The sequence below is a fragment of the Triticum dicoccoides genome, chromosome 7A (genome assembly GCF_002162155.2).
Source record: "Triticum dicoccoides isolate Atlit2015 ecotype Zavitan chromosome 7A, WEW_v2.0, whole genome shotgun sequence".
NCBI classification, from domain to species: domain Eukaryota; kingdom Viridiplantae; phylum Streptophyta; class Magnoliopsida; order Poales; family Poaceae; genus Triticum; species Triticum dicoccoides.
In genome coordinates, this window is record NC_041392.1 from 358,641,557 (window position 1) to 358,713,645 (window position 72,089).

General features: G+C 42.8%; 1 protein-coding gene and 1 long non-coding RNA gene across 3 annotated transcripts; one reads left to right on the forward strand and one right to left on the reverse strand.

Moving 5' to 3' along the window:
• Positions 1–6,379: 6,379 nt before the first annotated feature.
• LOC119328007 (putative fucosyltransferase-like protein) lies at positions 6,380–37,766 on the forward strand. Its single transcript, XM_037601057.1, has 7 exons — positions 6,380–6,799; positions 18,637–18,797; positions 19,282–19,523; positions 35,038–35,142; positions 35,605–35,761; positions 36,667–36,894; positions 37,227–37,766. Exons 1-7 carry the CDS (start codon positions 6,485–6,487, stop codon positions 37,480–37,482), a joined length of 1,464 nt encoding a protein of 487 aa, XP_037456954.1. The 5' UTR covers positions 6,380–6,484; the 3' UTR covers positions 37,483–37,766.
• On the reverse strand, positions 17,476–39,835 carry LOC119328008. 2 transcript variants are annotated; one of them, XR_005158804.1, is made up of 6 exons: positions 39,441–39,835; positions 39,150–39,327; positions 38,862–39,052; positions 38,726–38,780; positions 17,718–17,916; positions 17,476–17,627 (listed from the first exon to the last, which is right to left on the reverse strand). It is a non-coding gene; the product is annotated as an uncharacterized LOC119328008 (long non-coding RNA). The 2 variants fall into 2 exon arrangements; XR_005158805.1 differs by having other exon boundaries at positions 38,726–38,791.
• Positions 39,836–72,089: the final 32,254 nt, after the last annotated feature.

The window sequence follows — 72,089 nt, forward strand, 5'->3', positions numbered from 1 at the left end:
GTTGCCGTCCAGTTTGCCAGTGTTGGATGGTGCGATGCTAGGCAGATCGCCGACATCTTCATCCATGTCGGTTGCCTCATCGAAGGCATAGTCTAGTACATCGGTTAAATCCTCGACTATAGCGACTAGGTGGGTGATGGGCGGGACGTAAATTTCCATGTCATCAGCTTTACATCCAATCTAGTCATTGATTGAAGACTGGCCGTCCGAAATCCCAAGATTCTGGATTCAGTCCAACATCTCGTTTAAAAGCAAGAGGTCCATTGGGCCTATCTCTTTATAGTAGGCAGGGCTAACTTGTAGTATGCTCGACGAAGCGGGTGACACAGCTTCAGAGCACGGATTAGCCAGGGAAAGGGCCTCGTCTGATGTTGAAGAGAACAAATCCAAACTTGAGGTTGGTTCCGAGGTGGGACCTGATCCGAAGATTGGATCTGAGGTTGGTTTTGAGGTTAAGACCATGGTGCCTGTAGGGTTCTCCAACCGATCCGGCGTCCATCCAGAGAGGGTGAGATCGCCATGGGAGTCGGCAGTGTATTCCAAACTCCCAAATCCGATGATCTGATCTAGGGCGAAGCCTTCAACACGACCGAGGTGTCCGGCCGAATCAACTGAATGACAATGTTGTCGTACACGAAAAGCTAGATGGGGACGAAGATATCGCCATAGCCGATGCCACTGTTGATCTAAAGATGAGCCATTGATCCTTTTCGACCACACAGCGAGACCTGTATGGGCCACCAAATTGGTGCTAAAACCGGTGGATCTTGGGTAGGGGGTCTCGAGCTGTAGGTCTCGGAACAATGGTAACAAGGGACAAAGGGAGACGATGTTTACCTAGGTTCGAGCCCCCTCAAAGAGGTAAAACCCTACGTCCTACTCCGATTATATTGATGTGATGGAGTACAAAGTACAAGATGATCTACCTCGAGATCATATGATTGTGTTCTAAACGCAAGGTTGGTGATCGTGCCTCTAAAGACTAAACCCTCTGCTTATATATGCATCAGGGGTACCTAGGTTACACAAATGGTCGGTTGTCGATGCGCCGACTACACGGCAATCCTTGAAGTACATGCTAAGTCTTCAGAGGTTTCCATCTTGATCATTGATTGAAGACTGGCCGTCCGAAATCCCAAGATTCTGGATTCGGTCCAACATCTCGTTTAAAAGCAAGAGGTCTATCGGGCCCATCTCTTTACAGTAGGCAGGGCTAACTTGTAGTATGCTCGACGAAGCGGGTGACACAGCTTTGGGGCGCGGATTATCCAGGGAAAGGGCCTCGTCTGATGTTGAAGAGAACTAATCCAAACCTGAGGTTGGTTCAGAGGTGGGACCTGATCCGAAGATCGGATCTGAGGTTGGGTTTGAGGTTAAGACCACGGTGCCTGCAGGGTTCTCCAACCGACCCGACGTTCATCCAGAGAGGGTGAGATTGCCACGGGAGTCGGCAGTGTATTCCAAACTTCCAAATCCGATGATCTGATATGGGGTGAAGCCTTCAACGCGACTGAGGTGTCCGGCCGAATCAACTGAAGGACAATGTTGTCGTACGCGAAAAGCTGGACGTGGACGAAGATGTCGCCACAGCCGATGTCACTGTTGATCTAAAGATGATCCATTGATCCCTTTCGACCACACAGTGAGACCTGTATGGGCCACCAATATCGGTGCTAAAATCGATGGATCTTGGGTAGGGGGTCCTGAGCTGTAGGTCTTGGAACAATGGTAACAAGGGACGAAGGGAGACGATGTTTACCCAGGTTTGAGCCCCCTCGAAGAGGTAAAACCCTACGTCCTACTCCGATTATATTGATGTGATGGAGTACAAAGTACAAGATGATCTACCTCCAGATCATATGACTATGTTCTAAATCCAAGGCTGGTGATCGTGCCTCTAAAGACTAAATCCTCTGCTTATATATGCATCAGGGGTACCTAGGTTACACAAATGGTAGGTTGTCGATGCGCCGACTGCACGACAATCCTTGAAGTACATGCTAAGTCTTCAGAGGTTTCCATCTTGATCATGCCGAGGTTCACAACTTTAGTAGTCCTTCCTTTTAGTGATTGGTGGGCCATAAGCCCGACCCATGGACAGTAGGCCGTACAGGTTAGCACCCCTTAGTCAAGGACACCGTCAATGTCAACAATGAACAATGGCACAGTTTACTCGTGTTACAATTTGGCAACCATGGATTAGACCACCGCAAGGATTTATGAAAAAAAATGTAGATGACGCGCTTCGAAGACATGGGGTGAGAGGTGTTGCGATTGCAATTTGTCGGGATCACCTTGGTAATCATATTGGTTTATCGGGGGTCACTTCTATGGGTATTACTGACATGCCAATGTTGGAAGCCCTTGCTTGCCGTGAAGTTTTGACTTTGGCCAAGGATCTAGACATCTTCCGGGTCTTGATTTCTTCTGATTGTGCTACATTAATAAAAGATATTCAGGCAAAATAGGGTGTAAGACATGCAACTATTATCCAGAAGATTCGTGCTCAAAATATCATACCTTGGGCTAGCGTCGTTGGAGCACACGATTGCGAGGCAGCGGGCACGTATCGCCACACTCAAGGATGGAGACGCCAACACGACATTCTTCCATCGACAGTGCTCTTTCCGCCGGCAGAAGAACCACATCATAGCCTCACCGTGGATGGACACGTGATCGCGGATCAGGAGGGGATGGCGTAGGCGGCTTTCTCTCATTTTGATGAGCTGCTGGGCTCGGCCCTCAACTGCGGCCACTCGCTAGATCTATCACGGCTCATAGAGCCCTGCGACCTGACTTGCCTCGACGCACCATTCAGCCATGAGGAGATATGGGACGCCGTCAAAAGCCTCCCGGCACGCAAGGCGCCCGGGCCCGACGGATTTACAGCCGAGTTCTTGCGGGCATGTTGGAGCACGGTCAAACAGGACTTCCTGTACATCTTCCAGCAACTCTTTCTGCTACGCGGTCGCGTCTTCAGCAAACTTAACCAGGCCATGTTGACCCTGCTCCCGAAGTGCGCCGATGCCTGTCAGCTACGCGACTATCGGGCGATATGCCTGATACACCTCGTGGCCAAAATCTTCGCGAAAGTACTCTCGCTACGCCTCGTGCCAAGGTTGGGCGACCTGGTCAGTTGCAACCAGAATGCATTCATCCCATGTCGGAGCCTCCACGCCAATTTTGTCCTGGTCAGACAATCCATGAAGCTGTTGCACCAACTTGGGGTCCCAAGAGCCATGCTCAAACTTGACCTCACGCAAGCCTTCGACTCCCTATCTTGGCCCTTCCTCTTCGAGGTGCTAGACCAGTATGGGTTCGGGCCTCGGTTCCGGGAGTGGCTTGCGATACCGCTCTCGACCTTGAGCACTAGGATCACGCTGAACGGCGAGCCAGGGCCGCTGATTTGGCACCGATGCGGACTGCGACAGGGCGACCCCGTGTCGCCACAACTCTTTGTGCTCGCTGTGGACACCCTCGGACGCCTCATCCGCCGCGCACACGAGTCCGGCATCCTGCAACAGCTGCACCCCCGACGAGCCATTCTGGCCATCTCCTTATATGCCGACGATGTGATGCTCTTCTGCCACGCCACACCTGGAGACATGGAGGCCGTCAAGGGCATACTTACACTCTTCGGTGAAGCTAGCGGCCTCCGGGTGAACTACGCCAAGAGCTGGGCCACCATCCTCCATGGCGACCCCGACGCGACCGCGACGATCACCCATGTCGGATGCAGGACGGTCGACCTACCCATCACTTACCTCGGCATCCCGCTCATGTTGCGCCGCCCCACTACCGCCCAACTACAGCCCCTCGTAGATTCAGTGGCAGCCAGGCTTCCAGCTTGGAAAGCATGGCTCATGAACAAGGCTGGACGGCTCGCATTGGTCAAAGCGGTGCTCGAGGCCATCCCGGTTCACCAACTGCTCGCATTCGCCCCCCAAGAAGACCCTGAGGCAGCTGGAGAAGATACAACGGGGCTTCCTATGGGCCGGACGTGCAACTACCAACGGTGGGCACTGCCATGTCAATTGGCGCCATGTTTGCCGCCCACTGGAATATGGCGGCTTGGGGATACGGGACCTGGAGCGCGCTGGCCTGGCACTGAGGTTGCGATGGCTATGGTACACTCGCAAGGACGACAATCGCGCATGGCAAGGGCTTGACTTGCAGTTCACTCAAGAGGAGCGTGCGCTGTTCTTTGCCTCCACCACCATGATCCTCGGTGATGGATTGACGACCTTGTTCTGGGAAGACCACTGGCTCCAGGGGCAATCCATCCGCGAGATCGCTCCTGCGCTTTACCAGTGCATACCCAAACAGAGGCGCAAAGCGAGAGCGGTGGCGGAGGCCCTAACAGGCAATGCTTGGGCACGTGACATCCAGGGAGTGCTTGGGATACATGAAACCGGGCAATACCTGAGGCTTTGGCAGGCCGTGCAGCGCATCACTCTCACGCATGTGCCTGACCAAATGCGCTGGAGGTGGACGACCAACGGCACCTACACGGCGCAGTCCTGCTACGCTGTGACCTTCCATGGATCCACAAGATGCCCCTCATGGAAGCTGACATGGAAGAGCTGGGCACCACCCAGAGTCCGATTCTTCCATTGGCTAGCTAGCCAGGACCGGTGCTGGACAGCAGAGCGGCTGGCCCGTCCCGGCCTGCAGCACCACCTCAGATGCCTCCTATGCGATCAAGAGCCGGAGACCATCCAACACCTGCTCCTGACCCGCCCTTTCACGCAGCAAGCCTGGCACGCCATCCTGGACTGGATGCGCATTCCAGCACAGCCACCACACAATGAGCCCTCACTTACAGACTGGTGGCAGCGAACGAAGGGAGAGACACCACACGCGCTGCGCAAAGGATTGAAGTCCATAGCCATGCTAGTCCCTTGGATGATCTGGAAGCAGCGCAATGAATGTGTCTTCGAAAACACGCGAACATCGATAGAAGCATTAGTGGATAGGATTAAAGCGGAAGCCAAAGGCTGGGCACAAGCCGGGGCAAAGGGGCTCAGGGTAGTCCTACCCACATCCTGGGACGTCCACTGATCGAGAGCACAATCTTTGTAACCCCAGCCTTCTAGGAGGATTGTACTATCCCTTCTCTTCAATGCAATGAAACGCAAAGATCTTTGCGTTTTCTCCAAAAAAAAAAGATTTGTGCTAGCAAATCAAGGTCTCGAAACTTTGAGGCTGATAGCTTAGCCAAATTTGTTTTGTCTTCAGATGTTGGTAGTTATGTGTGGTTACTTCAATCACATGACATTGTAACGATTTCGTTGAACTTGCTTGAATAAAGAAGATGTATACCCAAAAAATGCTTTTTTTGAACGCAGTACAGACGCAAGCGCTCATATACACGCGCATACACTTAACCCAATAAACGCACACACACACACCTCATCCCTATGAGCACCTTCGAAAGACCGTATCGGCATATCATCTTGAAATTTACGACGTCATCCTAGGCACCTCGTCGTCGACGGGAACGTCTCCTCCCACTAAATACGCATCGCCGGAAATCCTAAAATAAATTCAGAAATAAATGCGAGCACCAGTATCAGAACCATGAACTACGAATACCATAGTCCCTCTAACCATCCAACCACAGATCGATTGAAAAAAATGCTGGATCATATTTGCGTAGTTGGGGTGCAGGTATACCTAGCCAAACGGGCCGGTTTTTTTGGGCCGGCATGTTAGTCCGCGTGCCTGGCCCGTCATGGGACGGCCCGGCACGAGACATAGTGGGCCGTGCCTGACACATGGCCCGGCTTGGGCCGTGCCTGGGCTGCCTTGCCCGGCACGCGTGCCAGCCCGGCCCGGCACGGCTAGCAATTGATCGATCAGTGAGTCCAGCGACAGCGAGCGAGCATTTAAATAAAAAATAGAAAAAGGAGCGAGGGGAGCGTCCAACGAGGCAGCGATGGAGCCGTTGAAATAATAAACGTAGCTAAACCTACTGCTACCGTGCTAGTGCTACTGCACAGTGCTACCTACAGCCCTGCATGGCTGCATCGATGTGCCTCCACTCCTGGGCGCAATGCGGCTGCGGCGCTGCGCGCCTGCGCACGGTCAAGGGGTCAAACCTGGCCAGCGGGCAGGGGCAATGCCTTTTTTTTTTTAGCAAATTAGCAAATCGGGTGGGCGTGCCTCGATGGTCCCAGTCGTGCCGGTGTGCCAACCGGGCTAGCGTGCCAGCCCATATAGCCGAGGGGCCGTGCCTGGGCCACGGTGGTCAGCACGCGTGCCGGCCCGGCACGGCCCATGTACTAAGCGTGCCTGGCCCGTTTACCCCAGGCCGTGCCGTGCCGTGCCGGGCCGGCCCATTTGGCCAGGTATAGGTGCAGGTGCTCTAACCTCGACTACGCCTTCGGCTCATCCCCGCGCCTCTATACCTCTCTTGCTCCCTGACCTGTCCACCGTAGCCGCCGCCAGCCAACGGAAAGAGCTGTGAGGCTCACTGACGCCCATGAAGGGTTCCCACTCGCAGTCCCAGGCGGCAAGCCGTCGGCGGCGCTGTGGGTGGCTGCTCCCGCTTCTCGTTGGTGCTGCTTTTGTCGGCGAGATCGCGTTCCTCGGTCGCCTCGACATGTCGAAGAACGCTGCGGCGGTGGAGAGCTGGACCACCTCCTTCTACCGCCTCTCTTCGACCTGGGGCGCGGACGCACCTCCGGGTAGCGGGGACGACGACGACGAGTGCGAGGAGCGGCTCGAGAGGGAGGACGCCGTGCCCTACGACCGCGATTTTGAAAGGGATCCCGTACTTGTCGGCGGTGCTGCTAAGGCATGTTCCTTCCTTGCAATTTGGTATCGACGTTGACGGACTTGCCGGATCTGGTGCTTAATTCGTTCAACGCTTCATTGGGGGTAACATTAGCAGGTGTATAAGTTCCAGTGATCTCTCCCGAAAAAAATCTAGATAATCTTGCTAGACAATCGTCATATGAACTTTTGGGAACGGGCTCGTCTACCGTGCTGAAGGCACGGCAGGGAGCTACAGTGGCCACGCAGTGGGAATCGCAGAAGGCACTGCAGGGCCCTATAGCACTATGTACTGTAGCGAATCTACTGTAGTAAATCTGTACTGTAGCGGGCACCCTGTAGCACCACACTGTTCATAAGTTCCTGTAGCGCGCAGTGGAAAATCACAGAGGCACTGCAGGCTACTGTAGCTCCCCTACCGTGCCTTCAGCACGGTAGACGAGCCGGTTCCGAACTTTTGGGAGGTTAGAGTTCCTAGATCGGCATTTTAACCAACCAAATAGGAGTTATATGCGACAACAAAGTATTGCAATTGAATTATTATTCGCAAGTACTAGTTTCTTATGGTATATTTTTTATGACATATAACTTGTATTCCATTGGCCAAGTTGCTGATCTAGAAATATGTGTGGATCTTAATAACCAGAAGGGAGGGACTAGATATTTTGACAGAAGCTTGTAGAGCTCGTGAGGGTGGAACATAGACCTAGTGCCATACTTGGTGAAACACAATGCCAGTTTGGACTTGCTATTAGAACTGTAAGTTCATAATTGTGAATTTAATGCAGTGTCTTGTAATAGTTGGAACTTCGAAAACTATCAGAAGAGAGCATGGTTAATAGTATAGCCAATAACCGGCTATTTGAAGTTGCCACGTCACCTAGAGTCAACCTAATAGCCCACTCATATAGTAGTTGGTCATACATTTTTTTACGGAACGTGCAACAGAATTGCGCGTCATTTCATTAAGGATGGAAGAAAGGTTTTGTAACAGCCGTCCTGCACGAGTGCAGGCAAGCACAGCAAGAGAAAAACAAAAGTCCGTCCTGCACGAGTTAGTCATACTTGTATATTATGTTATTACTATGCGGCCCACCTTTCTCTCTCGGACCAGTACGAAGCCACAGCGGAATGACAAGGCCTACAAATATTGGGAGGCAGCTACGCACAACTCGGCTTGGATGGATCGGGCGACTTTGGCCAAGGCATGGCACTGGCTTAGGATAGGCACTGTTGAATTAGTAGTTGGTTGCTAACATTTGCCATTAGAGCTGCTCGACCCCCCTTCCTCCCAATTTTCCACAAAATCCCCACCAAATTTCTTCTTCCACCACCACTATGACTTTGATGCGAGCCATGATTGAAGAGTGCCCGAGGATGAAGGCGCTACATGCCTTCCTCGTGGCAAACCCATGTGATTCCGACCAGAAGTGAGATGAGTATGTCGCCCTCGCCCCTGCCCTCGCCGGCTTCCTCGACCCCAAGCGGGACTCCGCAAAGGTGTCGTCGGCCTCATCAACAACGCTCTCACATAGAGCGTTTGACACAACATCGTCATCACCAACCCAACCCATACCTTTGCTTTGGACGTCTTGCTCGCTTCCTTCGCGTCGGCTTCGTCAACATCGAACTCGACTGCGGCTACACCTGCAAGGAGCGATGTCGAGGAGGCTCTCGTGGATCTTGTCCCTGCAACTAGTGGGTTTTGCACCATAGCGCACACCACTTGTTCGACCTCGGGTTTGATCCCCATCAACATCGCCATCCAAGTCGCCGAGCTGCATCGCCGATCCGCCTCTGCTCGTGGTGATCATGCCTCGAACGATCTGGTGCGTGTGGAATCGTCGCCTCCCATGAACCGGTCATTCCTCGCCCCTGGCCATGACATTGGCAAGGCTTTGCCCAAGTCTATATCGGGCTAGATTGTCCGTTGTTCGACCTCGGGTTTGATCCCCATCAACATCGCCATCCAAGTCACCTGAGCCGCCTCTGCTCGTGGCGATCGTGCCTCGAACGATCTGGTGCGTGTGGAATCGTTCTCCCGTGAACCGGTCATTCCTCGCCACTGGCCATGACATCAGCAAGGCTTTGCCCAAGTCTATATCAGGCTAGATCATCTGTTGCAGCGGGATGCGTGGGTCGCCCGGTTCAATGTTGAGTTCAATAGGAGCTCCACTGATTTGTTGGCAGCCATGACGGAGACGGACTCGCCGGCCTTGCTCGAGCTCGTGTCCACTTTGGAGCATCCTTGCAACACAGGCGCATGTGCCACTGTGGTGGAAATAGATGACCTCAACCTTGCAGCGTATGTCTTCGACGATTGGTCAAAACCTTGCCACTCTCTCATTGGTGCTCACATTCTCTCCTGCATTGGATATCATTGATATGGCCATGACCGAGCAACAGGACAACTCTGAGGAGAAGGGTAAATCTGTTCAGAATGGACATCTCCTCAGTGCAGCATGCCATCGCAGTTTGTGAGTTCCTTCCATTTCATGCTCGCCAGTTTTTAACCTGTGAATTGCCCTAAACTACTGCTGCATTCATTGATCCGCCCTTTACTGCAATGGGATGACAAACCTGTGTGACGAACCCATTTTTCTCTGAATGTGTCGTCACTGAAATTGCAATTCTGCCAGCAGAGTTTGCCTATTGCCGCTCCATTGGATAGGAAGCGCAGTGACCATACTGCCATGGGCTGCAACTTCCCGTACAATCTTTCTATTCTGCGCTGGTTCATCTGAAGATGTTCTCATAATTGTTTCTGAACAATTCCAACTGGCAATTGCCTGGGTAATCCAGTTAGAGTGTTTGGAGTCGTGGGACTTCCATTCTTCAACAACCCTGCAACTGACTGTTTTTCATGGCTATTGCAACAAATGTAGTGCCTATTCAAGCTTCGGAATGGTGGTAACAGACAACTGTACTTTGCTATATGACCGTGGGCTGCTCCAGTCGGAGATTGCTTGGTTTTTCAGGATGGGCACTTTCCAACTTGAACTCTTGTTATGCATTCTAGGGCAGGAAATTACTGCGAAGGGTTGCTTGCATATGACATGGAATTCTGGTGGTTTGGCATCTGCTATTCTTGGAATTCTGTTTACTTCCTAATGTCTCAATTGGCACACCAAGTAAGCAGAGATACTAGTACTGCCTCCACAAATGAGAGGAACTTGTCTCAAGAAACTGATGGAAGATCTAGACCCTTGAATGGTTATATTGCCTCATTCCGGGTCTCACAAGCAGCTGCAAACCATGGTGGATCTGCTACAGAGGGACCTGAAGTCACCCCTGTTATGATTTCTCCATCACAACCAGATGACCATGCTTGTGAGAAAAACCGGAACATCTTCCTTTAGAACAAGACAGGAACAAGACAGCCTGCTTGTGACCAACTTAAAGCTCGAACCACCAATGGACCATCTTTAGGGAACAAAAAAGTTTACATGTCACCTTCTTCTGATAATGTTAAGACACCTGATCTGCTGAACCGTCAAATAGCTAGCTATGCACAGAGTCAGATTCTGATAGCTCACAAATAATGGAGATAAGGCCTGCTACCCGCACCTTTAGTCACAAGAAAGCACCAGAACCTCCAAGCAGCAGAATAAGAGCCATAGCATTCAAATCATGGTCTGCTCAGTTCACATGGTCTTCTATGTCACTCAATGCTGCAGCAAACTCTGTGTTGGTACAGTATCTGCACTGTAAAGGTCCCCAGCGTGGCTAATTGCGTGGCCTCAAATATTGGGTGGTTTGTAGTCCAATTGTATGTCCAAATCTACCTTCCCCACGGTCTGGAATGATGGTAAATTTTCCTTCAGGACCTGATGATGGGCAGGAAAGTTATATGCTTCAGATTATGGAATTCTGTTCCGAAGGAATGATCCCGTGGAATTATGCGATACCCCAGAGCTACTGCCTCACTAGTGATCATAATCGATGGGATCCTGAATTAATGCAATGGAAGATTCCATGGTTACATCCACTACTGGAGGGTTGGTTACAGTTTTGTCCTGCTGGAAAAACTTCCTTCCATGGGTACGATTATTCAGATCGTCCGTGGGAGATTGCATGGTAAACTGCAACATTGGCAATACTTTATTTCTTACGGGGTATGCACCCGCACCTTACCTTGGAGTGCTTCATTGTGACCTGCCACTTAGTGATTGGGATCAAATGCTCGGATGTTGATAGAGGCGGGGTGTCCCGATCTTTCGATGAGATGATAACTATCGATTTGGTGGAGACGACTTTGACGATCCGACTACAAACGTGCAACGACGTTGTGCCTTAGCAATCGCTAAACCAACTCCGAGAGGTTATTGACCACGCCGGAGCACGATCAACCTGACCACGAAGGTCTATTCTTGCAAGCAATCGAAGAACAAGCAAGAATATGATAAAAGCAATCTGAATATCGCGAATATGTATGAAGTATTGATAATGGTGGGGATCCGAAAAGTGGTCTTGGTCTGGTCGTTGGACACAAACGAAGCACACGAAGTTGCAATGGCTAACTTTTAACTAAACAAATCCCAAGGAAAAGCTACTAGATGGATCTACTTATATAGGACCAAGGGGTGGCGGCCAAGGAGGTGGGAGGACGTCCCAAGGCAGCCTAAAACTAAATCTAGGTCGTACAAGGCCAATGGGCCCAAGTGGAGGTGATGTAACACCTTTGGACTTGTAGTTTGACTCGGATTCTGCTGCAGCATCAGATTGTTTCGTCCACAACTCAACGCTCCGGATGAATTTGAAGGTGATTCCAATTGGGTTGGAAAGTGCACGAAATCTAGTTTCCAACAAAAAAAGAATCACCCAATTCGGAGTCCGTATGAAAAACTTGTGTGCGTTTTGAGTCAGGTATGTCTGTGCAGTCCGAATCTGAATCCAGAACGTGAGAGACTTGGACTCTATCTTCTCTTGGGCCAAAAGTGACGTGAGAGAACTTTTTGGACAGCAAATAAACATCTCTTTCTTCCTTATCTTCATATGTGGATTGTACAAATGTCCCATACACCTGCAATTAGACAAAACACAAAAGTCTGTGAAGTATTTTTGTTCTGGATAACATAAATAGATTATTGAATAGTTTGCACTAGAAATCACCTGACAAATATGCATATATGCAATATTTTTGGTCATATCCAAGGTAGTCATGTCCTCATCATCCTCCCCTTCTTGAAAATAAAGCCGTCCTCGGCTGCTTAATCTGAAATGTGGCTAACAAAAGAGACAAGGTGTACATGTTGTATATGTATATGTCATCCATTTTTACTTCCCTTGATTTTTGCATATATGACACATGAATAGATGAGTAACTTGCATAGTTCATAAAATCTAAAGCCAAAAAATTAGCACAAGAAGTAGAAGGCATGAAAATATTGCAACTCAGTTTGCACATATAAGTGAAGCTCTTATTCATTTCAAAAGATTGACAATGTTCATCATTAAACCATCCCAACATTGGTGAATAAACCTTACTTGCATCAAATTTACATGCTACAACATGCTTAAATAAGCAAACATGCAATAAGTCATTCAACACAGAATCATCACCAAGATTAGAGGTCATATCAAAATGATTAAACATTGGTTCTTTTGCATCAATAGTTAATTCAATGGGTGCACTCAAAATTGTTGGTATTTCAGTTGTTTGATCACATGGCAAAGTCAAATTATCAACGTAGTCCTCTAAAATAGGTGGTGTGATCAAAGTAGTGGGTAGCTCATCAGATGGTGCATTCAAATTGACAAGGCATTCATCATTCTCATGTTGAGATGGAAGATCAGTACCTTTGTCTTTACCTCTTATGATCAACTCAGATGATGTAGCCACTCTCGGGGGCGATGTGTCACATGGTGGAGGTGATGTAGTCCTGACAACAACGGATGTGGTTGTCATAGTATGCCTAGTAGTTGAAGGAACAATCATATCAACTCTTGGAATGTGCACCGTGCGCTTGTTCTCCTCGTGGCCAACACGTCGTTTTATTTCCTGTTCAGCTTTGCAAGCAAGATGAAACAAATGGTCCATAGGATAACACTCTTCATGAATTAGTATCTCTTGAATATCACGGTTTAATCCTCCCCAAAATCTATCCATAAAATCATCTTCACTTTCTTCTAAAGAGGAATGCAACAAGGTAGTTTGTAAATCATCATAATATTTTGTTACAGTTTCACTACCTTGTTTTAAGTGTTGCAACTTCTTAATCATGTCACGAGTATAATAAGCAGGGACGAAAGTATGTCGCATGGCAAGTTTCAAATCGTCCCAAGTAGTAGGTATATAATCAGGGTGTAACCGACAATATTCACTCCACCAAACCAAAGCATAACCAGTGAAAGAACCAACCGCAACCTTAACCTTTTTATGTTCATTGAAATTATGGGAAGCAAATATATTTTTTATGTCGAACTCCCATTCAATATATAAAGCAGGTTTAAAACGGCCATTAAATGGTGGTATAGATACATTAACCTGATCACGTGCATTTGGATGTTTGTGCACCTCTCGTGACGGTTGTGGTATTTGCAAAGGTGGTGGCACGTCTCCCGCGATCGACAAAGCCCATGAATTGACTCTGGATCCTGTCATGATTAGTAGAACAAGAAACAAAATCCAAAAATAATGTTCCTATAACTACTAGGATGTGGTGGTAAAACGCTCACAGTAAAGCAAATATCAATGTCTTACAAGTTCTTACCATGCAGCAGGCGGTGATCGGCAACCAGCGGTGTCAAGTAACTTCGAATATTGAGTAAAGCGATTGCCAGGGAAGCGTACGTATACACGGTGTAGAAATATGTGAAGCTGGGTTGGCTATATATGGTAGCAAAAGATTAGCAATAATCAATTCAAAGATGCAATGTTGAATAAACGCTCAACGACGGTACTGTGCTGGTCCTAGGCTAGACCGGACTAGAGACGCGAGCCTAGAACACTAATGAGGTCACGGCGTAGCACAACTAGCATCAATGAAGGATACTAAGTAGCTCTTGACAGCAAGATATAAGTGAAGATCACAACGGCAGTGAAGATAATGATGAAAAACAACTGCCAAGCAGGATATACAACAACTCTCTCTCCAACTTTCCTCTTGAAAAGTTTGAGACAATTTTCTGATAAATTCTTTCAAAGAATGCTACTAACTCAAGCTTTCCAATGCAAAAAGAATCACTCAATTCCGAGTTGATATGAGGAGTCAAAGAATTCTAAAACTGGCCTGAAAAATTGGAACAAGTTGTGTTCACGAACTTCGGAGGGCAAAAAGACCTATTTAGAAGCCGATTTTGAGGTGTCGAATATTGAACTAGCTTCTGCAACTATTTAGATGCGGCTCGTCGCTATCTTCAATTTGAGTACTCACGGAGCCAAAACTGACTTCATATGAGGAAGATACACCTGTTTTACTGAACAGTGCGCAAAACAGATTCCAATCCGAATTCAGGTACGAGATTGATTCTAGATAGATCCAATTTTTTTTCTTCTCTTTTTTTTTTCTCACGCCTTTTTTTTCTTTTTCTTTTTCTTCTCCCTCTTTTTCTTTTTTTTTCTTTCCTTTTTTCTTTTTTTTTTCTTTATCTTCTTTTTCTCCCTCTTTCCAAGACAAACTAGATAAGATGCAGATTCGATCAGGCGAAGATGTGAGTGACCTCAACTATGATTATGACAATAAATAGTGCGTAGCACATGGTGGAAATTGGTGGATGGGATGGTGGACAGCGGATGGGATAATGATGCAGCGGCTGCGTGACTAATGTGAACAGAACTCGAAACTCTAAAGGAACTAGACACTAAGACCAGCAACTCGACACGGCGATGCAACCGATAATTCAATAATGCAAACAATGAAAAGAAAATTGCAAAGGCTCAGTCTGGCTAGGAGAAAGGATGAATAGATCTAACTTTTGTTTTGTGGCTTTTTCTTGGACAATAGGTAAGAAAATAAATCTAATCTAGGAAAAACTGGAAATTCTCACCGAGCAACCTGAAAACTGATACCACTTGATAGAGGCGATACCAATGGGCCCAAGTGGAGGTGATGTAACACCTTTAGACTTGTAGTTTGACTCGGATTCTGCTGCAGCATCAGATTGTTTCGTCCACAACTCAACGCTCCGGACGAATTTGAAGGTGATTCCAATTGGGTTGGAAAGTGCACGAAATCTAGTTTCCAACAAAAAAAGAATCACCCAATTCGGAGTCCGTACGAAAAACTTATGTGCGTTTTGAGTCAGGTGTGTCTGTGCAGTCCGAATCTGAATCCAGAACGTGAGAGACTTGGACTCTATCTTCTCTTGGGCCAAAAGTGACGTGAGAGAACTTTTTGGACAGCAAATAAACATCTCTTTCTTCCTTATCTTCATATGTGGATTGTACAAATGTCCCATACACCTGCAATTAGACAAAACACAAAAGTGTGTGAAGTATTTTTGTTCTGGATAACATAAATAGATTATTGAATAGTTTGCACTAGAAATCACCTGACAAATATGCATATATGCAATATTTTTGGTCATATCCAAGGTAGTCATGTCCTCATCATCCTCCCCTTCTTGAAAATAAAGCCGTCCTCGGCGTTGCTTAATCTGAAATGTGGCTAACAAAAGAGACAAGGTGTACATGTTGTATATGTATATGTCATCCATTTTTACTTCCCTTGATTTTTGCATATATGACACATGAATAGATGAGTAACTTGCATAGTTCATAAAATCCAAAGCCAAAAAATTAGCACAAGAAGTAGAAGGCATGAAAATATTGCAACTCAGTTTGCACATATAAGTGAAGCTCTTATTCATTTCAAAAGATTGACAATGTTCATCATTAAACCATCCCAACATTGGTGAATAAACCTTACTTGCATCAAATTTACATGCTACAACATGCTTAAATAAGCAAACATGCAATAAGTCATTCAACACAGAATCATCACCAAGATTAGAGGTCATATCAAAATGATTAAACATTGGTTCTTTTGCATCAATAGTTAATTCAATGGGTGCACTCAAAATTGTTGGTATTTCAGTTGTTTGATCACATGGCAAAGTCAAATTATCAACGTAGTCCTCTAAAATAGGTGGTGTGATCAAAGTAGTGGGTAGCTCATCAGATGGTGCATTCAAATTGACAAGGCATTCATCATTCTCATGTTGAGATGGAAGATCAGTACCTTTGTCTTTACCTCTTATGATCAACTCAGATGATGTAGCCACTCTCGGGGGCGATGTGTCACATGGTGGAGGTGATGTAGTCCTGACAACAACGGATGTGGTTGTCATAGTATGCCTAGTAGTTGAAGGAACAATCATATCAACTCTTGGAATGTGCACCGTGCGCTTGTTCTCCTCGTGGCCAACACGTCGTTTTATTTCCTGTTCAGCTTTGCAAGCAAGATGAAACAAATGGTCCATAGGATAACACTCTTCATGAATTAGTATCTCTTGAATATCACGGTTTAATCCTCCCCAAAATCTATCCATAAAATCATCTTCACTTTCTTCTAAAGAGGAATGCAACAAGGTAGTTTGTAAATCATCATAATATTTTGTTACAGTTTCACTACCTTGTTTTAAGTGTTGCAACTTCTTAATCATGTCACGAGTATAATAAGCAGGGACGGTGTCCCGATCTTTCGATGAGATGATACTACCGATTTGGTGGAGACGACTTTGACGATCCGACTACAAACGTGCACGACGTTGCGCCTTAGCAATCGCTAAACCAATCTCCTGAGGTTACTGACGATGCTGGAAGCACGGTCAGCCTGACCACGAAGGTCTATTCCTGCAAGCAATCGAAGAACGAGCAAGAATATGATAAAGCAATCTGAATATTGCAAATAAATATGAAGTATTGATAATGGTGGGGATCCGGAAGCGGTCTTGGTCTGGTCGTTGGACACAAACGAAGTACACGAAGTTGCAATGGCTAACTTTTAACTAAACAAATCCCAAGGAAAAGCTACTAGATGGATCTACTTATATAGGAGCAAGGGGTGGCGGCCAAGGAGGTGGGAGGACGTCCCAAGGCAGCCTAAAACTAAATCTAGGTCGTACAAGGCCAATGGGCCCAAGTGGAGATGATGTAACACCTTTGGACTTGTAGTTTGACTCGGATTCTGCTGCAGCATCAGATTGTTTCGTCCACAACTCAACGCTCCGGACGAATTTGAAGGTGATTCCACTTGGGTTGGAAAGTGCACGAAATCTAGTTTCCAACAAAAAAAGAATCACCCAATTCGGAGTCCGTATGAAAAACTTGTGTGCGTTTTGAGTCAGGTATGTCTGTGCAGTCCGAATCTGAATCCAGAACGTGAGAGACTTGGACTCTATCTTCTCTTGGGCCAAAAGTGACGTGAGAGAACTTTTTGGACAGCAAATAAACATCTCTTTCTTCCTTATCTTCATATGTGGATTGTACAAATGTCCCATACACCTGCAATTAGACAAAACACAAAAGTGTGTGAAGTATTTTTGTTCTGGATAACATAAATAGATTATTGAATAGTTTGCACTAGAAATCACCTGACAAATATGCATATATGCAATATTTTTGGTCATATCCAAGGTAGTCATGTCCTCATCAGATGTTCATTCAATCTATGTGCTGCACTTGCCCTCGAACCCTGGTGGCCTTACTCGACATCGGTTTGGGATCAAGCCAAAATTCATGGAATTTGCTCGGTGGGTGCGAGGAGGGCAGATGTTTGTGGCGCTGACGTTCTGCTGTGACCACTCCTTCGACGGTTTGACCACGCGCTCTCCTTCGATCAAGTCCGTGCCAACCAAGACTGCTATCTCAATGCATTTTTCGACCTAGTCCCCGTCGACCACGACGACTAAATTGATCTCGTACAAGGAATTACAAATACCATGAGATTTTTGCTTGAAGGCAAGCCGAATTTTATGGAGTGGTAATTGTGAGCCACCTGGGTCTTGCCGGCTTTGAACAATTACCCGGCCCAGCTCAAAGCCACGAAGGAAGGACACGTTTACAAATATTGGGATGCAGCTACACACAACCTGGCTTGGACGGATTGGGCGGCTTCGGCCGAGGCATGGCGTTGGCTTAGGATAGGCATTGTTCATCTTCTTTCTCTGATCTCCACCTTCCTCTCAAATTCTCCTCTGTAATTCCAGAGTTGCAACCAAATTCATGTCAATCAAGTGAATTAGTAGTTTGGTTGCTAACATACAGGACAATGGGGAAAAAATGCAGCTTGCGGAATTCTGAGTGGGTCATGTCATGTCCGTATCACTAGTTCGCTACATGCACGTAATATTTAGGGATGCGATTTTGCTGACCTCCGATCCATCTCACTTAACTGGTCGTTCACTTTATGCACATGGTTCTTGATTGGTTATGAAGCAACTAATACTCTGGTAGGCCCATTAATTAGCCTGACCCAGTTCACTTGCATGCCTAATTTGTAGTTGTACTGCAAAATTTGGAAATTGTGTAACACGACTTGGTAATTGTCATTGGCATCATTTATCATAGTATTGAAGAAGCTCCTGGGAATCAGGATTGTTCACATGTTGCTAATAGATTCGAACGCACATGGTGCCATGCTGATGCAATCATATAAACAAGCGGGGGTAGTGCACTAGTGTGTTAATCAAGGAACACTTTCTTAGTACAAAGTGCTAGTATATTAAATGTTCCCCTTTAGAATGCTTTGGGCGTACTTTGTTCATTACAATGCTTTGGGCGTTTTATTGTTTGTACCATTGTCCACATGACCATATTTGATGCATCATATCTATGGCATTAATGTTCCTCTCCCTTTTTTCTTTTGCTTTATTTGCTGTTTCCACCTATATGCTCATGCATTTCCCCCCTCTCAGGATTGGAATAGATGTTCTGTAGGATGTGAATTCGGGTTTCCAGCTAGTAAGACACCTGATGCTACTTTCGGAATCGCTCCAGATCCTTCCGTAGAGAGTATCCTCAGATCAATGGAATCGTCTCAATATTATTCCGAGAACAATATTAATGCGGCTCGAGGGTGGGTAAGATGTTTCCAGTTACTTTGTTTGCCTGCTGGAAATGACATGTCAAAAATTATGTACTGTGCTCTCTGCTCAGAGTAAATAATAGTGTTGATGAACCAGAAACTCATGATTGTCATATGCTTCCATATATACAACATAATCCGTCACTCCTTCCCTGGCTCCTAGCTCCTTATGATATCCATATTAAGTGCATTATTTACTGCGCTAATTTGTTTGTAGGTTCCATTGTTGTTTAAACTTTCAAAATAGCATAAGAAAGTATGGTGGTAACTATTTGGCTATTGGATCAGTTATCACTTCAAAGGAAATCTAAAAATGAACACTGCTTTTGTCTTATATTATACTCACTCATTACCATATTATTTTCATGTATGTCCAGCTGTTGAACCATCCATTGTCTGTGGTCCTTGTAGGCTTTGTTCGTTCTGATAATTATAATTCTAATATATTGGGTGATTCTAATCCTTTCTATCACAGAAGAGGGTACCAAATTGTGATGACAACCAGCCTTTCCTCAGATGTGCCGGTTGGCTACTTTTCATGGGCTGAATATGATATCATGGCACCTGTGCCTCCAAAGACTGAAGAAGCCCTAGCTGCAGCCTTTATTTCCAACTGCGGTGCACGCAACTTTCGTTTGCAAGCCCTTGAGATGCTTGAAAGCTTAGATGTAAAAATTGATTCCTATGGTAGCTGTCATCGTAATCGTGATGGCAAAGGTACACTTTTCTCTCAGTACTTTGCTAGACATATACTTATATTATTAAATATTATAGCTTATAAGCAAATGCTAGATATGCTCTGTTATGCTTAGAAGACTATCTAGTGACCAGCTTCTGCAAATTTGGTATGATGGTATTAGTTGCAATGCAAGTGATAATAATACTGGATACCGAATATAGCAGTTGTGATGCTGTCAGTGTGAATTTTGAATTGAGATGAATTACTTATCGAATCTTACTTTGTATGGCATGACGAAGACAGATAGGACAAACACATTCACAGAGAGGAGAGTTTTGCAACGCGTAATCTCTGCGTCTTTTCTGTTTTCCCTTTGTTCGGAGATAACCAGCTTACCGGACTTGTACCAAGGTAGAGGATGACTCCATTTGTACTCTTCCTGTCATCTACGTCACCCCAAGCTGCTGTCACTACAATCGAGCAGTTTCTTCACTTCTCCCACAGAAACAGCCCAGCTTTAGTGTTCCCTTCACGCATGATGAGGACCGAACCTCGTGGCAAGATCTGATCTGTTGCGGCCCGACCTTTAACGACACACCACCTTCAGTAGCAGCAACCTCTCGCCTGCGCATGCGATGTACACGAGTAGAGGGTTTGAACCTTGCGCTCCATCACGAGAGAACCAATCTCGACGAAGGAACTCACACGCAAAACAATTTCCTCGCAGAGAAATCGCAACACAGAGGTTTTCTAAAGCTTCCTCCAAAACTTAGGGATTTTAGACAGCTTCCCCCAAAACTCGATACGGGTATTTACCCGAAAAACACATCGTGTTTATTCATAAAATATATCCTCCGTTTGCACCCCTTTGTCAACGACTGCCGCAGATGCCTGCAACCCCTTGTCAATGATCGGTGTATTCATCATGACCTGTGTACTATGAATGTTTGCGCTAGGGTATTGCCGCATCATCCTCCCTTTCTTGAAAAGAAAACGTCCGCGTTTTCAAGTTGTCTTTCAAAGCTTTTTCCTTGCATACTGTCGGCACCATATTTGAGCAAATCAATTTCTCTTCCATTGGCTTTGTGTCCTTTGCTTCCCGTCGTGAACACAAGTATATGTATTCATCCTTCTGGCATGTGTTGCATTGCGGTCGTACTGCCATGGTCGTCCAAGCAATAAATCGCAAACTTCCAGTGGCAAAACGTCGCACTCCACCTCATCAATATATTGTCCAACTGAAAATGACACACGCACCTTATGTGTAATTTTGAGCTGTCCACAACTGTTCAACCGCTCCAAATGACGTGGTTCGTCGCATCGCCACGTGGATAAACCAAGCTTTGCAACCAATGCCCTGCTAATGCCATTTGTGCAGCTACCTCCATCGATAATCAATTTGCAGGAAATTCCCTTGATATCGCACTGAGTTTGAAACAAACTCGCTGTCCTTTGTCCACCTTATTATTACTATACTGTACCCTCTTGATTTGTATGTTCAGCTCAGTGAGTCGTATTGCCTCTCCCTCCTTTATTTTAATGGCCGCATGTGCTTCCTGAACCTTGCCCGTAGCAGGTACTATTTTTTTTATTCTCATCTCTATTAATCACCATTGCCCCTGACTTGTTGAGCTCCTCATGTGAAGAAATATTTTTAACTACAACAAGATCACTCTCAGCCCCTTTCTTTTCTGGTAATATTTCAGCTTTGTTTTTCTTTGCATCAATTGTAGCGTGTGCATGGTCTCGCCTCTTGCGGTCTACCAAATATTTTTCGGAAGTGTAGGATTCAAAAGAAACCCACTGCCCCTTATGAAGAAACTGAATTTTCCTCCAAGAAAAACTGCAAGATTTGTCGCTCCGTAGCTCCCTCTTTTTTGTCCATGGTTGACCCAAAATCATAGAACATACGTACATATGGTGAGGAAACACATCACAAACAACCAAGTCGGTAAATCCACATAATTTGAAGCGCACCTCCTCTTGATATTTGATAGTTAGGAATTGGCCCTGCCACGGGAGCTTATATGGACCCCTCAAAAACAAAAAGAGAGCTTATATGGGTCAGGATGTTCTATCACTGATAACTTCAACGCATCCACCATGGTTTGACTCGCCAAATTTATTTTTGAAGAACGATCCATCATTGTAGTACAAGTAATTCTTCCCACTTGCACCCTTGTGTAGATCTGAAACCAAGAAAGTGCAGTTGCCGGATCCTTCTCACTTCATGACATCTCACCTTCAAAGTAATACTCCGTCCTCATTGCAATTTTAGAATCTGTACCAACAAATTATTGGGGAAATGTGCACCGTAATAAACCTAGTATTCTGCTACCAGTTGATGAGATTTTTAGACAGCTTCCTCTCAAAACTCGATACGGGTATTTTACCCTAAAAACACATTGTCTTTATTCATAAAATATATCCTCCGTTTACACCCCTTTGTCAACGACTGCCGCAGATGCCTGCAACCCCTTGTCAATGATCGGTGTATTCATCATGACCTGTGTACTATGCATGTTTGCGCTAGGGTATGCCGCATCAACGCAGGATATGCTTCACGGCCGCCGAGTGATCTGTTGCAGGTTTGTCCATGTATCGGCTAACCTCTGAAGTTTCCGACAGCAAACATACTGGGTCAGATTTCTCAATATTCAGAATATAGAGCCTCTTGGGTGATCTCCTGACTTCTGCAAGGACCTTGCACTCCTTACCCAACATAATCATCAGCCCTTGATCAAACAGCGTACTTGCAACCAAACTCATCCAACTGCCCAAGACTGTTTATATTGCTCTTCAGCTAAAGTTCAGTTAACAGTTGGTATTCACCATTGTGTGCAAGAAAGAGAGCTGGACCACATCCCTCGACGCCCACAACTAATCCATCTCGAATCAAACTGAACTTTTAATCTTTTGGTCCAGCTTGACGTACTTCTCCACACAGCTTGTTATGTGGTTGCTTGCTCCAGTATCAAGATACCAAGACTTGTTTTCTGACCCTGTCATTTTGGGTGTGACCTTTTCTTTGTGCAGTATCACCTGGTCACCTGTGACTTCAGTGTTCTCAACCAGTTCACACACCTCGGTTATGAGCAGCGCAACATCTTCATCAGTTTGGGTGTTGACTTTTTCTTTGTGCAGCATCACCTTGTCACATGTGGCTTCAGTGTTCTTAACCAGCTCACACACCTCGGTCATGAGCAGTGCAACATCTTCATCGGTTTGCTTCTGTGTCAGGTTTGCACGCTCCTGCTTTGGCTCTGCACAGTCGGAGGCAAAATGTCCATGCTCATCTTAGTTAAACACTTTACCTTCGAAATATCGAACTTCCTATGTTTCTTTTGCTTCCCTTTTCCGCTGTTCTCATGTGGTTGCTTGTTCCAGTATAAAGATACAAGGACTTGTTTGGTGACCCTGTTAGTTTGGATGTGACTTTTTCTTCGTGCTGCATCACCTTGTCACCCATGAATTAAGTATTCTCAGCTACCTCACATACCTTGGTCATGAGCGGTGCTGCATCTGCATCTTAATCGGTTTGCTTCTGTGTCAGGTCGCTCACTACCGTTTCTGCTTGGATAGTTAGAGGTGAAATGTCCATGCTCATCGTAGTTAAAACACTTCACCTTTGAAATGACGAACTTCCTATGTTTCTTCCATTGTTCTTAAGACCGTAAGCCAAGGCAAGGAGCCTAAGCCCCACATTACCTTTGAAGTGTGTAAGTCGAGGCTGTAAGGCGAGGCAAGGTTACTCCTTAGACATAAAAGGAACAGGGCAATCAAGTAGTTTAGCAGCAGTTTAGCACGTACTATGCACTTCCTTGTATTGCAAGGAAGGCCACGACCTATGCACTTCCCAGCGGCCCAAAAGCCCATCTAGTAGCTATATACTCCCGTGACCTAATTCCACTATCCTCACTCCCCCTCCCATTTCTAGATAATATCTAGAATGTTGAATCTTAACTAATGTTTTTAGAGTGTTTTAGCTATCAGTAGAAGTTGATATCTGAAGGCTTCCCAAAGCCCTATAAATAAAGGTCCTCACCTCTAGTTTGTAACCAGACTGTGTACCCCACTATCTATAATAGAACTTGGTGTTCTTATCTAAGATCTTGGATTAGATCTTGTGCTCTAGGAGTTTTGATTGAACTGCTGCTGCCACATTGGCCTGTTTCCGCCTAGCTATATCTAGCACATCATGTTTTCCTTCAACACATGTGATGTACACTTTGTAGCAGCAAGGTGGAGTTTCTCCTCCACAACCTTGTTTTGTTTCAGGTGGTACCAGACCCCTGTTGATCCGTAGTAGTTCTTGATGTCCTCTTTGAGAGAGCTGTAGCAAGCGATAGAGCAATTGGAGGAGAGTATGGATGCTGCAGAACAAAAAATTGAAACGCTGCGTAAAGATCGTAATTCAAGATTCGATCAACTAGTTCAGATGATAAGAAAGGGTGCCCCTCTGTTGCCAATGATGAAAATTCATAGATGGTGGACGAAGATGTTCAACAGGAAATAAAGGGAGGTAGTCTTCAAGCAAGACTACCACAACAACGTGCATTGTTTTTAAGGCGTTCGTAAGGCGTTGCCTAGGCGACGCTTAGGCGTCAGGGCGCCCTGCAAGCCCAAGGCGTCCACTTTTCCTTAGGTACCTACGTAAGGTGTCCGCCTTAAGCTTTAAGGCGTCTGAAGCGTCTGCATAGACGTCCAGGTTGGCCCCCTAGTCTATATTGGACGCCTTGAGCTTGCCAGGCAGGCATGGGAGCAGTTTTAGGCGGGAAACAGAGTCTTGGCAGGAAACAGAGATGTTGTTGGCGCCAACAGGTAAGAGAGGGGAGATAGAGAGAGAAACAACCCCCAATCCACATGCACCTCCTCCTCTCCAGTGGCTCTCACTCACATCCCTCAAATCTCTTTTAGTGGCTAGTAGAACTAAGTTTTTCTTGTCACTCTTCATGGAGTCACTCAATTTTGGATTGTGGCACTCACTCTCTTTTTGGCGGTTCACTCTCTCACTAGTCTCTCCACGATGGCTCGATGCTTGCTTGTCGGCGATCACTTGACTTGGCGACATGGGTCGAAGCACGTACTCCTTGCCCTTCATCTTGAAGCTATAGTGATTGGTTCGCCCGTTGTGGATGACACCGTGTTCGAATTGCTAAGGTCGTTCTAGGAGGAGATGACACACAGACATAGGAACCACATCACACTCCAAGGTGTCTTCGTATGAATCTTGAAGGATACTCGAACGGTGTGCTCCACTTGAATGGTACAAGAGTCACTTAGCCATTGGACCTTGTAGGGGCGAGGGTGCTTCTTCTTCACCAACTGTAGCTTGGAGCATAATTCTTCACTTGCCAAATTGTGGCAATTTCCGCCGTCGATGATCACCTTGACCGTTGTGGATGACACCGTGTTCGAATTGCTAAGGTCGTTCTAGGAGGAGATGACACACAGACATAGGAACCACATCACACTCCAAGGTGTCTTCGTATGAATCTTGAAGGATACTTGAACGGTGTGCTCCACTTGAATGGTACAAGAGTCACTTAGCCATTGGACCTTGTAGGGGCGAGGGTGCTTCTTCTTCACCAATTGTAGCTTGGAGCATAATTCTTCACTTGCCAAATTGTGGCAATTTCCGCCGTCGATGATCACCTTGACAGAACGTCCTTGGATGCCCGCATTGGTGTGGAAGATAGGGCAACATTGGTCTTCATCTTATTGTTGTTGAAGTGTCAAGATCTTGGAGCAACAAGAGCGGGGGGCTCGGATCGTTGTCGCAAAAGATTTGCGCATCTTCATCTTCATTCACTTGGCGATGCATGGCCACGTGCTCTAGTGCTTCCATGTCCTCTTCGCTCATGGAGTCATAGGTGCCGTCATCATTGGCAATCATGGTGCACCGTGTGGGGCACTCGAATATCTTGTGGCCACGGCCCTTGCAAGTGAAACATTGAATTGAACTTGCCTTGGCGGTAGCATCCGTTGGAGTAGTTGACGAGGAAGCTCTTGGCTTGTAGGTTCTTGAAAGAGGACGACTCGAAGATGTTGTAGCTTGCTTAGAACTTGATTTGTCACTGGTGTGGGGTGAAGCTCGTGTAGTAGTTGTAGGTGCCGTAGTTGTGGAAGCTTGGGAATAGGAGCCGTAGGTCTTGGAAGAGTACTTGGCGTACTTGAAGTGATCTTGCACTTATCGCTCCGCCTTGGTCGCTTGGTACACTAGTTCAAGGAGATTGGAGTAAGGTTGGAAATAGGCAATCTTCTTGATTGGGTGGTTGAGGCCATTCAAGAAGCGTGCCATAGTTTGCTCGTCATCTTCCTTGACGTTGGCTCGTATCATGGCAATCTCCCATCTCTTGGTAGTATTCTTCCACCGACTTTGTGCCTTGCTTTACGAGTTGCAACGAGCTCTCATGATATCCTTCATTTGGTTCCAAGTCGTGATGGGTGGATCGCCTTTCTCCCTTCGTCGCTCGATCGCTTGCTCCCACCAAATGAGGATAGTCAACTCGAGGGAGGCCATGGTGATTTTCTTCTCCTCTTCATAATTGTGTAGCCGGAATATCTTGTCGACCTTCATTGCCCATGAGAGGTATTTCTCGGGATCGATGCTTCCGGAAAACTTTGGCATGGTGAATTTGAGCTTGTCGTAGCGTTGTTCATCATAGTGACGATGATGATGTCGCTCATGTCTTGGAGGTGGGTCTTCAACCTCTTGTTCCTTATGATTGGCTTGACGTTGAGGGTGAGTGATTCTTGCCTGGTTCCTCCTTTCTTGGCGCTCCTCAAGACGAGTGGCTTCATCTTGTTGCTCTTGACAGAGCTCTTCTTGTTCACGTACTCGGTTGCGCTCATTGACGGCGCGAGTGGCTTCTTGGAGAGCACGTTGTGCTTCAAGCGCTTGTTCCTCACAGTGTTGTTGTTCTTGCCGTAGTGCGTCACCGTCTTGGTCGCCTTGGCGTCGGCGTTGTCGAGCTTGCCCTTGGTCCATGGCATCTTGTTCTTGGCGACGATGTCGTCCGCGCTCTCGAAGACGGTCTTGCAACCCCTTGCCATGGAATGGATTTTATGAAGCTTGATGATCATCTCGATGATGAGAACGATGTTGTGGAGGACTTGCATCGGAAGAGGTGTCCGAAGAGTGGTGACTCGAGTGGCGCCGTCTTGATGAAGAAGATGTGGAAGAAGTGCGGTTGGCCATTAAGGCACGAAATTCTTCCATTTGAGTGGATAGCTTGGCGTCAAGGTAGTCCCGGGTCCTTGCTTTTGAGTGGCGTAAGTCGGTGGCGAGTTGCTCGATGCGTTCGCCCAAAGCTTCACTTTCTTGATGTAGTGCTCGTTGAACGCCGAAGAGATGACCTTTGGTGACGTAGTCATTCGTGTCATCTTGCTCCTCGAATAGTGGGTTCGATGTACTTGGCCTATCCGTCATGGTCAAGTAGAGGTGAGTAGGAAATGAGGGAACAATACCAAAGTTACCTTTCCCAAAGATTGAGGATGTATTGAGTATAACTCAATGTAGTGCTATAATAGTAGAATTGGTATCGGGTTTGTTTCTCACACCTACAAAAGTAAAGGCTTGTTGAGGAGCTTGGTTAGGAGGCACAAAATTCAAGCAAGTGTTAGTCAAGATATTGATAATGTTGGAGATTCACAAATTTTGCAAGTAAAACAAATAGATTAAAACCGAGGATGTCACTTGGAAGTTGGAACACACACACGAAAGATAAGTGGAATCCGCGCAATCAAGGAATGAGCACAAAATGCGATATCACCAGAAATGCTCGTGTTGCACGGATACTAGAGATGATAACTCGATTGCTCAATGGGCTAGATACGCTATCCACCAACCTATTAGAGTAACGTGCCGTCTTCAATCCCAAATATGCTATGTGTATATGATCCAATATGATGTAATTATGCAAAATGGCTCAATGTTGTTGCTTACAAGCTCTTTGTTTCTCTTCTTTTGCTTAAAAGCCTTTTCCGTTTTTTTGTATATACTATGCCAAAATGCTTGATGCTCGAGCCAATATATGAGACAAGTATGTAAGATATGCACGGGAGACGCTTACGTCACAATGATGGTAGCAAGATGATTGCACGCTAAAAGTAGCTATGCGGCGTAAGCGTATCACTAAGGTGCACAAAAGAGCGTGGCCAGGCAATTCTCAACTCGCTAGTCTCGACAGGGAAGGAACACAAAATGGCTTGGGGCTATCAATGTGATAGCAAGGAATGTACAAAGATGTTGAGGTTATTGTCCTTGCTTACGGTTGGTATGAAGGTGAAGAGGTTGTTGTCGATGTCGAGTCCGCGGCGATGATGAATGGCGGTGATGTTGATGTCGAACCGTCCCTAATTAGCCAAAACACCTTAGGAAACGAAAATCGCATGGGCACGGGGTTGAGGATAAGTGAGGCCCGTGTGCACGGGGTTGTCAGGGGCCCATGCGCACGGGATGTTCCGCTAGCACAAGAACACACCCAAATTGGTGGTAAAAGAAAATTTTCGAAGAAAATTTGATGGTGGAAGAGGTTGAGGATGGAGGGGAGGGTCTGATCCACTTGCCAAACCACAAATTCATGGACCAAATCAACAAAATCTCACAAGATCTAACAAATTGCAAATTTTTTGGTAGGGCTATTTGTGGGGATTTAAGAATTGGGACAAAAATCAACAAAATTATGCTAGAAAAGTGGGGGTAGGTACTCCAAGATGTGAATCAACCTTGCTCTGATCCAAGATGATGTAGGGTGGAACCCTAGTTCATGATCTTTTCACATTTGGAGGGGAAAAAGGGGAAGAATCAAGAGGAACACAAGAGAAATCACTCGAACAAAACCCAGATCACACATCCACTAGAATAGCATACATGAGATCCACAAGTATAACATGAACAATCAAGGGAAAATAGCACAAAGGTAAGGTTCTTCTCAAATCCAAAGGAGATGAGGTCTTGATGATAGTCTTCCAAGAGGAGGTCTTGATATCCATTTGGGGATCTTCTCCTAAGAGGTCTTGATCTCCAAGAGTAGTGGTAGATGAGCAAAGCTCTCTCTAGATCATATCATATACTTTGCTATCCCTAACAAATGGCCTAGGTACAAAATATATAGGTGGCTGGAGGTGAGGGACGAGTGGAGGGGCAAAAGAGGCAATCCACGGCCAGCTCGCTGGAGAGTCCGTGCGCACGGGCTAAGTGGACCCCGTGGGCATGGTACACGCCCGTGCGCACGGGGTGCCCAGCTGCTGCAGTGGAGGGCCCGTGCGCATGGGGTCCTGGAGGTATCCAGAAACTCTCTGGATAGGCCGTGCGCACGACTCTGGACAGGCCGTGCACACAGGGTCACCTGGGTGCGCCTTTTCCTTGCTGCTGGCCTCCACCTTCCGTGCAATCTTCTCGTCCTTCTTGGACTTGACGAGGCTCCTTAGCTCTATGGTGGGGGTCGTTCTCGTATCTAATGATACACAATGTTCCACGGTGAGGTAGCAACCAAGTCCCATCCATATTTTCATGTCGAGCTCGAAGAGGAGTGATTCACCTCGCTTTCGATGGCACGTGCACGTGCTCTTGTCATTGGTCCACTTGGTGCTTGACGAGTCGGTGTGGTGTCCATGGCGATGACCAAAGGATGCCTCGCATCACAAGACGACCTATCCCGAAGCAAACTAGAAGCAAGGGTAAGGCAAAGAAGGCCCAAATGTTATAAATGCGGTGAAGGGAGACACATCGAACAATTGGCCACCGAGGAAATTTGTTTAACACAACTATCCATGATGGTGAAGACGATAAGGAATAATACAAATCTGAAGAGAGGGACAAGAAGGTGAAGAGGTGGTATGTGTGATTCAACATCTGCTATGTTCCATACCGCAACCTGATAACACACAACGAAAGAAAATGTTTGATAGCAAATGCACGGTAAATCGCAAGGTATGCAAATTAGTGATTGATAGTTGCAATTGCGAGAATCTCATCTCCTAGAATTTGGTGAACCATTTGAAGCTTGAAACTCATGATCATGCCAATCCCTACACTATTGGGTGGATCAAGAAAGGAGTGAATATGAGGATCACCAAACAATGCAACCTGCCATTTTCTTCGGGCAAGTATTATCGCTCGAATGTGTTATCTGATGTGGTTGATATGGGTGCCAGCCATGTTCTTTTTGGAAGACCTTGGCAATTTGATGTGGATACGTTAAGGGAAGGAATTACACTTTCATTTGGAACAAGAGAAAGATAATTATTTTTACCAAGCAATACTCATAGTAAGACCTCTAAGGAGGAAAGGAAAAGTATGTTAAATATCTCCTACACCTCTAATGAGTTTATGGAAGACTTGAAGGAGGCAGATTTGTGTGCTGCACTTATTGTGAAAGGAGAGGAGCAACCAGTTGTCGAAATTCCAACGACGGTACATTGCTTATCAGCAGAATTTCAGAACATACTTGGAGAGCCACAAGGCTTACCACTGATGAGAGGAATTCAACATAGAATTGACTTAATTATGGAAGCAAGTCTTCCTGATCCTCCACACTACCGAATGTGCCCAAAAGAGCATGATATATTGAAGGAGAAAGTTGAGGAATTGCCATAGGAGGCACATTCCAGAAAGTATTAGCCGGTGTGCTGTACTAGCCCTGCTCACAACAAAGAAAAATGGATCTTGGCGCATGTGTGTGGATAGTAGAGCCATCAACAAAATCATCATAAGGTACATATTCCCTATTACCCACCTGGATGATATGTTGAATCAACTTAGTGGGGCTAGAGTGTTCACAAAGCTAGATTTAAGGAGCTGATATCATCAAATTCATATTAGACCTGGGGATGAATGGAAAGCAACCTTCAAGACAAAGGGTTGCTTGAATGGATGACCATGCCATTTGGACATTCAGAATGCACCAAGCACCTTTATGTACTTGATGAATCAGGTCCTTTGGCCCTTCTTATCCCCCTTTGTTGTGGTTTATTTTGACCGTGTTGACGATGTTGGCGAACCAGTTTGGAACGATGCTGAACAATCGCTGCACCATGGCCTTGTCCGCGGGAGTCATGCCAATGGAACGGATCTTTCTCACTAGCATGGTAAGCTTTCTGGCGAACTTCGGGATCGTCTCCCCATCCGCCATGTCGAGGTGATCAAACTGCCTCTTGAGCTGGGGTGCACACGCCTTTTCACTCCTCGCCGATGAGCACACACCGGATCGGCTTCCATGCCTCCTCCGCGGTGCCGTAGTTACAACCTACATCATCAACGTGATCTGGGACAGATTGAGAGAGCGCGGCGAACACTCCCTCATTTGCCGGCTGGTTGAACTCCTTGGTCGCCGACCAGATGGAGAGTGCCTTCATCTACACCTTCATCTTCAAGGCCCACAATAAATACATTTCTGTCAGCATCGATATTGCACTGGCACATTAGTGGCCCTCGATGCGGCAGCTAGCACCAGGACGCTGACGTCTGCATTGCTTGCACCGGTCTTCCTGGCCGGTGGTGGCGTGTACTTTTCGCCGCTGCCTTTTCCACCACACTTCTTAGGTAAATCTGGGAATGGGTTTTGATTAACTGGGGCCAATGGTTTGGTTTTTTGCTCTGGGCTTAATTGGTTCGGGTTGTGATGGGCCAGACTGTTATCAGTTTGGTTTGGTTTGGGTTTACATAAAAACAAGTTAGGTATGGCTGGGTGTGGGTCTAAATGGTTTGGTCGCTAACAGTTGCAAATCCTGGTTTAGAACCGGTTCTTGAAGTGGGTGTATGCACGCGACGTGACGTGGCTGTTCACACACGTATGTACGCGATGCGACGCTTCTGGACACATACGTATTGGGCTGCTACTATGGATCAATTAAGCTACTAGCTAGCTTGTTTGTTTCTTGGTTAGCTTTGTACATGCAGCAGATTGATTTGGTTTCAACCCAAAACTAAGAACTAGGTTAAACCCATAGTTTGAATAGTGGTTTGGTTTTGGTTGAGGTGGACAGGGCGTACGGTTTGGTTTGGTTTTGGTTCTGCATGATAATTGGAGGTGTGGTTTAGTTCTGATTCAAACTCCGCGTTGACTGGTTATGGTTTAGGTTTGGTTGAGTTGTATAACCATTGCCAGGTTTATTCTTAGGAGATGTATCCCCCATCGTCGCCCCCAAACACCTCTGATCATCGCCACCACACGCCCAAAAGTCCTAACCTAAAGGCTATGGTACCAATTGATGGTTTTTGTGGGTGATCTGCTCTCTCTCTCTCTCTCTGAACCAAGCTGGACAAAGACAGAGTGGATGAACGCAGTCACAGGGATAAGAGGTTTTTGAGACGTGTAAACTCTGCGTCTTTTATTTTTTACCCTCACCACGGTCCTACAATTGTGCACGCCATCCCACGAGCTGGGATCATGCCGAGTCAAGAGCTTAACTAAACGAGCTAAAGACTAGGCCTGGCCACAGCTGGAACGCAGCAAGCTTCTGGCCCATGCAGACTACTTGCAGGCTAAAGAAAGTGCGGGTACGCTTATATAGCTACTATGAAGATAGCGAGACATGAAAGATGCAGATACCTTGAAGTTAACATTAACACTGTATTCTTGATCAACATCGTGTCCACATTTTGGGATTTAGAATGTACTTTAGTCTTCGATAATGAGCTACTAGTAACTTCACATTTGACTTTGTACATTTGTTTTTTCAACATACATATGTGCTCGTAATTGTGTTTATGAGGTATTGGCAATCCCATCCTCCCAGGCTCAAACCTGGGACAACTAACCTCTCTCTAAAATCAAATTGCATGTGTGCCTGCCTGGAGCTTACAAAATGGTTTTCTTAGTAAGTATTGTTAGAAAATACGGAAAATCTATGTTGAAACCGTGAGAATACATGTCTTCCCATGCTGCTCCTTTTCCAGTGGGTTTTACCTATATATGGAGAGAGCATATGCATGAATGCAGCAATTGTACACAGCATGCTGACATCATCACATTAATTGCTTTTTATGAATTTTTGAAATGATTCATCTCACAAACAGTTAATCTGATTAGCGATCCGTCTTAACTAGCGGGTTTGCCTCGACGAGGGCTTTGAAACAAGATCGCTTGTTGACATGTTTTGATGATTTTTGTCGTCGCCACAAGTCGCCAGATTATTACCATAGTTGCCATCTTAACGGTGAACAGTTGCCATGATGATTGTATATAATTATCAGATAATAGTAGCGTATGTTCAAGAACACTGCAATGTTATGCATAGCTAGACAGTGTATTCAAGAGCAAGAATTAGGAGTGCACGAGTCGATCCGAGGTTGAGACTCATAGACTAATTGTTAGTAGTCTAGGCTAATGCTGGACTACTCAACATGGTACTGTAATACCCAACTTACAGAACTCAATTACTAATACCTAGTATGTAGTATATACTATATAGTACAGTACAGTATACAATAAAAAATGAATGCATGGGAAGTGGATGCAGAACCTGAGGCTGTGCCAATTGTAATAGCTATTCATGAGGAAGTGGATGAAGTACTCAACTGCTCACTTGTCCCTCCCAATTTCCCCTAAAAAACCTTATCCCTCCCAAATTGAGTTGATCGACTCATACACCCAGACTAGTCTGGACTAGTCACTCCACCACTCGACTCAACAAGCTAGTCTACATGAAGAAGCTAGTCGACAGTCAGATTGAGACTACTAGACTAGTCACGCGACTAGTCAAGACTAGTCGTGAGACTCATAATCCATGTTCAAGTGTTAACAATTGGTAAGAAGAGACATAAACCAACACAAGTACCAGGAAGCAAGTCTTGTAGTGGTGTATATCGACGTCCAGAAATCTGAGAACTAAGTTAATTTAATCTGGCAATGAAGTGGGAAACAACATGGCGTGTACTTGATACTAATCTGGCAAGTATCGACAAAAAAATGTCGTCGAAACATGCCGACATGGGATCTCGTCCCGAAGATCTCATCACGAGGAAACTAATTGTGAAAGCGGATTGTAGATCGATTCAAGAGATAAAACTATTTAATAATGCACAATCAAAAGAATCTTTGCTGATATCATGCTTACTAGATTGTGATGCGCGCCTTGCTGCGCTATTTTTCTGGCGCGTTGTTGTTTTTAAATTTTATTTTTGAATTATTATGGTTGCTTGGTTCACTTTAAGTGTGTTGGGCCGTTTCTGGGATTATTGCCCCTTGATTCTGCGATTTGTGCATGGTGCTCGTCCTGAAGGATCTGCGGTTAGTCGGTTTGATATTGAGTTTTGTGACATGTTTAAGCTTGGTTATCAAGGTTCGTTGGTTGCGAGAGTCGTCGACACGTACATAAAAGTTTCTTGTGGTGGAACCAGCCCATCAGGGTTCAAGTCAGACTTGGCACTGGTGCTCGTATTTTCCTGGATTTATTTCAGTTTTTCCAGTGATGTTCGTTCAGTGGGGGGAGACGTTCACGTCGACTATGACGCACCTGTGATGACTTCGTCAATCTCAAGATGTTGTGCCGGCTCAGTATCTCGGAGGTGCTCATAGAGATAGGGTGTCCGTGCGTGCATTCATAGGGGTAAGTGCATGTCCGTGTATGTGAGCATCTGCAAATGTACTGTGTTAAAAAAGAAGTGGTCAGCTAACAGCCCACACGACCGCCACAAATACATGCAACACAAAAGCAACGCCCCATCCACTTTACACATGGACCCCACCATGAGGCTCCAGTCCGGTTTCACCAGAACGCTTCCCTTAAAGCGAGCTTAGAGTTTTAGGTGATGCCTTGTTGCATGCATGCAAGAAAGAGATGGGAGGGTGCCGGCGCATGGGTGGGCAAAAATGCGGCACCGCTCTCTGGTGCAGTCCGAGAAAATATGTTGCTGCTAGATGTTTGTGATAGCTGTGATGTCAGCACTGCTAAAACTCACACATGGATTGTCTATTCAGTCCTTTTCTGCCTCGGTATGTTCTCAAATTTTGTGTTTATCTTGAAAAAGAGGCTATCGCAAGAATTTAGTGATGCGAGTGGCGGTGACATCGAGCACATTGTTTGATTTCCGAAGGTTAAAGCTTAATGGCCATGGTTCCCTTTTCTTGTTTAAATTGAGTAATTGACAAGGGCTTTGACTATATTATATACATCAGTTGTTTATAGGTTCAACTAATTGCAACAATGAGGATTGTTAGGTCCAACTTCGTTAATTAAGGTTCTAATTTGTATCATTATGTAGTTATTTACTCCCACCTATTGCAAACATAAGCAGTTTTTGACATTGCTAATTATACCATATTACAATGCCTCAATGAAACGTGAATTTGTATATTTCTTGATGAGTCTAGTAATACCAATTTCATGTGGCCAGTCTAGATATGTTGTTCTTCACTAAAATTGCTTGCATCGGCATGATTCTAGGGTGACTTATGTTTGTCATTGTTGGGCCTACATGCTTTTACTACCCATGAAAACAACGGCACATGATGCTTTTGTCTTGGATGCATAATTTTTGTTGTTATATTACACTTGAGTTGAAATATAATTGTAATGCCTACTTCGTTTGCTGCTTGGATGCAGTGGACAAAGTGGAGACTCTAAAGCGCTACAAATTCAGCTTGGCTTTTGAGAATTCTAATGAGGAAGATTATGTTACAGAAAAGTTTTTTCAGTCACTGGTAACAGGTAATACTGTATGCTATAACCACTCACCCAAATCCCAGTGCACTCCTACGACTCACACAATTTGCACCGTGTAACTCTCATTGAGCATAGCAGGCTGAGTATATGTAACTAGGTTGTGCCTCATGACTTCAATTAGTTGAGTAATGAATTCTATGAACTGCATGTGCTAGTTGATTCGAAAATATTTTGTTCACATGGAAAAAAGTCTATGATCTCAACAATTGAAATGTATTGTAAAAATGCCATCTTCAAGAAACTAGACATACTGTGAAACAAAAGGAGTTGCATTCTCAAGTGATTAGAAGAATCACCATTTTTCTAATATTCTCCATGTTTACTCATTGACACTTTCTTATTTTGTTGCTATATTCCAGAAGTCGATTTACATTTTAAGTTTATGAAGTTTTAACTGTAGATGGAATGGAAGTGATTTTCCAATATTTGATTTGCACTTCATTACAGGGGCCATTCCAGTTGTCGTTGGCGCACCGAATATTCAAGAGTTTTCTCCAGGAGAAGGTGCAATATTACACATTAAGGAGCTTGATGATGTCATTTCAGTTGCTAAGACAATGAAACATATTGCATCAAATCCTGATGCTTTTAATCAATCTTTGAGGTAGATATCCTTCTTTGCCAGTTGACCACATCCCTTAAGTAACATGTGTATCATGCACCAATCATTTTGTTGGAACAGCCTATGTTCTCTAGCTAAATTTGGAACAACCATGATCCATATTTGCAAGATCAAGTACTTAATTAGCATGAGAGCAATGGAAAATATGGGAGCCTTGTTTTTCTTTTCTGAAGCTATATTCCAGTTTGCTGGGGAGTAGGCTGTGTTGCATTATGAACTTCAGTATGATGATGCTTTTGCCTATTTATTTTTGTTGCATCAGGATCAGGCATCAATCGGCAATCATCATATTTGGTTAATATGTGACTTGTTCAGGAACCAAATTGCTGCATACTTATCAAGGAATGAATTTCCCCATCTAGATAGGCTTTAGTGTGGCTCTGGCACTTTGTATTAAAGATAAGGATGCAATCCTAGACTGAACATGACCAACCACTTAGAGCCTACAAGCTTGAAGCACGCGGCAGTTGCTTGAATTAGGCTTTATATTATAACCAACGGGAACTTCACTCTAACTTACTAATACTTCTGAAATAATCTGTTGCTCTGAATGAAGGTAATAGTACAGTGTACTGCTATTAGTGTCTACTGGGAATAGATGTGATCTCTTTCACGTCCTAGTCTCTCGGATCTCTTTATTTATTTCTACCATGATGTAATCTCTTTCACGTCCTAGTCTCTCGGATCTCTTTATTTATTTCTACCATGATGTGATCTCTTTCACGTCCTAGTCTCTCGGGTATCATCGAGTAAACTTTAGAAGATGCATGAAAATTCATGTTTTTATTGACAAAATCTTACGTTACAATTTTGTCAGAGATCTTCTAGCAGCCATAGCGTCATCATGTTTCTGTACTCAAATCATACCATTTGTTTTGCATCTGTAGGTGGAAGTATGATGGTCCATCTGATTCTTTCAAGGCACTTATTGACATGGCAGCGGTTCATTCATCCTGTCGCCTTTGCATACATATCGCTACGAAGATTCACGAAAAAGAAGAAAGAACGCCAAAATTTATGAATCGCTCATGTAGTTGCTCCAGCAAAAGAGGAACAGTATACCACTTATTTGTCAGAGAGAGAGGGCGGTTTAAGACAGAGAGCATTTATCTAAGGTATGGAAATACGGTTGTGCTTACCATGTACTCCCTCCGTTCCAAAATAGATGACTCGACTTTGTACTAACTTTAGTACAAAGTTGGGTCATCTATTTTAGAACGGAGGGAGTATTAGTGACTGGTATTTGCAGTTAACATCATTAAGAACCAAGAGAAAAACAGCAACTTATCATTTTGTATTCCGTAGTCTCAGCTTCTGCTATGTTGTTGCCTAATTAATTATAATTACTAGTTTCCTTGCATTATGAAATTATTAAGTTTTTTTACTGCATCTTTTTGCTTGTTTCCGTTCTGCGTTCTTACAGATGTTCCCTGTGTATACCATGCAGATCAGATCAGTTAACTTTAGGAGCTTTGGAGTCTGCCGTGCATGGTAAATTTAGATCCCTCAAGCATGTTCCTGTATGGAAGGATGAAAGGCCATCAAGTATTCGAGGCGGGGATGAGTTGAAGGTGTACAAAATTTACCCAATAGGTCTTACAGAAAGACAAGCGTTATATAAATTTCAATTCAGTGATGATGCTGAAGTTGCTAGATATATTAAGGGCCATCCATGTGCAAAGCTTGAGGTGATTTTTGTATAACTACAATATTGCCATCTTCGCTACCTTTTGCAACTGCAAACTAGTTCTGTGTGTATTGAGTTTCTGCTGTACTGTAATAGATCCCCGTTTATGTAACGTCAACCTTGATACAAGTCACAACTTTGTAGGCTTTGTGATACTGGGATGTAAATTTCTATTGACAGGCAAGTACATCTTTTGCGGGAAACAATTAACATGGATTGCGTAACACAAGTAGAAACGTTGTGCTTTGTAATGACAGTGTCGGACATGCATTGTGAGTAAATCTGTGTGTGGTTCTGTTAGAAATACTAGCAAAAGTGCCTGTGCGTTGCAATGGGAGAAACAAATTATGACCCGAAGCTTCCCCATCCATGTTATCACTTCTCTTCTTTGTCTTCATTGTCGATGGTGGTCATGTTGTCATCTAAACCTAAGAATTGCAGCGTGTGAACGTGTTTGAGATCTCAGTCTTGGCCACATCTGGACAATCTAATTCTCACGTGTTGCGTTTGTGTTATCTTGCTTTTACGTCCGCGTTTGTGTTATCTTGCTTTTACGTCGTACTCCCTTCGTTCGGAAATATTTATCATCAAAATGAATAAAAGGGGATGTATCTAGATATATTTTAATTTTAAATACATTTTTTTTGTCCATTTTGATGACAAGTATTTTTGGACAGAGGGAGTAGTAGTTTAGTACCAGTCCGTGTAGGACAAAAACAAATATTAAATCCAACTTCAGTTAAAACGATCATTACCAAAGGCTTTGTTTATTTTTTCTTGAGACTTTCAACCACGTGCATGCAGTCGAGTTTGAATTAGTCCCGATTCGTAGATCCCCTTTTGATACCTTTTTCATTCATTGATCAGGGCATATGATTGCATGCATTGTCTCAGGAATGTCCATCTTTAAATTATGCAGGGTACATGTATCTCATGAACTAGTTGATTTCCCGCGCGTTGCAGCGGGATGTTTTGCAATCAGCTTATATGTGAGAGATGCACATCAAGAAAGAAAATAAGAAAAAATTTGATAATTGTTTGCTAACCTGCATGAAAGGATTAACAAAGAGACTATTCGGTAAACATCTCCTCCAATAAGAATTTTTTCACGGTATCTCCTCAAATGAAGTTGCTTGGTGATCAAGTGAGTTGATGAAATAATGCTTTTTACGAACTCGATCTCAAGAGAATAACACTAAGGCATTAGGGGAGAGGTAAACACATTGACGGAGCTCCAGCGGGGTGTCTGGGACATCTACCTGTTTGGATAATGATAGAAGCATATGCGACGATGAAGCTATGTTAGTATATCACCTGCAGTGAAGCTGTGTTATGTCAGAGAAAGTGCGGATGGGATCGAAAAAGGAAAGTAAAAAAAAATGAACGAATCCTTACTTGTTAGTGAGGCCATTAGAAATGCTCATTCGATCATGCTCTCATCATGATGGTCGCCATGCTACTACTCCAATTAAGATGAGACCCATGGACCCGCAACTTTGGATCGCGCAACATGAGGATCAGCCCAGGTCAAACGGCGGCAAGAGGAGATACCTGTCACCGCCGCCATGTGCGGACTCCTCCGCATGCTGTCGGAGCCACATAAGCCAGATTCGGGCTTTAGGACCGGCAAACATAGGGCATCGATGGAGGCTTAGGCAAGTCTTGAGGCAACGACGACCTCACCGTCATAAAGTGATGTCCCCATAGACTTGAGAGCGGCAGTGCACGTCCTCGACGACTGTGCGTGCAACCGTGGCCTCCCTGTAATGCTCCCGCGATATGGTGCGATTGGACATCTCCCCTCCCTTTTTGTTCGTTATATAATAGTAGAGCTTTGCTAATATTACATCATCTATATGGTCTGATCAGATAAACCAATCACCAAACAAATCAATCCAAAACTAATCTAAACTATGATTTGCTGGTTTGGAGTCTAAATTTTTGATAAAGAACTTGATTGATTTTCTGGCTTACCTTCGCTGCTCTAGCGAGTTCAGTAGACGATCGATGTCTCCGGCTCGTGGCGCCAAGCTCCGCTACTACGTCTGCAGAACTGATTGCCATCCAGCCTATTTCTCTGGTCGATGGGCATCAGTGCACTATATTCGTTCGTGATTTGTATGTAGATCTCTACAGTAGTGTGGGGAATGCATGTGGAAGCCGAATTGCGCTTCAAGCCTGCAGATTTCTGGTGAAGGCAACCAGAGGAAGCTTGACCAGTGGCATCGCAATATGAAGAGTGTCACGAATAAAGAAGGAAGGTGAAGAATTAGGAAGATATGGTGGAGTTTTATTGGTGGATGGTAGATGGAAGGAACCATCAGGCGAAGAGGCAAACAAAACATATTGATTTGCTCACATTGAAGGCTGCATGTTACAGATTAGTTGATTGGTGTTTACGGCTGGAAACAAAACACATGTCGTCATGCATGTGGAGAGTTGTTGATCTGCATGCATGTGGAGTTGCTGATTTGGATGGACTGATGAGGTGGATAGGCCTAGGGAAAGAGATCGAGAGGGGCTGGAGACTGATTGGTGGATTGAAAACTGAATGCTGATGTGGCATTATGATGATGTGGATAGTGTGCATGTTGAGAGGATTGCTAGTAGTGAGGATCAACTTCTTAAGAATGTAAGATATGTTTTATATAGGATATAGAATTTTAATTATCCCTCTCAAATACGTTTAATAGCCCGCCACATATATAAAAGGTATATAATTAGTCTCTCTTTCCTTGCTTATTTCTCGCTCCCTTGTTTCGTTTGAAATCCTCTAAGCCAATCAATCTTATTGCTTTAATTGGCCGTGCAGGTACTTAGCAGCCACTATTTCCTTTCTTAGCCTCTCTTTCCTTTCATATTTCTAATCCCTCAGACTGCTTCCTGATACCAAGGAAACTTAAAGATAAATTGGGTTATATGTAAAGGGGCAATGTGGGATTTTTTTTTGAGAATTGCAAACACTTTATTGATCAATGTGAATGTTTAAAGGGATACAGGATGGGTCATAAGGAGAGATAAGCTACATGTGGTGACCCTGATCAAGCATAGCAAAATATTTGGCAAATAAATGAGCTTCACATTTCGAAGCTCTACCTTGAAAAGTAACTAAGAAACTACCTAAGTTACTAGCCCGGTCAATAAACTCCTTTATAATGGCCCCATAAACGCCTCCTTTTCCCTTTGTGATATCTCTAACAACCGTCTTGCAGTTGCATGCAATAATGATCTTAGAGAGCGAAAGATCTCCAGCAAGTGCTAGCGCCTCACGACAAGCAATAATCTCCAGCGTGGCCGTGTCAATGGTGCCCGGAAGAACCATAAAAGATGATCCCGGGTAGTTGCCGACCGTACCTTTGCAAGTAGCTACTGACGCACCGGTTTTGCCGTCTCTCGAGAGACCTTCATTCATCCACATGAATTTTGTAGAAACCTTCGTCCGACTGTTTCCACGTACTTTGCACAGTAGGTCGGGGGATTCTCCTGGTCGCCGGTGTAGAACTGACTACCTTGATGGAATCAAGCTCCCTAATGAACTGTTCAATGAACAAGTGGGCGTACATTGGACTCTAAAATATATTCTCGTGTATAGCCCTCCTTCGAGCAGTCCAAATCGCCCACAAAGTCACAACCATCTTGACAAACTGTGCATGCGATAATGAGTCCCAGAGCTCAAAAATCCATCTCTTCGCACTTGGATCAGTCATCTCCATAGTTTTTCAGAAAGTCCCTCGTCCACGAGAGCCCAAACACACCTAGTTGTTGTACATTCCACTAGCGAGTGTTTCCATGAGTCCACAACACCACAAAGCTGGCAATTATCAGTGTTGGCGATGATGACGGACATCCTTGATGACCCACAAGTATAGGGAATCAATTGTAGCTCTTTTCGATAAGTAAGAGTGTCGAACCCAGCGAGGAGCAGAAGGAAATGACAAGTGGTTTTGAACAACGTAATGTCTGCAAGTGCTGAAATTGTAAGTAACAGAGTAGTTTGATAGCAAGATATTTTGTAACGAGCAAGTAATGATAATAGTAACAAAAGTTCAGCAAGGTAGCCCAATCCTTTTTAGGCAAAGGACGGGCCAAAACGGTCTCTTATAGTAAGCAAAGAGTTCTTGAGGGTACATGGGAATTTCATCTAGTCCTTTCTTCATGTTGATTCGATTTGTGTTCGCTGCTTTGATAATTTGATATGTGGGTGGACCGGTGCTTAGGTGCTGTTCTTACTTAAACAAACCTCCTACTTATAATTAACCCCCTCGCAAACATCCTCAAAAAGTATTAAGGATAAATCCTAACCATATCATTAAACTTTTGGATCTAATCGGTCCCTTATGGAATAGAGCATAAACTAGGGTTTAAGCTTCTGTCACTCTCGCAATCCATCATCTAATAAGTACTCCATAATGCATTCCCTTAGGCCCAAATATGGTGAAGTGTCATGTAGTCGACGTTCACATGACACCACTAAGGGAATCACAACATACATACTATCAAAATATCGAACACATATCAAGTTCACATGATTACTTGCAACATGATTTCTCCCATGACCTCAAGAAGAAAAGTAACTACTCAGAAGTGATAAACATGCTCAAGATCTTAAATATCATATGGATCTGAACATATAATCTTCCACTAAATAAACCATATAGTAATCAACTACAAGATGTAGTCGACACTACTAGTCACCCACAAGCACCAATCTATAGTTCCGGTAACAAGATTGGACACAAGAGATGAACCAGGGTTTGAGATGAGATGGTGATGTTGAAGATGTTGATGGAGATTGCCTTCCCCAAGATGGGAGAGTTGTTGGTGATGATGAGGACGATGATTTCCCCCTCCGGGAGGGAAGCTCCCCAGGCAGAATTGCTCCGCTAGAGGGCAAAAGTGCTCCTGCCCAAGTTCCGCCTCGAGATGGCGGCGCTCCGTCCCGAAAGTCCTTACCTTATTTTTTCTAGGTCAAAATGATTTATATACCAGAAGATGGGCACCGGAGGTGGGCCTGGGTGAGCACAACCCACCAGGGCGTGCCTGGGCTCCCTGGCGCGCCCAGGTGGGTTGTGCCCACCTACTGGGCCCCCTCTGGTACTTATTTGCTTCAATATTCTTCATATATTCCATAAAAATTCTCTGTAAAGTTTCGGCTTGTTTGAAGTTGTGCAGAATAGGTAGCCTGACGTAGCTTTTCCAGGTCCAGATTTCCAGCTGCCGGAATTCTCCCTCTTTGTCTGTACCTTGCAAATTATGAGTGAAGAGGCATTAGAATTACTCCAAAAAGCATTATTATGCATAAAAACATCATAAATAACAGTAGGAAAATATGATGCAAAATGGACGTATCAACTCCCCCAAGCTTAGACCTTGCTTGTCCTCAAGCGAAAACCGAAATCGAAAAACATGTCCACATGCTTAGAGAGAGAGGTGTCGATAAAAAAATACGAACATGGAAGCACTATGTGAATTATTATAACAACAAAAAACTTAAACATACGACTTTTATCATAGAACTTTTATCATAAAATTCATCACACTATCGAAGTATGAAGCATAAACTCTATTAGAAACCAACAAACTATGTTCTCAGTCAACTTTGCAACTACAATTCATCATCTTTTCAAGAAGGGTCATGTGCCGGAGCCTTTAGGAAACTCCACATACTCAATCATCATTTAGTCTTCTATGATTGCTAACACTCACCGCATACACATGAGCAAAACGTTTCAACTAGACACATAGAAAGATAGGGGCTTATAGTTTCACCTCCCAACATATTCACCTCAAGGGTGATGTCAACAAAAGTAACTTATGCTACCCATATTCAGCTGGACATATGTGCCTAGATCTTTCCTCACCACATGATGCTTTCGAAAGGAGAAAAATAAAAAGGAATAGAGAGAAAATTTTGACTCTTTACATAAAAATAAATACACAAAAGTAAAAGATAGGCCCTTCGCAGAGGGAAGCGGAGGTTGCTATGTGCTTATTTGTTTGTATGCTCAACCCCTTAGTGCAAAAGAACGTCACGTTGTATTGCCCCTTGTGATGGCAACCTTTATTATGCAGTCTGTCGCTTTTATTCTTCACCATCACAAGTTCGTACAATGCTCAATTTTCTCTTACACTAAATGATCTCACACTTTTAGAAGCAATTTTTATTGCCTTATTGCACCGATGACAACTTACTTGAAGGATCTAACTCAATCCTTAGGTGGGTTTTTGGATGCACAAGTAGTATCTCTACTTAGTGCGGAATTTTTGACTAGCAAAGATAGGGAGCAAGCACCACATGTTAAAGGATCCATGACAATATGACTTCTATGTGAATATGAACAAACATAAATCATTAAGTTGTCTTCCTTGTCCAACGTCAACAATTTTGGCATATAATATTTTGATGGGGGCTCACAATCACAAAATATTTTCATGATAGTATATTTATATGTGAATCTTCTCTTCCCTTAGTAATTCTTTCATGAGTTGCATCATTGACTAATGCTATGTTTGTCAATCTCTAATAAAAATTTCTACTTGTACTTTTCCTTATGTGGTGTCATCACCTACCATAAGATTAGCATATGATCTTTTTCATTTATTTCCTTTCTCTTTATTGGAACATGAAAGTAAAGAAAGCAAAAACTCAAACTAAACTTTATTATATATCTCGCACACGATTACAAGTATAGATCACTAAGCAAACTCTCAAAAAGAAAGGATCAAACTAAATTTTTATTCATATAAAGCAAAAGATAACTATGGATCGAACTAAGATAAGTAAAGGCTAAATATAGTGGGGATGATACGATACCGAGGCACCTCCCCCAAGCTTGGCAGAAGCCAAGGGGAGTGCCCATACCCGATACTCAACTTTCTTTTGGTGATGAAGAAGAAGGTGGTGGTGATGAAGAAGAGATCTTGTCCTCGGGTTTCCATGGTAGAGGTCCACCATCATAAGAGGAGGAGTGAGTCTCACGGGTCCTGCAACCGGCAGCCAAACTCATACCTTTAAACCTTGCCTCATATTCAAAGACTTGGTTTTGGAGATCGTAGATCTGGCTTTGGAAGAAGTTGATTTGCTCGTTGAGGGTGAAGACAATGTCCTTCATGGACTTGCCATCCACCTTGAGATCACGGGAAAGGTCCGTGATCATGAGGTGATTGGCATTGAGTCTGAGCTCCACCATCCCCTTGCACCGGAAGACTGATGACCCACAAGTATATGGGATCTATCATAGTCCTTTCGATAAGTAAGAGTGTCGAACCAAACGAGGAGCAGAAGGAAATGATAAGCGGTTTCCAGCAAGGTATTCTCTGCAAGTACTGAAATAAGTGGTAACAAATAGTTTTGTGATAGGATAATTTGCAACGAGCAACAAGTAACGAAAGTAAATAAAGTGCAGCAAGGTGGCCCAATCCTTTTTGTAGCAAAGGACAAGCCTGGACAAACTCTTATATAGAGAAAAGCGCTCCCGAGGACACATGGGAATATCGTCAAGCTAGTTTTCATCACGTTCATATGATCCGCGTTCGGTACTTTGATGATTTGGTATGTGGGTGGACCGGTGCTTGGGTGCTGTCCTTAATTGGACAAGCATCCCACTTATGATTAACCTCTATTGCAAGCATCCACAACTACAACAAAAGTATTAAGTTAAACCTAACCATAGCATGAAACATATGAATCCATCAGCCCCTTAGGAAGCAACGCATAAACTAGGGTTTAAGCTTTTGTCACTCTAGAAACCCATCATCTACTTATTACTTCCCAATGCCTTCCTCTAGGCCCAAATAATGGTGAAGTGTTATGTAGTCGACGTTCACATAACACCACTAGAGGAGATACAACATACATCTCATCAAAATATCGAACGAATACCAAATTCACACGACTACTAATAGCAAGACTTCTCCCATGTCCTCAGGAACAACCGTAATTACTCACAAAGCATATTCATGTTCATAATCAGAGGGGTATTAATATGCATATAGGATCTGAACATATGATTTTCCACCAAATAAACCAACTAGCATCAACTACAAGGAGTAATTAACACTACTAGCAACCTACTAGTACCAATCCCGGACTTGGAGACAAGAATTGGATACAAGAGATTAACTAGGGTTTTGAGAGGAGATGGTGCTGGTGAAGATGTTGATGGAGATTGCCCTCTCCCGATGAGAGGAGCGTTGGTGATGACGATGGCGATGATTTCCCCCTCCGGGAGGGAAGTTTCCCCGGCAGAACAGCTCCGCCAGAGCCCTAGATTGGTTCCACCAAGGTTCCGCCTCGTGGCGGCGGAGTTTCGTCCGAGAAGATGGCTTATGATTTTTTCCTCATCGAAAGACTTCATATAGCAGAAGATGAACATCGGAGGGCCACCAGGGGGCCCATGAGGTAGGGGGGCGCGCCCCCACCCTCGTGGGCAGGGTGTGGCCCCCCTGGTGAACTTCTTGCGCTTCGTATTTTTTATATATTCTGAAAACTTCTTCCGTGAAGTTTCAGGACTTTTGGAGCTGTGCAGAATAGGTCTCTAATATTTGCTCCTTTTCCAGCCCAGAATCCCAGCTGCTGGCATTCTCCCTCTTTATGTAAACCTTGTAAAATAAGAGAGAATAGGCATAAGTATTGTGACATAATGTGTAATAACAACCCATAATGCAATAAATATCGATATAAAAGCATGATGCAAAATGGACATATCAACTCCCCCAAGCTTAGACCTCGCTTGTCCTCAAGCGAAAGCCGAAATCGAAAAACATGTCCACATGTTTAGAGATAGAGGTGTCAATAAAAATAAAATACGGACATGAGGGCATCATGATCATTCTTAGAACAACAACTTACATAATTCTTGTCATATGATTTCTTATGCTAGAGTAATAATTCAATCACAATCTCAGTCATTGGAGCAATTGCAATTTATCATAACATAGGAAAGAGTCAATATATAAGAGCTTTTCAGCAAGTCCACATACTCAACTATCATATAGTCTTTCACAATTGCTGATACTCACGCAATACTTATGGGTATGGAGTTTTAACCGGACACAGAGAAAGATAGGGGCTTATAGTTTTGCCTCCCAACGTTTTACCTCAAGGGTAATGCCAACAATTATAGTTCATGAAAACTCACATCCAATTAGCCATATATACCAGGATCTTTCCAACATACTGTGCTTGCCAAAGGATAAATTGTAAAAAGGAAGGGTGAAGATCACCATGATTCTTATGCAAGGTAGGAGATAAAAGTAAAAGATAAGCCCTTCGCAGAGGGAAGCAGAGGTTGTCATGCACTTTATGGTTGGATGTACAAAATCTTAATGCGAAAGAACGTCACTTTATATTGCCACTTGCGATATGGACCTTTATTATGCAGTCTGTCGCTTTTATTTCTTCCATATCACACGATTGTATAAAGCTTATTTTCTCCCACACTAATAAGTCATACATATTTAGAGAGAAATTTTTATTGCTTGCACCGATGACAACTTACTTGGAGGATCTTACTCTATCCATAGGTAGGTATGGTGGACTCTCATGGTAAAACTGGTTTAAGGGTATTTGGAAGCACAAGTAGTATCTCTACTTGGTGCGATGAATTTGGCTAGCATGAGGGGGTAAAGGCAAGCTCAACCATGTTGGATGATCCATGACAATATAATTTATCTCAGATGTAAGAAAACATAACCCATTACGTTGTCTTCCTTGTCCAATGTCAACTCTTTAGCATATCATATTTTAATGAGTGCTCACAATCATAAAAGATGTCCAAGATAGTATATTTATACGTGAAGACCTCTCTTTCTTTATTACTTCCTATTAATTGCAACGATGACCAAAACTATGTTTGTCAACTCTCAACAACTTTTATTCATCATACTTTTTCTATGTGAGCTCATTACTCTTCGTAAGATCCATATGATCTCTTTGTTTCCTTTTTTTATTTATTTCTCTTTTCTTTTATTCACTTAGGATCATGGCAAAATAATCAAGCCCTTGACTCAACACTAATCTTTATTATATATAGCTCACGGACTCGATTACATAGAGGGATCATAAAGCAAACTCACAACTAGATCATACTAAAACTTTATTCTACTAGATTAAGATATTATGAAAAGGATCAAACTAAGGAAAACGGTAAAGATAAAAGTGATGGTGATACGATACCGGGGCACCCCCCAAGCTTGGCAGTTACCAAGGGGAGTGCCCATACCATGTGATTATGTCTCCTTTGTTGGTGAAGAAGGTGGAGTTGTTGATGATGGATAGTCGCACATCGAGCGTAGGAGGTCTTCTAACTTGCGGATAATGCCTTTGAGTGCGATGATATGCTCCTTCAACAAAATATTTTCACGTGTGAGATACTTATTTTGTATACGGGCTAACTCAATCATCTTGAAAGCTTCGATATCAGTTGGGGTAAGAAGATTGTGATCAAGTTGAAGGATGTCTTCTGTTGCCGGAGCTTGGTCCCCCGTGGCCTTCTTGGTCCCTTCATCCTTGTTGATCTCCATGGGTTCTTCTCTCTTCAGCTCTATCTTCATTAGCCAAGCATCGTTGCCCTCATTGTTGGAGGAGGAGGGAGACGACATGATGCTTAGCTTTGACAACCCTGGCAGAAAACAGCTCAAAACTAGAACAAGAGATTTTTGCGTGATACGGTGGTCAAAACCTCCGGGAGATTATATAATGAATTTTTACCGACCAAAATACGTAACGTGTAAGAAAACGGAGTCCGGAGAGCGCACGAGGTGCCCACGAGGTAGGGGGGCACGCCCAGTAGGGTAGGGCGCGCCCTCCACCCTCATGGAGGCCGCGTGTCCTTCCCGGACTGCCTCTTATTTTTCTATTTTTCTAAATATTCCAAAACGGTGAAATATTGCCTTAAAAACTGTTTTGGAGTCGGTTTACTTACCGTACCACATACATATTCCTTTTCGGAGTCTGAAATGTTCCGGAAAGTGTCCCTTATGTATTCCTCCTGGGTATGGTTTCAATAACATTGGTTTCAACATTTATGGGATTACCTGAGATATAATGTTTGATTCTTTGACCGTTCATCACCTTCGAAGTTGTTGATTTTTATGGCACCGGAACGATAGACCTCCTCGATAACATAAGGACCTTCCTATTCAGAGAGAAGTGTTCCTGCAAAAAATCTTAAACGAGAGTTGTATAGCAATACATAATCACCTACATTAAACTCACGCTTTTGTATCCTTTTATCATGCCATCTTTTAACCTTTTCTTTAAACAACTTGGCATTTTCGTAGGCTTGGGTTCTCCATTCATCGAGTGAGCTAATATCAAATAACCTCTTCTCACCGGCAAGTTTAAAATCACAATTGAGCTCTTTAATAGCCCAATATGCTTTGTGTTCTAGTTCGAGAGGTAAGTGACATGCTTTTCCATAAACCATTTTATACGGAGACATACCCATAGGATTTTTATATGCAGTTCTATAGGCCCATAATGCATCATCAAGTTTCTTGGACCAATTCTTTCTAGATCTATTAACAGTCTTTTGCAAAATTAATTTGAGCTCTCTATTACTCAATTCTACTTGACCACTAGACTAAGGGTGATAAGGGGATGCAATTCTATGATTAACATCATACTTAGCAAGCATTTTACGGAAAGTACCATAAATAAAATGTGAACCACCATCAGTCATTAAATATCTAGGGACTCCAAATCTTGGAAAAATAACTTCTTTCAGCATTTTAATAGAAGTGTTATGATCGGCACTACTAGTTGGAATAGCTTCTACCCACTTAGTAACGTAATCAACAACAACCAAAATATGTGTATAACCATTAGAAGCAGGAAAAGGTCCCATATAGTCAAAGCCCCAAACACCAAATGGTTCAATAACGAGTGAATAGTTCATAGGCATTTCTTGACATCTACTAATATTACCAATTCTTTGACATTCATCACAAGATAAGACAAACTTACGGGCATCCTTGAAGAGAGTAGGCCAATAAAAACCAGATTGCAATACCTTATGTGCAGTTCTATCTCCAGCATGGTGTCCTCCATAAGCTTCGGAGTGACACTTGCGTAGGATTTGTTCCTGTTCATGCTCAGGTACACAACGTCTAATAACACCATCTACTCCTTTATAAAGATGTGGGTCATCCCAAAAGTAATGCCTCAAATCATAGACGAACTTTTTCTTTTGCTGGTATGTGAAACTAGGTGGTATAAACTTAGCAACAATGTAATTAGCATAATTAGCATACCATGGAGCAGTATGAGAAGCATTTATGACATTAAAGCTATCATCAATAGGTAGTGGGTCATCAAGCACATTTTCTAACCTATACAAGTTGTCTGCAACGGGGTTCTCAGCTCCCTTTCTATCAACAATATGTAAGTCAAATTCTTGTAGCAAGAGAACCCATCTAATAAGTCTAGGTTTAGCATCTTTCTTTTCCATAAGATATTTAATAGCAACATGATCAGTGTGAATAGTTACTTTAGAATCAACAATACAGGGTCTGAACTTATCACAAGCAAATACAACTGCTAAGAATTCTTTTTTAGTAGTAGCATAATTTCTTTGAGCATTGTCTAGGGTTTTACTAGCATATTGAATAATGTTTAATTTCTTATCAACTCTTTGCCCTAGAACAACACCTACAACATAATCACTAGCATCACACATAATTTCAAAGGGTAAATTCCAATCAGGTGGCTGAACAATAGGTGCTGAGATCAATGCTTTCTTAAGTATTTCAAATGCTTCTACACAATCATCACCAAAGATAAATGGTATATCTTTTTGTAATAAATTAGTCAGAGGCCATGAAATTTTTGAGAAGTCCTTAATGAACCTCCTATAAAATCCGGTGTGACCAAGGAAACTTCTTATACCTTTGATGTCCTTGGGGCTGGCATCTTTTCAATAACATCAACCTTGGCTTTATCAACTTCAATACCTCTTTCAGTAACTTTATGCCCCAAGACAATACCTTCATTAACCATAAAGTGGCACTTTTCCCAATTCAAGACAAGATTAGTTTCTTCACATCTTTGCAAAACTCGATCAAGGTTGCTCAAGCAATTATCAAAAGAAGATCCATAGACGAAGAAATCATCCATGAAAACCTCACAAATCTTTTCACAAAAGTCAGAGAATATAGCCATCATGCATCTTTGAAAGATAGCAGGTGCATTACATAAACCAAAAGGCATACGTCTATAAGCAAAAGTACCAAAGGGGCAAGTAAAGGTAGTCTTTGATTGATCCTTGGCTGACACAGGTATTTGAGAGAAACCAGAACAACCATCTAGAAAGCGGTGTATGTTTGGATAATCTTTCTAGCATTTGATCGATAAAAGGTAAGGGGTAATGGTCCTTTTTAGTGGCCTTATTTAATTTGCAGAAATCAATTACCATCCTATATCATGTAATAATTCTTTGAGGAATCAATTCATCTTTATCATTAGGAACGATAGTAATACCTCCATTCTTAGGGACACAATGGACATGACTTACCCACTGACTATCAGCAATGGGATAGATTATACCTGCCTCAAGGAGCTTTAGTATTTCCTTTCTTACCACTTCTTTCATTTTAGGATTCAGCCATCGTTGATGATCACGAACTGGTTTAGCATCTTCTTCCAAATTTATTTTATGTTGACATAGAGTGGGACTAATGCCCTTAAGATCATCAAGAGTATACCCAATAGCAACACGGTGCTTCTTCAGAGTTTTCAATAATCTCTCTTCCTCATGCTCTGAAAGGTTAGCACAAATAATAACATGATATATCTTTTTCTCATCAAGATAATCATATTTAAGAGTATCAGGCAACGGTTTAAGCTCAAACACGGGATCACCCTTGGGTGGAGGAGGATCCCCTAGGATTTCAACAGGCAAATTGTGTTTCAGAATAGGTTCCTGTTTAAAGAATACTTCATCTATGTCCCTTCTTTCATTCATGAACATACCATTTTCATGGTCTAGCAAATATTGTTCTAAAGGATAACTAGGAGGTACGGCAATAGAAGCAAGACCAATAATTTCATCCTTACTAGGTAATTATTCTTCACGGTGTTGTCTACTAAATTTGGAGAAATTAAACTCATGAGACATATCATCTAAACCGATAGTAACAACATCCTTTTTGCAATCTATCCTAGCATTAACAGTGTTCAAGAAGGGTCTACCAAATATAATGGGACAAAAGCTATCTTGTGGGGAACCAAGAACAAGAAAATCAGCAGGATATTTAGTTTTCCCACACAAGACTTCAACATCTCTAACAATTCCCATTGGTGAAATATTATCTCTATTGGCAAGTTTAATTGTGACATCAATATCTTCTATCTCAGCAGGTGCAATATCATGCATAATTTCTTTGTATAAGGCGTAAGGTACTGCACTAGAACTAGAACCCATATCACATAAGCCATGATAACAATGATCGCCTATTTTAACAGAAATAACAGGCATGCCTACCACAGGTCTGTTTTTATCTTCTGCACAAGGTTTAGCAATTCTAGCAGTCTCATCAAGGAAATGAATAACACACCCATCAATATTATTAGATAAGAGATCTTTAACAATAGCAATATTAGGTTCAACTTTAATTTGATCAGAAGGTGTATAAGTTTTAGTATTGCTTTTACGGACCACAGTTGAAGCTTTAGCATGATCCTTTATCCTAACAGGGAAAGGTGGTTTCTCAACATAAGAAGTAGGAACAATAGGATCATTATAAGTGATAGTCTTTTCTTCAACTTTAATAGGTGCAACTACTTTTACTTCTATAGGAGGATGATATTTAAACCACTTCTCCTTAGAGAGATCAACATAAGTAGCAGAAGATTCACAGAAATAAGCTACTACCTCAGAGTCAAGTCCATATTAAGTGCTAAATTTACGGAAAACATCGGTATCCATAAAAGATTTAACACAATCAAACTTAGGTGTCATACCTGACTCCTTACCTTCGTCGACGTCCCAATCTTCAGAGTTGCGTTTAATTGTTTCCAATAAATCCCATTTGAATTCAATAGTCTTCGTCATAAAAGAGCCAACACAAGAAGTATCGAGCATGGTGCGATTGTTATCGGAAAGCCGAGCATATAAATTTTGAATAATCATTTCTCTTGAGAGCTCATGATTGGGGCATGAATATAACATTGATTTAAGCCTCCCCCAAGCTTGAGCGATGCTTTCTCCTTCGCGAGGCCAAAAATTATATATATAATTACGATCACGATGAACAAGATGCATAGGATAAAACTTCTGATGAAATTCCAATTTCAATCGTTTGTAGTTCCATGACCCCGTATCATCACATAGCCTATACCATGTCAATGCATCTTCCTTCAAAGATAAAGGGAAGACCTTCTTATTAACAACATCTCCGGGTACACCTGCAAGCTTAAATAATCCACAAACTTCATCCACATATATTAGGTGCTCATCAGGATGCATTGTTCCATCTCCTGCAAAAGGATTATCTAGCAGTTTTCTATCATACCCGAAGGAATTTCAAAGCAGACATTTTCATTTTCATTTTCAGTAGGTTCAGTAGGTTGAGGAGCAACTCTTTGCTCTACTGGTCGGGGTGAAGATACCCCGAACAAGCCCCTCAGAGGATTACTTTCCATAGTAACAAGTGACAGTAAATTTCAGCACACTATATAAATTTTCCTTACCAAATTCCACCTACCGAAGGCGCTTCACTCCCCGGCAACAACGCTAGAAAAGAGTCATGATGACCCACAAGTATAGGGGATCTATACTAGTCCTTTCGATAAGTAAGAGTGTCGAACCCAACGAGGAGCAGAAGGAAATGATAAGCGGTTTCCAGCAAGGTATTCTCTGCAAGTACTGAAATAAGTGGTAACAGATAGTTTTGTGATAGGATAATTTGCAACGAGCAACAAGTAACGAAAGTAAATAAAGTGCAGCAAGGTGGCCCAATCCTTTTTGTAGCAAAGGACAAGCCTGGACAAACTCTTATATAGAGAAAAGCACTCCCGAGGACACATGGGAATACCGTCAAGCTAGTTTTCATCACGTTCATATGATTCACGTTTGGTACTTTGATGATTTGGTATGTGGGTGGACCGGTGCTTGGGTGCTGTACTTACTTGGACAAGCATCCCACTTATGATTAACCTCTATTGCAAGCATCCGCAACTACAACAAAAGTATTAAGTTAAACCTAACCATAGCATGAAACATATGGATCCAAATCAGCCCCTTACGAAGCAACGCATAAACTAGGGTTTAAGCTTCTGTCACTCTAGCAACCCATCATCTACTTATTACTTCCCAATGCCTTCCTCTAGGCCCAAATAATGGTGAAGTGTTATGTAGTCGATGTTCACATAACACCACTAGAGGAGAGACAACATACATCTCATCAAAATATCGAACGAATACCAAATTCACATGACTACTAATAGCAAGACTTCTCCCATGTCCTCAGGAACAACCGTAATTACTCACAAAGCATATTCATGTTCATAATCAGAGGGGTATTAATATGCATATAGGACCTGAACATATGATTTTCCACCAAATAAACCAACTAGCATCAACTACAAGGATTAATTAACACTACTAGCAACCTACTAGTACCAATCCCGGACTTGGAGACAAGAATTGGATACAAGAGATTAACTAGGGTTTTGAGAGGAGATGGTGCTGGTGAAGATGTTGATGGAGATTGACCTCTCCCGATGAGAGGAGTGTTGGTGATGATGATGGCGATGATTTCCCCCTCCGGGAGGGAAGTTTCCCCGGCAGAACAGCTCCGCCGGAGCCCTAGATTGGTTCCGCCAAGGTTCCGCCTCGTGGCGGTGGAGTTTCGTCCGAGAAGATGGCTTATGATTTTTTCCTCATCGAAAGACTTCATATAGCAGAAGATGGACATCGGAGGGCCACTAGGGGGCCCATGAGGTAGGGGGCGCGCCCCCACCCTCGTGGGCAGGGTGTGGCCCCCCTGGTGAACTTCTTGCACTCCGTATTTTTTATATATTCTGAAAAAGTCTTCTGTGAGGTTTCAGGACTTTTGGAGCTGTACAGAACAGGTCTCTAATATTTGCTCCTTTTCCAGCCCAGAATCCCAGCTGCTGGCATTCTCGCTCTTTATGTAAACCTTATAAAATAAGAGAGAATATGCATAAGTATTGTGACATAATGTGTAATAAAACCCATAATGCAATAAATATCGATATAAAAGCATGATGCAAAATGGACGTATCAAAGACCTCCTGCTCCATAGCTTCAAGCCTGGCCTCCATGGTTCCCATCCCCTTAGGACCTGGCACATCGTGGAGGTGAAGCACCCCCTGATCATTCTGGATGACTTGAGGGTGCTGCACCACCTCCTGCAAATACAAGTTGATGACGTTCTTGAAGAACTTGTCCTTGGAGGAACTTGAAGCCGCCATGGCAGATGGGATCTGACAAAAAACAACAAGGAAAAGAAAACAAAAGATTTCTTCGCGATACGGTGATCAATAGGTTCGGGGGGTATATAAAGATTTTTTATCTTGTGAAACAAGCAAGTTGTAGAAAAATGGAGTCCGGAAAGTACCCGAGGTGGGCACAACCCACCTGGGCGCGCCTGGCTGGTGTCTTGTGCCCACCAGGGTACACTTCCTGGTTGTTTCTTATTTTCCTAATTTTTGTTATATTCCAAAACTGACAAAAATTATTTTGGCGGATTTTTCGGAGTCCGTTTACTTACCGTATCACGTACCTCCTTATTTTCACGATTATGGATTGTTCCGGAAGGACTCTTTTATGTGTTCTTCTAGTGTCAAGGTTTGGGTAATATTACTTTCAACATTAATGGGCGTACCTGAGATATAATGTTTTATTCGTTGCCCATTAACAACCTTTGGGTTTGTACCTTTGGCATTATTTATTTTGATAGTTCCAGACCGATAAACCTCCTCGATAACATAGGGTCCTTCCCATTTGGGGAGGAGTTTTCTTGCAAAGAATCTGAAACGAGAGTTGTACAAAAGAACATATTCTCCAACTTAAACTCATGCTTTTGGATTTTTTATCATGCCATATTTTAACTTTTTTTTAAATGACTTGGCATTTTCATAAGTTTGGGTTCTCCATTCATCTAATGAACTAATATCAAACAACCGCTTTTCACCAGCAAGTTTGAAATCATATTTGAGTTCTTTTATTGCCCAATATGCTTTATGTTCTAACTCAAGAGGCAGATGACAAGCTTTTCCATAAACCATTTTATAAGGATACATACCCATAGGATTTTTATACGCTGTTCTATAAGCCCAAAGTGCATCATATAATTTCTTAGACCAATTCTTCCGGGACCTATTGACAGTCTTTTGCAAAATTAATTTTATTTCTCTATTGCTAAGTTCAACTTGACCACTAGACTGAGGATGATAAGGTGATGCAATTATATGGTTAACATCATACTTGGCAAGCATTTTACGGAAATCACCATGAATAAAGTGTGAACCAACATGAGTCATTAAATATTTAGAGACTCCAAACCTTGGGAAAATAACTTCCTTAAGCATTTTAATAGAGGTGTTGTGATCAACACTACTAGTTCGAATAGCTTCTACCCACTTAGTAACATAATCAACAACAACCAAAATATGTGTATACCCATTAGAGGAAGGAAAATGTCCCATGTAATCAAATCCCCAAACATCAAATGGTTCAACAGCAAGTGAATAATCCATAGGCATTTCTTGACGCTTATCTATATTACCTATTCTTTGGCATTCATCACAAGGTAAGACGAACTTACGGGCATCCTTGAAGAGAGTAGGCCAATAAAATCCAGATTGCAATACCTTGTGAGCAGTTCTATCTCCAGCATGATGTCCTCCATATGCTTCGAAGTGACATTTCCATAGGATTTGTCCCTGTTCATGCTCAGGTACACAACGTCTAATAATACCATCTACTCCTTCTTTATAAAGATGTCGGTCATCCCAAAAGTAATGTCTTAAATCATAGAAGAATTTTTTCTTCTATTGATATGTAAAGCTAGGTGGTAAATATTTAGCAACAATGTAATTAGCATAATCAGCATACCAAGGAGTGCTATGAGCAACATTTATTGCAGCTAACTGCTCATCAGGAAAACTATCATAAATAGGTAGTGGGTCATCAAGCACATTTTCAATCCTAGACAAGTTATCAGCTATGGGGTTCTCAGCTCCCTTTCTATCAGTGATATGTAAATCAAATTCTTGTAGCAAGAGAACCCATCGAATAAGTCTAGGTTTAGCATCTTTCTTTTCCATAAGATATTTAATAGCAACATGGTCGGTGTGAACAATTACTTTTGAATCAACAATGTAAGATCTAAATTTATCACAAGCAAACACCACTGCTAGAAATTCTTTTTCAGTAGTAGCATAATTTCGTTGAGCACCATCTAGAGTTTTACTAGCATAATGAATGACATTCAGTTCTTATCAACTCTTTGTCCTAGAACAGCACCAACAACATAATCACTAGCATCACACATAATTTCAAAAGGCAAGTTCCAATCAGGTGGTTGAACGACATGTGCTGAAATTAAGGCTTTCTTGAGTGTTTCAAAGGCTTCTAAACAATCATCATAAAATACAAAAGGAACATCCTTTTGCAAAAGGTTTGTAAGAGTCCTAGAAATTTTAGAAAAGTCTTTGATAAATCTCCTATAGAAACCAGCATGACCTAGGAAACTACGAATACCTTTGATATCTTTAGGACATGGCATTTTTTCAATTGCATCAACCTTAGCTTTGTCCACTTCAATACCTTTTTCAGAAATTTTATGACCCAAGACAATACCTTCATTAACCATAAAGTGACACTTCTCCCAATTCAAGACTAGATTTGTTTGTTCACATCTCTGCAAAACTCGATCAAGATTTCTTAAACAATCATCAAAAGACTTCCCGTAAACAGAGAAGTCATCCATGAGAACCTCAACAATCTTTTCACAAAAGTCAGAAATATAGCAGTCATACATCTTTGAAAGGTAGCAGGTGCATTGCATAAACTAAAAGGCATACGTCTATAAGCATAAGTTCCAAAGGGACAAGTGAAAGTGGTCTTTTCTTGATCAGGTTGAGAAACATGTATTTGTGAAAAACCAGAGTACCCATCCAGGAAGTAGAAATGTGTGTGCTTAGATAATATTTCCAGCATTTGATCAATAAATGGCAGAGGGTAATGATCTTTTCTAGTTGCTTTATTTAATTTTCTAAAATAAATTACCATTCTATAGCATGTAACAATTCTTTGTAGAATAAATTTATTATTATCATTAGGAACAACAGTAATACCTCCTTTCTTAGGGACACAATGAACAAGACTTAGCCATCTACTATCAGCTATATGATAGATTATACCTGCTTGCAGAAGTTTTAATATTTCCATTCTTTACACTTCTTTCATCTTTGGATTTAACCGACGTTGGTGATCAACAACGGGTTTAGCATTAGGTCCCATATTAATCTTGTGCTGACATAGAGTGGGACTAATGCCCTTTAAATCATCAAGAGTATATCCAATAGCAGCTCGGTGCTTCCTTAGAACTTTCAATAATCTTTCTTCTTCATGTTCTGAAAGGTTAGCACTAATGATAACATGATATATCTTCTTCTCATGAAGATAAGCATATTTCAAAGTGTTTGACAATTGTTTTAATTCAAACACAGGATCACCTTTAGGTGGAGGAGGACCTCCTAGAGTTTCAATAGGCAAATTGTGTTTAAGCAGAGGTCGTTGTTCAAAGAAAATCTTATCTATTTCATTTCTTTCATGCACATGTAAATCATTTTCATGGTCTAGCAGATATTGTTCTAGATGATCAGTAGGAGGCACAACAATAGAAGCAAGACCAATTATATCATCCTTACTAGGCAATTATTTTTCATGAAGCTTTCTACTAAGCTTGGAAAAATTAAACTCATGAGATTCATCACCAAAGCTAACACCGATAGTTTGCTTCTCACAATCTATTTTAGCATTAACGGTGTTCAAGAAAGGTCTACCAAAGATAATGGGACAAAAGTCATCTTGTGGGGAACCAAGAACAAGAAAATTAGTAGGGTATTTTATTTTCCCACACAAGACTACAACATCTCTAACAATCCCAATTGGTGATATAGTATCTCTATTAGCAAGTTTAATAGTAACATCTATGTCTTCTATTGCTGCGGGTGCTATGTCATTCATAATTTCTTGATATAAGGAATAAGAAATATCACTCACGCTAGCACCTAAGTCACATAAACCATGGTAACAGTGATCTCCTATTGTAACTGAGACAACAAGCATGCCAACAACAGGTCTATGTTTATCCTTTTTATCAGGTTTGGCAACTTCTTCACAGAAGTAAATAACATGCCCATCTATATTTCTTCCAAGAGAACCTTAACCATAGCAACACTAGGTTCTACTTTAATTTGTTCATCAGGTTTAGGTGTTCTAATATAACTTTTGTTGACCACATTTGAAACTTTAGCATGTTCCTTATCCTAACAGGGAAAGGTGGTTTCTCAATATAAGCAATAGGAACAACTAGATTAACAGTATAAAGTATAGTTTCTTCCTTAGCTAGTTCTAGTTCTTTAATTTCTTCTTTAATAGGTGGGTGATATTTAAACCACTTCTCTTTAGAGATATCAACATGAGTAGCAAATCATTCACAAAGGAGGCTACTATCTCAGAGTCAAGTCCATATTTAGTGCTAAACTTTTGAAAAGCATCGGTATTCATAAAAGATTTAACACAATCATACTTAACCCAATCTTCAGAGTTGCGTTTAATTCTTTCCAAAAGATCCCACCAGAATTCAATAGTCTTCTGCATAAAAGAACCAATAAAAGAAGTATCTAGCATGGATTGATCATCACGAGAAAGCCGAGCATAAAAATTCTGAATAATAATTTCTCTTGAGAGCTCATGATTGGGGTATGAATATAACATTGACTTAAGCCTCCACCAAGCTAGAGTGATACTTTCTCCTTCACGAGGCCAAAAATTATATATGTAATTCCGATCACGATGAACTAGATGCATGGGATAATTTTTTTGATGGAACTCCAATTTCAATTGATTCCAATTCCAAGATCCAATATCATCCCATAGCCTGTACCATGCCAATTCTTTTCCCTTCAAAGATAAAGGGAAAACCTTTTTTTTAACTTCATCTCGGGGTAAACCTGCAAGCTTAAACAATCCACAAATTTGTTCCACATATATCAAGTGCATATCAGGATGTTCGGTTCCATCTCCTACATAAGGATTAGCTAGCAGTTGTGCTATCATACCCGAAGGAATTTCATATTAAATATTTTCAGTAGGTGCAGTAGGTTGAGGGGTAGCTAATTGTGGTTCCAGTCAAGGTGAAGATACCCCGAACAAACCCCTCAAAGGTTTGTTTTCCATAGTAACAAGTGACAATAAATTTCAGCACACTATATAAACATTTCCTTACCAAATTCCACTTACCAAAGGCGCTTCACTCCCCGGCAATGGCGCCATAAAATAGCATTGATTACCCACAAGTATAGGGGATCAATTGTAGCACTTTTCGATAAGTAAGAGTGTCGAACCCAACGAGGAGCAGAAGGAAATGACAAGTGGTTTTTAGCAAGGTAATGTGTGCAAGTGCTGAAATTGTAATTAGTAGAGTAGTTTGATAGCAAGATATTTTGTAACAAGCAAGTAATGATAATAGTAACAAAGTTCAGCAAGGTAGCCCAATCCTTTTGAGGCAAAGGACAATCCAAAATGGTCTCTTATAGTAAGCAAAGCATTCTTGAGGGTACACGGGAATTTCATCTAGTCACTTTCATCATGTTGATTCGATTCGTGTTCGCTACTTTGATAATTTGATATGTGGGTGGACCGGTGCTTAGGTGCTGTTCTTACTTGAACAAACCTCCTACTTATGGTTAACCCCCTCGCAAGCATCCGCAACTATGAGAAAAGTATTAAGGATAACCCTAACCATAACATTAAACTTTTGGATCCAATCTGTCCCTTATGGAATAGTGCATAAACTAGGGTTTAAGCTTCTGTCACTCTCGCAACCCATCATCTAATAAATACTCCACAATGCATTCCCTTAGGCCCAAATATAGTGAAGTTTCATGTAGTCGACGTTCACAGGACACCACTAAGGGAATCAAAACATACATACTATCAAAATATCGAACACATATCAAGTTCACATGATTACTTGCAACATGATTTCTCCTGTGACCTCAAAAACAAAAGTAACTACTCATAACTAATAAACATGCTCAAGATCAGGGGGGTATTAAATAGCATAATGGATCTGAACATATAATCTTCCACCAAATAAACCATATAGTAATCAACTACGAGATGTAATCAACACTACTAGTCACCCACAAGCACCAATCTATAGTTCCGCTAACAAGATTGAACACAACAGATGAACTAGGGTTTGAGATGAGATGGTGATGTTGAAGATGTTGATGGAGATTGCCCTCCCCAATATGGGAGAGTTGTTGTGATGATGAGGACGATGATTTTCCCCTCCGGGAGGGAAGTTCCCCAGGCGGAATCGCTCCGCCGGAGGGCAAAAGTGCTCCTACCCAAGTTCCGCCTCGAGACGGCGGCACTCTGTCCCGAAAGTCCCCCCCTTATTTTTTCTAGGTCAAAATGACTTATACACCAGAAGATGGGCACCGGAGGTGGTCCTGGGTGAGCACAACCCACCAGGGCGCGCCTGGGCTCCCTGGTGCGCCTAGGTGGGTTGTGCCCACCTGGTAGGCCCCCTCTGGCACTTATTTGGTCCAATATTCTTCATATATTCCATAAAAATCTCCGTAAAGTTTCAGCTTGTTTGGAGTTGTGAAGAATAGGTAGCCTGACGTAGCTTTTCCAGGTCCAGATTTCCAGCTGCTGGAATTCTCCCTCTTTGTGTGTACCTTGCAAATTATGAGAGAAAAGGCATTAGAATTACTCCAAAAATCATTATTATGCATAAAAACATCATAAATAACTATAGGAATACATGATGCAAAATGGACGTATCAATCCTCTGTAGGGAGTGAATATCTCGCTGATGACCCATAAGTATAGGGGATCAATCGTAGTCCTTTCGATAAGTAGGAGTATCGAACCCAACGAGGAGCAGAAGGAAATGACGAGCGGTTTTCAACAACGTATTTTCTACAAGCACTGAAATTATCGGTAACGAGTAGTCTAATAGCAAGATAATTTGTAACAAGTGACAAGTAGCAATAGTAACTAAGGTGCCACAAGGTAACCCAATCCTTTTTGTTGCAAAGGACAGGCCGAAACAATCTCTTATAATAAGCTAAGCATTCTTGAGGACACACGGGAATTTCATCTAGTCACTTTCATCATGTTCGTTTGATTCGCGTTTGCTACTTTGATAATTTGATATGTGGGTGGACCGGTGCTTGGGTGATGCTCTTACTTGAATAAGCCTCCACTTATGATTACCCCCTCTCGCAAGCATCGGCAACCATGAAAGAAGAATTAAGATAAATCTAACCATAGCATTAAACATATGGATCCAAACCAGCCCCTTACGGAATAATGCATAAACTAGGGTTCAAGTTTCTGTCACTCTAGCAACACATCATCTAATTACTACTCCACAATGCATTCCCTTAGGCCCAAAATGGTGAAGTGTCACGTAGTTGACGTTCACATAACACTACTAAAGGAATCAACAACATACATATCATCAAAATATCGAACGAATACCAAATTCACATGATTACTTATGACAAGACTTCTCCCATGTCCTCAAGAACCAAAGTAAATACTCACACATCATATTCATGTCCAAGATCAGAGGGGTATTGAATAGCATAATAATCTGAACATATGATCTTCCACCAAATAAACCAACTAGCATCAATTACAAGATGTAATCAACACTATTAGCAACCCACAAGTACCAATTTGAGGTTTTGATACAAAGATTGAATAGAAGAGATGAACTAGGGTTTGAGATGAGATGGTGCTAGTGAAGATGTTGATGAAGATTGGTCCTCCCGTGACGAGAGGGTTGTTGGTGATGACGATGGCTTTGATTTCCCCCTCCCGGAGGGAAGTATCCCCGGTGGAATCGCTCTGCCGGAGAGCAAAAGTGCTCCTGCCCAAGTTCCGCCTCGAGACGGCGGCGCTCCCTATATACTATAAGATGGGCACCATAGGCTGGCCAGGGGCCCCACAAGCCACCAGGGCACGCCATAGGGGGGGGCGCTCTGGTACTTCTTTGCTCCAATATTTTTTTATTTATTCCAAAATCTCCATGAAGTTTCATCTCATTTGGAGATGTGCAGAATAGGTAGCCCTAACATACTTTTTCAGGTATAGAATTCCAGCTGTCGGCAATCTCCCTCTTCATGTAAATCTTGCATATTAAGAGAGAAAAGGCATTAGAATTGCTCCATAAAGTGTTATACTGATTAACAACACTATAAACAACTGTAAGAAATCATGATGCAAAATGGACATATCAACTCCCCCAAGTTTAGACCTCGCGTGTCCTCAAATGAAAGTCGATATCGATAATCATGTCCACATGTTTAGAGAGATAGGTGTCAATAAAAACAAAATACGAACATAGTAACATCTTGATCATTATTATAACAACAATATTCATTATCATAGAACTTCTTATAAGCAAGTAACAATTCATCACAACAACGAAGTACGTATAAGGCATAAACTTTCTTGAAAACTAACAAACTATGTTCTCGGTCAACAATGTAATTGCAATTCATCATATTTTTAGGAAGGGTTTCATGTCAGAGCTTATTAGCAAGTCCACATACTCAACCATCATTTAGTCCTCTATGATTGCTAACACTCACAACATATATATGGAGCAAAAAGTTTCAGCCAGACACATAGAAACATAGGGGCTTATAATTTTGCCTCCCAATTTATTCACCTCAAGGGTGATGTCAACAATAATAACTCATGATCACTCATATCCAACTGGATATATATTCCTAGATCTTTCCCCACCACATGATGCTTACAAAAGAACAAATAAAAAGGAATAGAGGAGAACAATATTGAATCTTGCATAAAAAGTAAATACGTAAAAGTAAAAGATAGGCCCTTCGCAGAGGGAAGTAGAGGTTGTCATGCACTTTTTTGTTTTTGGATGCACAAGCTCTTATTGCAAAGGAACATAACTTTATATTGCCCCTTTTGATAGCAACCTTTATTATGCGGTCCGTCTCTTTTATTTCTTTACCATCACAAGATCATACACATCTTATTTTCCCTTACGATAAAAGATCATACATATATAGGAGAAACTTTTATTGCTTTATGTACTGATGACAAATTACTTGAAGGATCTTATTCAATCCATAGGTAGATATAGTGGACTCTCATGACATGAAACTGGGTTTAAGATCTTTGGATGCACAAGTAGTATCTCAACTTGGTGTGGATTTTTGGCTAGCAAAGATATTGGGCAAGCACCACATGTTGGGGGATTTATGACAATATAACTTCTATGTGAATATAAGCAAACATAATTCATCACGTTGTCTTCCCTGTCCAACGTCAACAATTTGGCATAAAATACTTAATGGGGGCTCACAATCATAAAAATGTCCAAGATAGTGTACTTGCATGTGAATCTTCTCTTCCCTTATTAATTTTTCATGAATTGCATCATTAGCCAATGCTATGTTTGTCAATTTTCAATAAATTTTACCACTTATACTTTTCCTTATGTAATGTCATTACTTTCCATAAGATTAGCATATGATCTTTTTCATTATTTTCATTGCTAGGATTGAAATATAAATGTAAAGAAGCAAAAACTCAAACTACTCTTTGTTATATAACTCTCAACTCGATTACATAGATAGATATATTACGAAACTAACACTCGAAAATAGATCATACTAAACTTTTATTCAACTACTAGTGCTGAAATAGCTTCCGCATAAGATTTAGTCCTCTTAAGTATAGGAACATCATCAAGACTTAAATTTCCAATGCAATTGAAAAATTCTTGCATACGTTCTTTTCCTATAACATTCCCTTGTCCCAAAACAAAAGTTTTAGCATCCAGATTGCCAGATCTTCCAATTTTAGGAGTTAGGCCATCATCTGTTTCTGCCATACCAAAGTCACTCATGATTGCAAACAAAGGGTAGATGTGACGAGAAAACGGCGAACGAAAAAGAGGGCGAATAAAACGACAAATTTTTGTGAAGTGGGGGAGAGGAAAACGGGAGGCAAATGGCAAATAATGTAAATTTCAAGGAGATGAGATTTGTGATTAGGAACCTGGTAGATGTTGATGATGTCTCCTCAGCAACGGTGCCAGAAATTCCTTTTGATGTTTGCTTGAACTACGTCGGTATTTCCCCAAAGAGGAAGGAGTGATGCAGCACAACCACGGTAGGTATTTCCCTCATTAATGAGACCAAGGTTATTGAACCAGTAGGAGAACCACACAACACTACGTGAACGACACCTGCACACAAATAACAAATACTCGTAACGCAACAATATTGTCAATCCCTTTCGGGCAACACTGCCAGAAATTGGCAAGTAGACGGGATAAAAAATATGATAGATTGGATAAATAGATCTCGCGGGAACGCGAGATAAAATAAATAAGTAAAAATTGCAGCAATGTATTTTTGTATTTTTGGTTTAATAGATCTGAAAATAAAAGCAAATAAAAATAGACCGTGAAGGAAAATATAATAAAGAAGAGACCCGAGGGCCGTAGATTTCGCTAGTGGCTTCTCTCGAGAAAAATAGCAAACGGTGGGTAAACGAATTACTGTTGGGCAATTGATAAAACTTTGAATAATCATGACGATATCCAGGCAATGATCATTATATAGGCATCACATCAAAGATTAGTATACCGACTCCTGCCTGCATCTACTACTATTACTCCACACATCGACCGCTATCCAGCATGCATCTAGTGTATTAAGTTCATGGAGAAACATAATAATGCAATAAGAATGATGACATGATGTAGACAAGATCTATTTATGTAGAAATAGACCCCATCTTGTTATCCTTAATAGCAATGATACATACGTGTCGGTTCCCCTTCTGTCACTGGGATCAAGCACCGTAAGATCGAACCCATCACAAAGCACCTCTTCCCATTACAAGATAAATAGATCAAGTTGGCCAAACAAAACCCAAATATCAGAGAAGAAATACAAGGCTATAAGAAATCATGCATCTAAGAGATCAAAGAAGACTCAAATAACTTTCATGGATAAAAAGATAGATCTGATCATAAACTCAAAGTTCATCGTATCCCAACAGACACACCGCAAAAAGATTTACATCATATGGATCTCCAAGAGACCATTGTATTGATAATCAAGAGAGAGAGGGAGGAAGTCATCTAGCTACTAACTACAGACCCATAGGTCTATAATGAACTACTCACGCATCATCGGAGAGGCACTAATGGACATGATGAACACCTCCGTGATGGTGTCTAGATTGGATCTGGTGGTTCTGGAACTTATGGTGGCTGGAATTGATTTTCGTCGGCTCCCTTAGGGTTTCTAGAATATTGGGGTATTTATAGAGCAAAGAGGCGGTGCGGGAGGCCACCAAGGTGGGAACAACCCACTTGGGCATGCCTGGGCCCAGGCGCGCCCAGGTGGGCTGTGCCCCCTCGGGGCACCCCCAGGTGCTTCTCCAGCCCATTGGGTGTCTTCTGGTCCATAAAAATTCCACAAAAAGTTTCGTTGCATTTGGACTCCATTTGGTATTGATTTCCTGCGATGTAAAAAACATGCAGAAAACAGCAACTGGCACTTGGCACTATGTTAATAGGTTAGTACCAAAAAATGATATAAAATGACTATAAAATGATTGTAAAACATCCAAGAATGATAATATAACAACATGGAACAATCGGAAATTATAGATACGTTGGAGACGTATCAATCATCTCCATCCGAGCTTGCGTCTTCCGTTCCTCTTCGAGTTAACATCTTGCTCCTCCTCTGTGAACCACCCATAGGGATCTATGTCCCCATAGATCCTTGGATTTGCAACATAGTGGGATACAAAGCTCTCTCCATCCGAGTCTTCGGAGGACATACTTTCAGATCTGACAGAAAAATAGCACAAAACAAGAACAGAGGATATTTCCGCGATGCGGTGGCCAAAACGTTGGAGAGTATATATAAAGAATTTTTATCTTGCAAAACAAGTATTCTAGAAGAAAACAAAGTTAGGAAGGCTCATGAGGGGCCCACAAGCCACCAGGGTGCGCCCTGGTGCCTCGTGGGCACGTGGGTGGCCCCTTGGGTGTTTCTTATTTTTGTATATTTTTCTAATATTCCAACACTGACAGGAAGTATATTTATGGAATTTTTGGAGTTGGTTTACTTATCGTGTCACATACCTCTTCCTTTTTAGGGTTCTAGAGTGTCTTGGAAGGTCTCTTTTATATATTCCTCCAATGTCATAGTTTCAATAATGTTAGTTTCAACATTAGTAGGCATACCTGAGATATAATGCTTAATTCTTTGTCCATTGACCACCTTAGGATTAGTGCCTTTGACATTATTGATCTTAATAGCTCCAGAGTGGTAAACTTCCTCGATGATATACAATCCTTCCCATTTGGAGAGAAGTTTTCCTGCAAAGAATCTAGAACGAGAATTGTACAATAGAACATACTCACCCACTTTGAATTCCCTTTTGGATTCTTTATCATGTCATCTTTTAACCTTTTCTTTAAACAATTTGGCATTTTCATAAGGTTGGGTTCTCCATTCATCTAGCGAGCTAATATTAAATAACCTCTTTTCACTGACAAGTTTGAAATCACAATTGAGTTCTTTAGTTGCCCAATATGCCTTATGTTCTAAATCAAGAGGTAAATGACATGCTTTTCCATAGACCATTTTATATGGAGACATACCCATAGGATTTTTATAAGTAGTTCTATAAGCTCATAATGCATCATCAAGTTTGTTAGACCAATTCTTTCTAGATCTATTGATGGTCTTTTACAAAATTAACTTTATTTCTCTATTCCTTAATTCAACTTGACCACTAGATTGAGGGTGATAGGGGGATGCAATTCTATGGTTGACATCATATTTAGCAAGAAATTTACGAAAAGCACCATGAATAAAATGTGAGCCACCATCAGTCATTAAATATCTAGGGACTCCAAACCTCAGGAAAATAACTTTTTAAAACATTTTAATATAAGTGTTATAATCAACACTACTAGTTGGAATAGCCGCTACCCACTTGGTAACGTAATCAACAGCAACCATAAATGTGTATACCCATTAGAGGAAGGAAAAGGTCCCATATAATCAAACCCCCAAACATCAAATGGTTCAATAACAAGTGAATAATTCATAGGCATTTCCTGACGTCTACCAATATTACCAATTCTTTGACATTCATCACAAGATAAGACAAACTTACGAGCATCCTTGAAAAGAGTAGGCCAATAAAAACTAGATTGCAATACCTTGTGTGCCATTCTGTCTCCCGCATGGTGTCCTCCATAAGCCTCGGAGTGACACTTCTGTAGGATTTGTTCCTAAAGATGCGGGTCATCCCAGAGGTAATGTCTTAAATCAAAGAAGAACTTTTTCTTTTGTTGGTATATAAAACTAGGTGGTATAAATTTAGCAACAATATAATTAGCATAGTCTGCATACCACAGCCTCTGACGAGAAGCATTTATGATAGCTAGTTGCTCATTGGGAAAACTATCATCAATAGGTAGTGGGTCACCAAGAACAATTTCCAACCTAGACAAGTTATCAGCTACGAAATCCTCAACTCCCTTCCTATTAGTAATATGGAAGTCAAATTCTTGTTGCAGTAGAACCCACCTAATGAGTCTAGGTTTAGCATCTTTCTTTTCCATAAGGTATTTAATATCAGCATGATCAGTGTCAATAGTTACCTTAGAAACAACAATGTAAGATCTGAATTTATCACAAGCAAACACAACTGCTAGAAATTCTTTTTCAGTAGTAGCATAATTTCTTTGAGCACTATCTATAGTTTTACTAGCATAATGGATAAAATTCAATTTCTTATCAACTCTTTATCCTAGAACAACACCAACAACATAATCACTAGCATCACACATAATTTCAAAAGGCAAGTTCCAGCCAGGTGGTTGAACAATAGGTGCAGAGGTTAAGGCTTTCTTAAGTGTTTCAAAGGCTTCTACACAATCATCAGCAAAAACAAATGGAACATCTTTTTGCAAGAGATTAGTAAGAGGCCTAGAAATTTTAGATAAGTCTTTAATAAAACTCCTATAGAAACCAGCATGCCCAAGGAAACTTATTATACCTTTAATATCTTTAGGACATGGCATTTTCTCAATTACATCAACTTTATCTTTATCCACTTCAATGCCTCGTTCAGAAATTTTATGTACCAAGACAATACCTTCATTCACCATAAAGTGGCTTTGTTCCCACTTCAAGACAAGATTAGTTTGTTCACATCTCGCAAAACTCGATCTTGGTTGCTGAAGCAATCATCAAAAGAAGTTCTGTAAACGGAAAAATCATCCATGAAAACCTCAACAATCTTTTCAAAAAAGCATGGGAATATAATAGTCATACATCTTTGAAAGGTAGTAGGTGCATTGCATAAACCAAAAGGCATACACCTAAAAGCATAAGTTCCAAAAGGGCATGTAAAGGTGGTTTCTCCTGGTCGGATTGTGATACATGTATTTGAGAGAAACCAAATATCCATAAAGAAAGCAAAAGTGTGTATGCTTAGACAATCTTTCTAACATTTGATCAATAAAAGGTAAGGGGTAATGATCTTTTCTAGTGGCTTTGTTTAACTTTTCTAAAATCAATTACCTTCCTATTACCAGTTACAATTCTTTGTGCACTAGTACAACAAGCTCCTAAACAAACATTTTTTAACCCCTTTCTGCGATGGCATTTGGAACCATCGCCAAGTGAGTGTGGGCGATAGGGGGTCCTTCCCACACGACCCAAAAACCGTCGGGGATATGCCCTCCTGGCACGCATGCTCTGCAAAATGAGATCGTGTGTGACCAACGAGTGCTCAAATACAGAAATACGTATAATAGAGCTAAAACAATACAATTATACGACGAAATTATTTCCGGTCACAAGTACATCCCACACAGTCAGTCACCGCCAAACATTTCCGTTCATATATACATCCCACACAGTCGCTCCAAGGAAAACGTTTCCATTCATAGGTACATCACAAACATTTTTTCCCGTTAAATCATTTGTGTTATTGAATGTATCACACACACGGTCCATAGAAGAAACTGTGTGGCAAAGGCTCTCCATCTGTCGGTGTACTAGAGTAGGGGTACCCTATTACCCCGAACTCGTGCACGGGCAGTTGCAGCACCCCGCAGCAAGGCTTGCCGGGTGACCGCCAGGACCCTCCGTGGTTCCCTTGAAGACCATTCAAGAACAAAGTACTCAAACCAAGGCCCCGGCAAGAGGAGCTTGCCGGGAAGGCCAACTAAGGCCCCGACAAGAGGAGCTTGCCGGGAGGGCCAACGAAGGCCCCGGCAAGAGGAGCTTGCCGGGAAGGGACAAGACCCCGGCAAGAGGAGCTTGCCGGGAAGGCCACTCAAGGCGTATCAAGAAAGCTTGCCGCGACGCGCCCTGCGTCCCGGCAAGATCCGGCGAGCGACAAGCTTCCGGACGCGACAAGAAGACAGCCGCGGCAAGGAGCTTGCCGCGGGAAACCCCACTTCGTGCCCGCGCTCCATCTTACCTGCTAACGTGTCGCTCTGGGACTCTCCCAAGCACACGTGGCGGGAGGCCGTGCAGCTAGGGGTACGTGGTGGCAAGCGGAGATGAAGAGAAGCCCATCGTGGCAAACGGTGGCACTCCTAACGGTCACCTTTTGCACTGTTTAGGAGACTCAGACAGGCATTTAATGCCCTTGTCCCCTGCCGTCAGAGTTAGGTAGGGCGCACTGTATCCACAGTAGCGGTAGCTGCACCTACCGCATCCTTTTCCATTTTTACCCTTCTTGTCTACGTTGCCCCCTGTCGGTGACCCCTTGAGAGTATAAAAGGAGGCCCAAGCGCAACATAGAAGAGGTTCGTTCGAAGATTCGGCCAGTTCGGTTCATTCAACTCCAGGAACACTCTCACGCTCAGTCTGGCAGCGTCCATCGCTCCTGAGCAAGAATCCAATATACACAAACAAGCAGCAGTAGGGTTTTACGCATCCGTGCAGCCTGAAGCTGGGTAAAATCGCCCGCGTGCACTGCCTCGATCCGCTCTTTGTGCGCTCTCCGCCCCCCACCGAACCGAAAGGGGCCCTGCCCCCATAGGTGTTGGTGGAATCAGCATCGCCCCCGACATCCCTGGCGCGCCAGGTAGGGGGCGTCGAGATTGTGCGAATCCGATCCGGCGTGCACGCAAGGCTCAGCTGTTCTTCATCGTCATGGCTCCTAAGGAGCGGGGAGTAAAAGAACGGCGCCAGTGCGGCAGCAGAAAAAGCTAAGTCGTGCGAAACTTTAGATATTTCCTTTCTATATAAGGTTATCCGCCTCGGAGATCTTGTTCTTTGTACGGAAAACCTGTGCGCGGAGGAATCGACTTGTAGCTAGTTGCGCCCTTACTTTGTTTCGAGTCTGCTCGACAACTTAAGTGAGCTGCTAGCGCCCTTACTTTGCTTCGAGTCCGCTCAGCAACTTAAGTGAGCCGCTAGCGCCCTTACGTTGTTTCGAATCCGCTCAACAACTTAAGCGAGCTGCAACTAGTTGCGACAAGATTACTTGTCGGTAGCGACCCCGCCAGCAGGCTGCTGAAGTTCCGCACTCGGCGCTCGCGGCAAGGGTGCCTGCACCGGCAAGTTTCCCTAGAAAGCGTAGGGTGGACGTACAAAGAGGGGTTGAACAGGAAGATAGCATGCGCTATTTATTTGAGATTTCTGCATAGACCTGTATGCCGAGGAGCCTTCTCGGGGCTAGTTGCGCTCCATGTTGCCTCGAGTCCGCTTGGCAACTTGTGCGGTTGCGCTAGAACCAAGAAGGTAAACCTTTCCGGGAGGCGTTGTTCCCGAATAGCCGCTAAGGGCCCGTTCCCTCAAGCGCTACTGGCTGGATCGTACGCACCGGAAAGCATTCCAGCAGGCATAGGGAATATGCAGCAAAAGTCAAAATTCGCAAGCAAGTTAAGTGCACTTCGGATGCTAATCGCTTGCTATGTTTGAACGCAGTTATGGCCCGGGGGCTGGCAACGCCCTTAGGGCCAATCTCTTCGGCGTCAAGAACGACGAAGTTCTTCGCCATAAGCCTTTCCGGCAATGATCTTGCCGGAAGCCGGTGTCAAGAACGACGAAGTTCTTCGCCATAAGCCTTTCCGGCAACGGGCTTGCCGGGAGCCGGTGTCAAGAACGACGGAGTTCTTCGCCATAAGCCTTTTCGGCAACGATCTTGCCGAGAGCCGGTGTCAAGAACAACGAAGTTCTTCGCCATAAGCCTTTCCGGCAACGATCTTGCCGGGAGCCGGCGTCAAGAACGACGAAGTTCTTCGCCATAAGCCTTTCCGGCAACGATCTTGCCGAGAGCCGGTGTCAAGAACAACGAA

Bases quoted from the DNA above. Each gene is read 5' to 3' on its own strand.
- LOC119328007 (XM_037601057.1), top strand. From the start codon at position 6,485: ATGAAGGGTTCCCACTCGCAGTCCCAGGCGGCAAGCCGTCGGCGGCGC. The intron at 18,798-19,281 runs GTGGGTAAGATG...TTTCTATCACAG, and splicing joins AATATTAATGCGGCTCGAGG to AAGAGGGTACCAAATTGTGA. The intron at 36,895-37,226 runs GTATGGAAATAC...TATACCATGCAG, and splicing joins ACAGAGAGCATTTATCTAAG to ATCAGATCAGTTAACTTTAG.